At 42.3% G+C, this 72,089-nt stretch overlaps 1 protein-coding gene, 1 long non-coding RNA gene and 1 pseudogene across 2 annotated transcripts; 1 reads left to right on the forward strand and 2 right to left on the reverse strand.

Moving 5' to 3' along the window:
• Positions 1–6,142: 6,142 nt before the first annotated feature.
• LOC109698215 (interferon-induced transmembrane protein 1-like) lies at positions 6,143–7,285 on the reverse strand. The gene is made up of 2 exons (XM_074052188.1): positions 6,967–7,285; positions 6,143–6,472 (listed from the first exon to the last, which is right to left on the reverse strand). Exons 1-2 carry the CDS (start codon positions 7,156–7,158, stop codon positions 6,281–6,283), a joined length of 384 nt encoding a protein of 127 aa, XP_073908289.1. The 5' UTR covers positions 7,159–7,285; the 3' UTR covers positions 6,143–6,280.
• A 19,654-nt stretch (positions 7,286–26,939) lies between these two features.
• Positions 26,940–44,095, reverse strand: LOC141415474 (uncharacterized). Its single transcript, XR_012440489.1, has 3 exons — positions 44,069–44,095; positions 43,861–43,945; positions 26,940–28,633 (listed from the first exon to the last, which is right to left on the reverse strand). It is a non-coding gene; the product is annotated as an uncharacterized lncRNA (long non-coding RNA).
• On the forward strand, positions 29,476–33,059 carry LOC141415470 (reticulocalbin-1 pseudogene; annotated as a pseudogene).
• Positions 44,096–72,089: the final 27,994 nt, after the last annotated feature.

Here is a 72,089-nt window from a genome sequence, read left to right on the forward strand (position 1 = left end):
TTGTCATTCAGTCACTTAGCAGCCAGTTGGCAAGTTTGCTTTAGCCTTGCTTCTGCTTGCACAGAGCCTCAAGGTGAGAGTGAGAACCCTCTCAGGTTTTCCACAATTTGGCAAGACTTGCATATGTGCCTGCTTCTAGAATACTAGGAATAAATCAGACATTTTCTTTTCTTTTTGAAGTTGAAGTGAAATTTATAGAACTTAAAATTCACTACTTAAAAAACATGTAGTCCATTGACATTTGGATCATCCACAGTGAGGCACAAGCCTGTCTGTCTAGTCTCAAAAGTTCACATTGCCACAGAGAACTACCAGATACCCTTTAAGCAATCTGGATGTGTCCCCTCCCCCTGATCACCACCAATCAGTTTACTGTCTCTGTTCTGGACAGGAACAGGAAGCAGACCATATGTGGCCTTTGGTGTCTATCTCTGTCATGTAGCATAATGTCTGCAAGCTTCACCCAAGAGTGGTCTGTACCAACTTTGCTCTTTCTATGGCTGTCCTTTGGTGGGTTAATGGCATTTGGGCTGTTTGCATATTTTGACTGTTGGGAATGAGTGATGAATTTTGTGTGTAATTTCTATGTGGACACGTTTTGTCCTGGAAATGCTGGGTGACAGTGATTTTCCCTTTCACTTGCAGGAACTGTTTGATGTTGTGCAAGCAGCTGTACCATGTCACATTTCAGCAGCCATGTCCTACATCCTCACTGTGACATTAGGATAAGTAGTTTGTGTTTTCAGTTTCTGGTTAAGCCCCCCATCATTTCATGTAAAAGTGAAGGTAGCTCTTTGTTGTTCCCTTCAACCCCTTTCAAACACACCTGAGTTTAAATTAATAATGTGATTTTTTTTTCCAGCAAGTCCCTAGTTAACCCCATGACTGGGGTATGGTTGTATAGGGAGGTGTGAAAGTGACTCTTTTCCCTCTGGAGGTTCAATAAGTATAGTTTCTAAAACAACTGATAAAAGACAGAAAACAGGAAAAACAGCACACAAATTTTATTTTGTGCTCAAGCCACACACATCCGAGATGAGACTCAAAGAAGGACAAGATGGCTGAACCCTGCTTAGTGCTAAACAGAGGGGTAGGGTTCTGCAGGGCATGGCGGCCACGCAGGCCATGGAAGGTTCGGACGGAGGAGGCAGGCAGTGAGAAAGGGCTGTCTTGCTCTACAGTCAAAGTCTCCCAAGTGGCAGCCAACTGTGGTTCTCCCTCTGGAGCCACATGTCACACCCCAAATCTTCTTCCTGTAGAAAGGTCTTTCCAAGGCAGAAGGGAGGTATGAGATAGAAAAGTTGGTGCCCATGCCCGCTGGTCACAGATGAGGACAGGTGCAAGCCTCTGTTCAAGGAGGGCAGCCTCTCAGGGCCAGTCTGTGTCTGTCACAGCCTGCAGGTCTTTAAATAACTGACTACAATTGATTTTATGTCTGTCCTTGTTCTTCCCATAAACACCAGTAGGGTGACTGTTTAGGGTGAGAGTTTTCTAAGAATTGTTTCCTTAGGCATAGAATTCTGTTGTTGTTGTTGTTGTTTTTAAAAATATTTTTCATTAGCTTATAATAGTTGTATGGGGGGAGGGGGGTGTTACAGCTAGGAGGGCTGGAAGGGCCAGATACAATGTGACCTTTACCTATATGCTTACACTCTGTCTTGATTAGGTTCACCCCCTCCATTGTTCTCCCTCATCTCACAGTAGTGTTTTGTTTTTTTTTTAAATACAAAATATCCATCTCTGGTCATTCATCATTGGGCTCTCCAATGGTGTAGTTACTCCAATAGGGACTTGGTCCAAAGTTTTTATTCGCAAAGACTGTCTAAGAAAGAAAGCAACAAAGTTTGAGACTTGAGAGTTTGACTTGATTGGTCAGAGCATGTTGCTTGGTTCTTCTCAGACCTCAGGTTCCCAGTGCCTCCAGACTGTTGCTAGGCATACTGGACTCTCTGAACCCCGGCTACAGAGACCAGAGAGAGCTCTTAAAGGTTGCAAACCAAGCTCAGACCCGAGACAAGACTGGTCTTTTCTATGCTTGTAACATCTAACGTACAGATTACATGATACTGTGCGAGTTGATTCAATTCCAATACATATGAGTGATGTGATTTCACCTATTTCCTCAGTGCTTTAATTCTACTCATGCACCTGCTATTCAGATTAAGCTTATATGCAACTTTAGTCAGAAGACTGCTTCTTTAACACTTCAGCTATATGGGATGTATGGTTACATATTCACATGTCTCTGTGATCTACATGGGGATGTATTGTTACATACTTACATGTCTATATTGGTCAATTTGGGGACATATGGATACATATTCACTATTAAACTGTCCCCCTACTATCTTTTTCATGATTTGAAAGTTAATTTCACTGTGATAATAGAACATTCTGTGATATTTTTAAGCAAATGAAATTAAGATTTGCTTTACATCAAGCAAATGCACAATTATACAGTTCCTCAGCATTTCAAATACACTGTTATTATATATATTTTATTTATTTGTCATATAAATATATGCTTATTTTGTTATGCTTGTGACAAGGTATATGCTTGATAGAGCCAACTAAGTTTTGTTGTTTAGTTCTGACCCCCAGTGTTCCTGCTGATGTTTTAAATGTTTTTTCTATGTGGTTGTTTCTATTAGTTCCTCAGAGATCTGTGTTAAATACTTACATCGTCACTGGGGTTAGTCTCTGGCTGTTTCCATTCCTCATCACTGTATGTGCACTGAAAGTGTGGACTTAGACTTTTAAGTGAGGTGCTCCAGCAATGCAGTTCATAGAATTACAGGTATTTTGGGATCTTGTTCTATCTTCTTGGTTTCCTTCCTATGTGACTCCATCCTGTATTTCTTAAACATGTTCTAGACAGCTGTGGCACAATCATTCTGCTTAGCCAACGCTTCAGCAAAAGGGAAACTTGAAGTGTGTGGCAGGTGGCCAGGGTCTGCCTCAGGGCTGGGCTGGATGGGACCAGCTTCCTCCCTACTCACGCTCTTGGCTGAAGCAGGATGAGCTCCACCCAGAAACGCATTTCAGCCTCGGCTTCCTTCACGTTTATTGATAGTTCTCTTGCACAGAGTGTCCTGTAGCCAGAAGCCAAAGGCATGGCGGCAGCCTCCCTTGCCAGTACTGCCTGTTGTCACCTGGCCACTCTGTATCTGGTCACTGGTTTCTACTTGTTTTTGGTCACTTGCCTATCATATCTTGTGCCTGACTGAATGATGGTCACCTCATAGGGTGAGCCCTGAACCTTAGCTTTTTCCAGAGAGGCACCTTCTGGCTGCACAGTCTTACCAGAATAATGAGATGGCAGGAGCAGAGTGGACCCCAGAGGCTCCAGGTTTCCAGGGCCCTGCCTTTGAACCTGATCTCACGAGAGAGGATGTGAATCTCTGGAGTTAGGCTCTGTCAGCCCTTTCTTTGATCCATCCTCCCACACACTGAAATGTGGGGAAATCAACAGCTATGTGAGGCCCCTGAGTTGGGCAATTAAATATGGCTAAGCTGGCAAGTGCTTTGTTGTGTGTTCTTTACCACACAAGAACTTTGGTGATTTTTTTGACAGTTATGTGAGGTCCTTCATGGCTTTCACGGAGGACAGATTTTAGAGTTCCCTGTTGTCATTCTCTTACGTGACTTCAACAATGGCTGAATTTCTCAAGTGGCATGGAAACATCTGCTGGTCCTGAGCACTGAGGTTGCTGCCATGTGACCTGGAATCGTCCAGTTCCCATCACAGTCCCTGTTCACCCAGCCAGCACCAGAGTCTCCGACCACAGGCCTGGATAGGGACTGGCACCACTGGCCACTAGGTCTCTGACCTGCATCCAGGACAGATGGTGTGACTCAGCTCTCCCCAAACCCTACCTGTAGCAGGAGCTTCAGCCCAGGGAAGGGAGATGGATTTCAGCAGAGGCTACTCTGACCATAAGGGGTGGGCTGTGGGGCTCTTTCTGAGTGCTAGAAAATGGAGGGCTGTGTGTGGGGGTGCCTGGCTGGGGCCCTGAACATGGATAGTGAGGTGCTGCAACTGTTGGCGTGGACATGGGAGACTCTCAGGCTTGGAAAAGTCCCCTGGACCATCATTCAAAAACAGGAAGTAGGCAATACCCTGATATGAGTCTAAGGTAGGTTTCTGCAGAGAAAGCCTCCCCTGACTCTCTATCCTCCTTCCATGAGCTTCACGATTTTAGATCTGATCCCTCAGTACCCAGACAATTCTCATGAAGCCAAAATTCAGGAAAAGGAAACTTCTGAGGAACTGAAACTTCTGGGGGAAAAGAGTAGAGCCACAGAGCAGCATTTGTCCTTTACACCCCATAGCTGGTTGAGAGTGGGCACCATTAGGGCAGCTGATGGAGCCCTGGTCCTTGCAGACCTTCCTTTCTCATCCTACCTTCTGCTCTGTCCTACCTATGAGAGGGGCAGTCTTTAGCTATAGGTCCACTGAAGAAACCAAATGTCAGACCTAAAACCTTTAGACAGTGGAGATATCCTGAAGTCTAAGGGCCCATCCCTTGAACCTGAAATGCTGGCCATGCTGAGTGGAGGAGCTCCACTCAGCTCTGTGAGGACCTGGGCACTGGTGTAAGTTGTTTCTCCAACCTGGGCAGTGCACTGTGGGGGTGGTGCCTTCCTCCCATGTGACTCACCAGGTTGCAGGAGGGTTCTGAAGTAAGGTTCCATCATACCTATACCTGAGTTCAGTGGCCCTTCAGCCTGGAGTTCACAGCTCTGTCCTAGTGTTTTCCTGCAGATTCAACCCATGTCTTCTGGTCACCCACAGCTGTGTCTAATGCATGTCCTAACTCTGGGATTCTGCAGTAGGCTTGGGGGTTCTTGTTTGCTGATAGGCCACCCTCATGATGATGCTCAAAGGCACTGTTCTGGGGCCCAGAAGAAAGGCAGGTCTTGCAGGGTCTATACTGGGATACACCCCATGGGTAGGACTATAGTAGAGCCAGTTGTTTTCCAATGGGGAGACAACTGGCTTCGGTGGGTAGAGAATTGCTGCTCACTGGGCATCCATTTTCATTACTGTAGAGAGAGGATTTGCCCAGAGTTGTGTATGCAAATCTCAAAATCAAATATCTGAAAATAGCATGGGATATCATCTGACCTTGGAATGGAGTTCAGGCAAGAAAAGGGCAGGTGTTCTCATTGTCCCTGCTGCCAGTAGGGTGGAGAGACTCCTTTGATGAGACTCCAGTGGTTAAACTCCCGCCCTGGGCAGATTTGCTCTGCCAGAGTCTGGACTGGAGGAAAAGCTTGGGGTCCTGACACATGGAGGAGGGTTTGCTATCCTGAGCCAGAGGTCCCAAACCCTTGGGCCTGCAGAGTGCCCCCCACCCCTTCCTCTTACGAGCTAGCCCTGCCCTTGCTTGAAGCCCCTGCCCTTCCCCACTAGCACACCCGGAAGCCTAGGGCCCACCCAGCGGCCCCGGCGTTCTGGATTCATTTAAAACCCACCATGGCAGTTCAGGAAGCAAGGAACTGCAGGACGGATCCCGCGGACGCTAGGGGAGAATCCGAGGCCCACAGTGAGGGTCAGAGCTCGGGTGACCTGAGCGCGCAGTGGACCCCTGCGTGGACAGGGAGCGCTGCACCGCCCACCCTGGGGCCCCTGGAACAAACCTGAGAGCTGCGGGGACGGGGGGGAGGGAGGGTCGGTTCACAGCGGGGTGCGGGGTGGCCACGGGGAAGGGGCAGCACAGACTCCCCAGCTCCCAGCTCCCAGCTCAGAGCCGCAGCGGGCCGTGTGCTCCGTCAGCCCGTGAAAATCCAGATCCCCACACCTCGAGGCCACCACACAGCGCAGAGGACACCTCTGTGTCTGGGTCCCACCCTGAACCTGGACTCCCTGGGTCAGGTCCTCTGCACCCTCTCCTGGGGTTCCGGGGGCATGGGGTCAACGTTGGCCACGCTGAGCACCAGCCTGCCTGCAGCGGTCCAATACCGGGAAGGAAGACCCCACCCAGGATGCTGGTCGGCTGCTGCCCACAGCAGGAAGCCAGAAATCTGCCAACCTGAGCCCATGTCCTGCTCCCCTCACACAGGGATGAGGGTGGACTCAGTCTCAGGCCCAGGCTGGGGTCCCCAGCAACGCTCCCTCCCCAAAAATGTCACAGCACACTCACAAGCACGTGCACTTTATTGAATCCAGTCTTGCACAGATGTGTGGATGTGAGCGGCTGCATTAATCTGGGGTGGTGGGTCAGAGCCTCAGCCCTAGGGTGAGAGTCAGCAACAGAGGGTGGAGGGCATGGCAGGACTAGAAGCCTCCATGATTCTTCATCTGCTGTTCATATGCTTTATAGGCTACCAGAGAGCTGGTGGCAAAAAGTATGATGAGAACGATGGCCGTGAGGATGCTGAAGACCAGGGCGCAGATGTTCAGGCACTTGGCAGTGGAGGCATAGGCCTGGGCCCCAGTCACATCGCCCACCATCTTCCTGTCCCTGGACTGGAGGAGACCAGATGGTGAGGAGCTCTGGTGTGGGTTAGGTGAGAGCCAGGTGCTCTGACTTGCATCCCCAGAGTCCTCCCTGCCCACTGCAGCCTCCACCTGCCCTCACTCAGCCTGGGTCCTAGTAGGGCTGCTCACCCCACCATGGGAGCAAAGTCGCTCCTGAGTCCCCTCTGTGTTTTCCACACAACCTGGGCTCCACTTTCTGGTTGGGGCTTCACCCCTGGTGCAAGGTGAAGGGGACATTTCTGGCATGGGCTTCAGGGAGAATTCCTTTAGGCTGGTGTGGGGACTGAGTCTGACCCCCTTGTGGCTTCCACAAGATATTCCCCAAGACATTCTCTCCTTCTCTCTCTCTCTCTGTCTCTCTCTCTCTCTCTCTCTCTGTCTCCCTCACACACTCACATCCCAGGTACTATCTGGGTGGTGGAGCTTCAGGTTCACAAACTCCTTCTTGACTGTCACTCCCCCCACCCCTGCACCATACGCACCTTCACAGAGTAGGCATAGGCAATGAAGCCCAAGCAGCAGAAGTTCACGAAAAGCGTGTTGAACAGAGACCAGACCACATGGTCAGGCAGGGAGATGTCTTTGGGCATGTTGATCACGGTGGTTGTGGTGGTCACAGGAGCTGAGCCCTGGGGTCCTCCCAGCACGGCCACCTCATGCTGCTCCTTTTGCATCCTGGTTTTTGGGGACACAGATGTGTGAGGGAAGAGGGTTCAGGAAGTATGATTGTGGCGAAGGCAGGAGCTTTTCTGAGTCTGGAGGCTGGGGTTGCTCAGTGGGTCCGCCCCTTCCGTAGTGGTTTCTGTTTCTCGGAAGATTCTGTTTCCTGGTTAAATTGCGAATTTTCGAGAGACTCTTGAGAAGGAACAAATCAGAGTTTTTATTTCAAGCAAGCATGCATACCATGGAGGGCCACTCCCAGGAAGTCCATTTCAGGCTGTGTCTGGACTTCAGAGGATGGACAGGAGATGGGCAGCACCTGGCCATCCTGTAGGTTTTTAGCAGCTCAGGAGATGAAATATTGTGGGAAACCACAAATGTGTAAATGGCTGTAAGTCTAAGAATGTGATTGTTTTATGATGACTACTGGGAGATGTTGACTTTTTAGAAAATATGATTTATTTTCTCAGTTTGTTCAGATAAAGAGGTACAGCCCATCAGAGGTCTAACGACTTTCAGCTGTACAAACAGGCTGGCGAGCTTATGATTCTGGAACTTTCATTAAGCTGTTTTTCATCTGTAGGGCAGTGGGGGACAGAATGCTAGAGTTGAAAAGGACAAAGCCTCCAGGAACGGATTCAACCAGCCAAGGCCATGGAAGAAAAGCAGTGGCATGTTCTGAAAAAACCTCAAAGTGATCCACGTAACCTTCCCCTCATTATACTACTAAAACACACGTGAGGGGGTTGTGTACACATTTGAACACGTGATGTCTGTACTGACATGTATTAAACCTGTCCAGTGCCATGATGCACTCACCTCTGCATCGTCACCGTCATCCTTTGCCCCCTCAACTTCTTTAAAAGCCTTCCCCACACCAACCTGGGGAAGCAGCACCATTCCTGTCCCTGTTGTCAGTCTCTGCCTCCTTCCTTCCCCACCCTCTCTCACTTCCCCCCCACTCCCTTACCCTCACTCATTCTTTGTCCCTTTTCCTCTAAGCAAAGCCCCCCCTAATAAAAACTTTGTCATCAAACTTTCTTCTGGTTCCTTGTAGATGCCTATGTCACAAAAACTTTTTTTTTTTTTTTTAGCAGTACTGGGGTTTGAACTCAGGATATCACACTTATTAGGTTGGCACGCTACCACTTGAGCCATTCTGCCAGCCCCTGATGTCTATCTCCAGAAAAGCTAAAAAGTCTGGAGTCTGTAACACTATGGTTTAGGTTTTTAACAATTATTAGCACAAGTTGGGAGTAGTGACTGAAGCCTGTGATCCTAGCTACTTGGCAGGCAAAGATCAGGAGGATGGCAATTGAGGCCATCCCCGGCACAAAGTTTGAAAGACCCTATCTCAATCAATGGCTGGGTGCAGTGTCATGCACGTGTCATCTCAGCTACTGGGGAAGCACAAATAGGATCAGGGTCCAGGCTGGCTCAGGCATAAAGCAAGATCCTATCTCAAAAATAACCAACTCACCAAGGGCTGGTGGTGTGTCTCAAGGTAGAGAGCCTGCCTGACAGGTAGCTAGTTTAACCCTCAATCCTGAGAAAAAAAAAATTAAGGATAAGAAATTTAAAGGATGTAAGATTTGACTAGATTTACTAGATTTAGAAAGTCAGAAAAGTAACACTCAAAGGAGAGAGTAGTGACATGAAATAGACATATATAGGTTTTGGGCTACATCTTTGAGATTCTGATCTATACTGGTTGTCTTTTTTGCTGGCCCCTCTGGCTACTCAGTTGTACCTGATTCTTACTCCAAGAATCTTATCTGAGGTTGCTGTCTTTATGCTGGTTTTTGTCGTTGTTGTTTGTTTCTTTTTTTTTTTTTTTCAGTGCTTGGGTTTGAACTTAGGGCCTACATGAGCCACAACACCAGCCCTTTTTTGTGATGGATTTTTTTGAGATGATAGGGTTTTGCGGTCCTATTTGCCCGGACTGGCTTTGAACCACTATCCTCCTGATCTCTGCCTCTTGAGTAGCTAGGATTATAGGCGTGAGCCACTGATGCCTGGCTTATGCTGTGTTTTTAAACAGGGATGCCCAACCTAGAGGGTATGTAATTATTTGCTATTTACAGGAACATGTTTGATATTGTTAGTGACATTTTAACATGTTTTCTTTAAGGTCACATCCCTTAATAGGGCTGCTTACAATTCTCTTTGTGAGACTGGAATGCAAGAATGTAGAGAACATAGATGTCCGTGGGGGGTTTCTCTGTGAGGTCAGAGCTCTGTGTGCAGGAATGAATGTTACATAAAGCAGAAAGTTTTATTGTTTTTTTTTCATTTTCCCTTTCCTTGTCCTCACCATTTTCCTGTCTCAGTGTAGTACTCAGGTCAGGCCTGCATAAGAAAGAGACACTTCTAGAGGGTGAAGCTCCAGGCAGTCTTTATTCTCCGGTCAGAACTCTTCTGGCCTCAATTGCCCTATACCGATTTAACCGCCCATGGCAACACCTCTGCCTTTGGTGTGGTTTGGATATGAAGTGTCACCCGAAAGGTTCATGGGCTAAGGCATGGTTGCTAGTTAATGGGCTTTTGGGTAGGTCATGAAGGCTCTAAGCTCTTCAGTGAGTAGTCCGCTGATGGATGGCATTATTGAGAGGTGTTAGAAACTAAGAGGCAGGCTTAGTTGGAGGAAGAAGATCCTTGGATGCTTCCTTTCACTATCTCTGCCTCCTTTCTGCTCTGAGTTGAACCACGTTGCTGTGCCACCTGCCCTCACCACACCTAGGCCCAGAAACAAGGAAGCCATGTGATATGGACTGAACCCTCTGACACCGTGGGCCAGAATAAATCTTTCCTCCTTTAAGTTGTTTTTCAGGCATTTTGTCAAATAACAGAAACTGATGAAGACAACCCTCTTCAGAACTGTGCACGATGTATGTCAGCCCTTGGGCTCATTTGCCTGGAATGCAGGTCACCTCTACATTTCCAGGCCAGCAACGACATGTGGACCTATGATGATAGGTTTCACTGTCTACTCATGAGCCAGGGGATGTTTTTTTGCAGATAACAGGTTCCCCAAGGGCAGTGACTCCTAGAGTATTTAGGAAGAGCTCCTCAGCCCTCTTCCTGCTGGGTGGTGATGCACATTTGACTGTCATTCCTCTCTCCAGCTCTGCAGCACCCCTGTTAACCTAATCCTCAGCGCAGCGCTGTTCTGTGCCTCAGCATGGCTGTGAGGATCCAATGCCACCTAGGAAAGCATGAGCATTCTTTACCCACTCTCCGAATAATTCCTGTCATCTTGCCTTGCTGCTTTGCCACTGAAACAACATAAGTTCTTTTGGACAATTTACTTCAGTGAAGTTCCTCTCCATCTTGTAGACTCCACCAGATGCATTTTATGTGAGGAGCCAGTGCACCACAGCATCTCACATCTCACACGGGCACACAGGCCAGCCCTGTGCACACTCAGCTTCTGTCACCACTGTCACTAGCTGGCAATGTGGCAAGGTTTAATTCAGGTATATATAATTCACAAGGACAAATGTGTCATTTCCCATCTTAAAGTGTATAGTTTCTTTTGGTCCATTCTTTTTAGAATGTTTTTGTTAGCATATATCAGTTGTACAGGAGGTTCATTGTGATGTTTCCATTTATGGTTATAATGTATCTTGATTAGGTTCACCCCCAATATCATTTTCCCTCATCTCCCTTCCCCCCACTTAAAATGATTTCAACATCTCTCATTGTTCTACTGACATACAAGTATGTAAATGACATCAACCACATTCACCCTTGTTTACCCTCTCCATTTTCCTCCCCCTTCCCACTAGACTCCCTAACAGGACTTGTTTTACATTCCTGTCCTTCGTTTTCAAAGTGTATATTCATTGTTAAAAGGGGTTTTGCCATGGCATTTCATCCATTAATATAATTTAATCAGATTAACCTCTTCTACTACTCTTCTTTGCCCTTCCCCTTTTTTATTCAACAGCCATTCAATAGTGTTTCATTATGCAATCATCCCATACAAATGCAATATAATTCACTATTACTCACTTTACATTGTTCTGTTTTCCTCTCCCTCCTCCCTCAAATTCCCTCAAACACTCCCACTTCTACATACATGTTCTCTCTCTATACAATCATACTTGTATTGGGTATATACTTATCTTTTGGATTTATCTTCCACATATGAGAGAAATCATGCAACCTCTGACTTTCTGAACCTGGCTTATTTTGCTTAACATGCTGATCTCCAGTTCCATCCATTTACCTACCAACAACACAATTTCTTCCACATGGTTGAATACTACTCCATTGTATATAAATACTACATTTTCTTACTCCATTCATCAGTTGTAGGGCATCTAGACTGTTTCCATAGCTGGGCTGTTACTAGTGGTGTTGCTATGAAAACAAATAAGCAGGTGTCTGCATTGTATTCTGACTTACATTCCTTTGGATCTATGCCTGGGAGTGGTATGACTGGATGGTACAGTAGTTCTATTTTTCGTTTTTGGGGAGCCTTCATACTGCTTTCCATAGTGGTTGGATTAATTTATATTTCCATGAACAAGGAAATAGCCTCACCATTATTTATTGCTATTTGTGTTCTTGGTGATAGCCATTCTGACCGGAGTGAAGTGAAATCTTAATGCAGTATTGATTTGTGTTACCTTTATGACAAAGGATGTGCTTTTCCTCATGTATTTATTGGCCAGTTATACTTCTTTCTCTGAAAATTGTCTGTTTAGTTCATTTCCCCATTTCTTCATTGAGTTTTTGATTCTCTGAGAGTTTAGTTTTTTGAGTTCACTGTAAATTCTGGTTGTTAATTCCTTGTCAGATGTGTAGCTGGCAAAGATTTTCTTTCAATCTGTGTACCGTTTCTTCAGTTTAGTGACTTTCCTTTGCTGTGCTGAAGATTTTCAGTTTGATGCAGTCCCATTTGTCAATCCTTCCTCTTAATTTCTGAGCTATGGGACTTCTGTTCAGGAAGTTACTGCCTATGTCTGTATGTTACAGCATTTTTCCTGTTGCTTTCTGTAGTAATTTCACAGTGTTAGGTCTTACGTTAAGGTCTTTGATCATGTGGAACTGATACTAGTACAGGGTGAGACACAGGGATCTAGCTTTAGTCTTCTACAAGTGGATATTCAATTTTCCTAGCACCATTTGTTGAAGAATCTGTCTTTTTTCCCAACGTATGTTTGGACTCCTTTGTCCACAGGTATAGCTGTGTGCATTTGTCTGGATCTTCTATTCTGGTCTTCATTTCTGTTTTTGTGCTGGTACCATGCTGTTTTTATTTCTATGGTTCTGTAGTATAGTTTGAAGTTGGGAATTGTGATACCTCCAGTGTTGCTCTTTTTACTCAGGACTGCTTTGGTTATTAGAGGTCTTTCGTGTTTCCATATGAACTTTAGGATTGATTTTTCTATTTGAGAATATTATTGGAATTTTGATGGGATCGCATTGAACATGTAGATTGCCTTTGGTAATGTAGCCATTTTCACAGTATTGATTCTGCTGATCCATGATCACTGGAGATCTTTCCATTTTCTGATGCTTTCTTCAATTTATTTTTTCAGTGATTTATAGCTTTTGTTGTAGAGGTCTCTCACATCCTTCATTAAGTTTATTCCTAAGGTTTTTTTTTTTTTTTTGAGGCTGATGTAAATTGCATTGCTTCCCTGATTTCGTTTTCAGTCTGTTTGTTTATTGTTGGTATATAGAAAAGCTACTGGCTTTTTGTATATTGATTTTGTGTTCTGCTGCTTTGCAGAAAGTGCTTATGATGTCTAAGAGTTTTTTGATGGAGTTTTTAGGGTCTTTTAGGTGTAAGATGATATCCTCTGCAAATAGGAATAATTTGATGTCTTCCTTCCCTATTTGAACCCCTTTTATTTCTTCTTCTTTTCTTATTGCTCTGGCTAGGAATTCCAAAATCTGTATTGAGAAGAATGGGGAGAGTGGACACTGTTGTCTTGTTCCTGATGTTAGAGGAAATGATTTCAGCTTTCCCCCATGCAGTGTGATGTTCGCTGCCGTTTGTTGCACATAGCCTTTACTATGCATGTTGAGGGTCATTCCTCCATTCCTACTTTCTTCAGAACTTTTATCACGAAAGGATATTGAATTTTGTCAAAGGCTTTTTCTGCATCTATTGAGATGATCATGTGATTTTTGTCCTTGATTCTGTTTAAATGCTGTATTACATTTATTGACTTGCATATGTTGAACCATCCCTGAAATGAAATCATCTTGATCATGGTGTATGATCTTTTTATATGTTGTCGAATTCAGTTTGCCAGTATTTTATTAAGAATTCTTGTGTCTGTGCTCATTAAAGAGACTGCCTTATAGTTCATTTTTGTTTGTGTCCCGTTGGGTTTTGGAATGAGTATAAATACTGCTTCACTGAATGAGTGTGCTTTTCCTTTCTGTTTCATGGAGAACTTTGAGGAGTATTTGTAATAGTTCTTCTTTTTTTTTTTTTTTTTTTGGAGGCTTGGAGAGAAAATTTATTTTATTTATTTATTTTTTATTATTCATATGTGCATACAAAGCTTGGGTCATTTCTCCCCCCTGCCCCCACCCCCTCCCTTACTATCCACTCCACCCCTTCCTCTCCCCTCACCCCCTCAATACTCAGCAGAAACTATTTTGACTTTATCTCTTATTTTGTTGTAGAGAGAGTATAAGCAATAATAGGAAGGAACAAGGGGTTTTGCTGGTTGAGATAAGGATAGCTATACAGGGAGTTGACTCACATTGATTTCCTGTGCGTGGGTGTTACTTTTTAGATTAATTCTTTTTGATCTAACCTTTTCTCTAGTTCCTGGTCCCCTTTTCCTATTGGCCTCAGTTGCTTTTAAGGTATCTGCTTTAGTTTCTCTGCATTGAGAGCAACAAATGCTAGCTAGTTTTTTAGGTGTCTTACCTATCCTCACCCCTCCCTTGTGTGCTTTTATCATGTGCTCAAAGTCCAATCCCCTTGTTGTATTTGCCCTTCATCTAATGTCCGCATATGAGGGAGAACATACGATTTTTGGTCTTTTGGGCCAGGCTAACCTCACTCAGAATGATGTTCTCCAATTCCATCCATTTACCAGCGAATGATAACATTTTGTTCTTCTTCATGGCTGCATAAAATTCCATTGTGCATAGATACCACATTTTCTTAATCCATTCCTCAGTGGTGGGGCATCTTGGCTGTTTCCATAACTTGGCTATTGTGAATAGTGCCGCAATAAACATGGGTGTGCAGGTGCCTCTGAGTAACCTGTGTCACAGTCTTTTGGGTCTATCCCCAAGAGTGGTATTGTTGGATCATATGGTAGATCAATGTCTAGCTTTTTAAGTAGCCTCCAAATTTTTTTCCAGAGTGGTTGTACTAGTCTACATTCCCACCAACAGTGTAAGAGGGTTCCTTTTTCCCCCGCATCCTCGCCAACACCTGTTGTTGGTGGTGTTGCTAATGATGGCTGTTCTAACAGGGGTGAGGTGGAATCTTAGTGTGGTTTTAATTTGCATTTCCTTTATTGCTAGAGATGTTGAGCATTTTTTCATGTGTTTTTTGGCCATTTGAATTTCTTCTTTTGAGAAAGTTCTGTTTAGTTCACTTGCCCATTTCTTTAGTGGTTCATTAGTTTTGGGAGAATTTAGTTTTTTAAGTTCCTTATATATTCTGGTTATCAGTCCTTTGTCTGATGTATAGCTGGCAAATATTTTCTCCCATTCAGTGAGTGTTCTCTTCAGTTTAGAGACCACTTCTTTTGATGAACAGAAGCTTTTTAGCTTTATGAGGTCCCACTTATCTCTTAGTTGTGGTGCTGCTGGGGTTTCATTGAGAAAGTTCTTACCTATACCTACTAACTCCAGAGTATTTCCTACTCTTTCCTGTATCAACTTTAGAGTTTGTGGTCTGATATTAAGATCCTTGATCCATTTTGAGTTAATCGTGGTATAGGGTGATGTACATGGATCTAGTTTCAGTTTTTTGCGACTGCTAACCAGTTTTCCCAGCAGTTTTTGTTGAAGAGGCTATTTCTCCATCGTATATTTTTAGCTCCTTTGTCAAAGACAAGTTGGTTATAGTTGTGTGGCTTCATATCTGGGTCCTCTATTCTGTTCCACTGGTCTTCATGTCTGTTTTTGTGCCAGTACCATGCTGTTTTTATTGCTATTCTTTGTAATATAGTTTGAAGTCAGGTATCGTGATACCTCCTGCATTGTTCTTTTGACTGAGTATTGCCTTGGCTATTCATGGCCTCTTGTGTTTCCATATAAATTTCACAGTAGATTTTTCGATCTCTTTAATGAATGTCATTGGAATTTTGATGGGAATTGCATTAAACATGTAGATTACTTTTGGGAGTATTGACATTTTTACTATGTTGATTCTACCAATCCATGAGCATGGGAGATCTCTCCACTTTCTATAGTCTTCCTCAATCTCTTTCTTCAGAAGTGTATAGGTTTCCTTGTAGAGGTCTTTCACATCTTTTGTTAGGTTTACACCTAGGTATTTGATTTTTTTGAGGCTATTGTAAATGGAATTGTTTTCATACATTCTTTTTCAGTTTGTTCATTGTTAGTGAATAGAAATGCTAATGATTTTTCTATGTTGATTTTATATCCTGCTACCTTGCTGTAGCTATTGATGATGTCTAGAAGCTTCTGAGTAGAGTTTTTTGGGTCTTTAAGGTATAGGATCATGTCATCTGCAAATCGGGATATTTTGACAGTTTCTTTACCTATTTGTATTCCTTTTACTCCTTCTTCTTGCCTAATTGCTCTGGCTAGGAATTCCAGTACTATGTTGAATAGGAGTGGAGATAGTGGGCATCCTTGTCTGGTTCCTGATTTTAGAGGCAATGGTTTCAGTTTTTCTCCATTAAGTATCATGCTGGCTGTAGGTTTGTCATATGTAGCTTTTATAATGTTGAGGAACTTTCCTTCTATTCCTAGTTTTCTTAGAGCTTTTATCATGAAATGGTGTTGGATCTTATCAAAGGCTTTTTCTGCATCTATTGAGATGATCAAGTGGTTTTTGTCTTTGCTTCTGTTAATGTGGTTTATTACGTTTATTGAATTTCATATGTTGAACCACCCTTGCATTCCTGGGATGAAGGCAACTTGGTCGTGGTGAATAATCTTTTTGATGTGTTGTTGAGTTCGGTTTGCCATTATTTTGTTGAGGATTTTTGCATCAACGTTCATTAAGGAGATTGGCCTATAGTTCTCCTTTTTGGAGGTGTCTTTGCCTGGTTTTGGGATAAGTGTAATACTGGCTTCATAAAATGTGTTAGGCAGTTTTCCTTCCCTTTCTATTTCATGGAACAGTTTAAGGAGGGTTGGTATCAGTACTTCTTTAAAGGTCTGATAGAATTCAGCAGAGAATCCATCAGGTCCTGGACTTTTCTTTTTGGGGAGACTCTTGATTGCTGCTTCAATTTCATTTTGTGTTATAGATCTATTCAGGTGATTAATTTCCTCTTGGTTCAGTTTTGGATGGTCATATGTATCTAGAAATCTGCCCATTTCTTTAAGATTTTCAAATTTACTTGAATATAGGTTCTCAAAGTAGTCTCTGATGATTTCCTGGACTTCCATGGTGTTTGTTGTTATCTCCCCTTTTGCATTCCTGATTCTACTAATTTGTGTTTTTTCTCTCCTCATTTTAGTCAGGTTTGCCAGGGGTCTATCGATCTTGTTTATTTTTTCAAAGAACCAACTTTTTGTTTCATTAATTCTTTGTATGGTTTTTTTGGTTTCTATTTTGTTGATTTCAGCTCTTATTTTTATTATTTCTCTCCTATTTGTTTTGGGATTTGCTTGTTCTTGTTTTTCTAGGAGTTTGAGATGTATCATTAGGTCATTGATTTGGGATCTTTCAGTCTTTTTAATATATGCACTCATGGCTATAAACTTACCTCTCAGGACTGCCTTAGCTGTGTCCCATAGGTTCCAGTAGGTTGTGTTTTCATTTTCATTGACTTCCAGGAACTTTTTAATTTCCTCTTTTATTTCATCAATGACCCATTCTTCATTAAGTAATGAGTTATTTAGTTTCCAGCTGTTTGCATGTTTTTTGTGTTTACTTTTGTTGTTGAGTTCTACTTTTACTGCATTGTGATCAGATAGTATGCACGGTATAATTTCTATTTTCTTATATTTGCTGAGGCTTGCTTTGTGCCCTAGGATATGATCTATTTTGGAGAAGGTTCCATGGGCTGCTGAGAAGAATGTATATTGTGCAGAAGTTGGATGAAATGTTCTGTAGACATCAACTAGGTCCATTTGATCTATTGCATATTTTAGATCTTGGATTTCTTTATTGATTTTTTGTTTGGATGACCTATCTATTGATGATAATGGGGTGTTAAAGTCTCCCACGACCACTGTGTTGGAGTTAATATATGTTTTTAGGTCCTTCAGTGTATGTTTGATGAAATTGGGTTGACATTGGGTACATACAGGTTGATGATTACTTTTTCCTTTTGGTCTACTTCCCCTTTTATATGTATGGAATGTCCTTCTTTATCTCGTTTGATCAATGTAGGTTTGAAGTCTACTTTGTCAGAGATAAGTATTGCTACTCCTGCCTGTTTTTGGGAGCCATTGGCTTGGTAAATCTTCTTCCAGCCTTTCATCCTAAGCATATGCTTATTTCTGTCGGTGAGATGGGTCTCCTGTAAGCAACAAATTGTTGGATCTTCCCTTTTAATCCATTTCATCAAGCGGTGCCTTTTGATGGGTGAATTAAGTCCGTTAACATTAAGCGTTAGTACTGATAGGTGTGTGGTGATTCCTGTCATTTAGTTGTCTTAGTTGTTTGAAGGTTTGATTGTGTGTACCTAAGTTGAGGTTACTCTCTACTGTCTTGCTTTTTCTTTTCCTGTGGTTTGGTGCTGCCTGTCCTTTCATGGTTAAGTTGGGTGTCACTTTCTGTGTGCAGGATCCCTTGCAGAATCTTTTGTAGTGGTGGCTTTGTGTTCACATATTGTTTTAGTTTCTGCTTATCATGGAAGACTTTTATTGCTCCGTCTATTTTGAATGATAGCTTTGCTGGGTAGAGTATCCTGGGGTTGAAGTTATTTTCATTCAGTGCCTGGAAGATCTCACCCCACGCTCTTCTTGCTTTTAATGTTTCTGTTGAGAAGTCTGCTGTGATTTTGATGGGTTTACCTTTGTATGTTACTTGTTTTTTCTCTCTTACAGCCTTCAATATTCTTTCCTTAGTTTCTGAACTTGTTGTTTTAATGATGATATGTCGTGAAGTAGTTCTATTTTGATCTGGTCTGTTTGGTGTCCTGGAGGCCTCTTGCATTTGTATGGGAATATCTTTCTCTAGATTTGGGAAATTTTCTGTAATTATTTTGTTGAATATATTATGCATTCCCTTTGCTTGCACCTCTTCTCCTTGTTCAATGCCCATGATTCTCAAGTTTGGTCTTTTGATGGAGTCGGTGAGTTCTTGCATTTTCTTTTCACAGGTCTTGAGTTGTTTAATTAATAGTTCTTCGGTTTTTCATTTAATTACCATTTCATCTTCAAGTTCTGAGATTCTGTCTTCTGTTTGTTCTATTCTGCTGGATTGGCCTTCCGTTTTGTTTTGCAGTTCTGTTTCATTCTTTTTTCTGAGGTTTTCCATATCCTGGCTGGTTTCCTCTTTAATGTTGTTTTTTTTTTGTCCTGAGTTTATTTATGTGTTTATTCATCGTGTTCTCTCTTTCACTTTGGTGTTTATACAGTGCTTCTATGGTTTCCTTTATTTCTTCTTTTGCTTTTTCAAATTCTCTATTTTTGTTGTCTTGGAATTTCTTGAGTGTCTCCTGTACATTTTGGTTGACCCTATTCAGTATCATCTCTATGAAATTCTCATTGAGTACCTGTAGTATGTCTTCTTTTAAATTATTCTTGTGGGCTTCATTGGGTCCTTTGGCATAGTTTATCTTCATTTTGTTGGAGTCTGGATCTGAGTACCTGTTTTCTTCATTCCCCTCTGGTTCCTGTACTAATTTTTTGCTGTGGGGAAACTGGTTTCCCTGTTTTTTCTGTCTTCCCATCATTGTCTTTGGTGTTGTTACTGTCCCTGTACTGTGTGCAATTATTTTCTAGCTTGTAATAATAACAATTGTAATATTTAGAATGGAAGGGTGAGCTGAGATGGAAAGCAAGAAGTTAAAGAAATGGGAAAAACAAATACACAGACTGGAAGGAGAAAACAGAACAAGGAATCAGACAAGAAGGTTTCAAAGGTATAAACAGGGAGCTTTAGCATACTAATTGACAGTAAGCTGAACAGACATTAGAGAGACAGAGAGAGGATTGAAAATCAAAAATAAATAAAAAAAGATAAGAATAAAAATAAAAAATAAGTAAATGAAAGAAAAATCTATATATAAAAATGTATTAAAATAAAATGAAAAAAATAGAAAATTTTAAAAAACCAACAAACCAAAAAACCTCCAAGTTCAAATGCAATGAAATTTCAGTCTTAATAATTTGGGTGTCCATCTCAGTCTCCAGTCCTGGAGATGGTGCCTCAGATGTTGTTCTGTAGTTGTCTCATCAAAGCAGATGAATAAGTAGAATAAAACTACACACACACACAAAAACCCCACCAAGTGTCCCAAGTTCAAATGCAATACAGTTTCAGTAAGTTTTTCAGCTTGCAGGTGTAATTCGGTTGTTCTCCCATCAAAGGTAGGGAGAAAAAGAAAAAAAAGCGTCTGGAGACAGTTCTGAGAGTGGTATCTGCAACTGTGGCTTGCCTGCCTGCTGCTCTCAGCCTGTAGCTGGTGGCGTTATTTATGCAGATCTCTGGGGTGAGCTTAGCACTCATCTGGCCCAGCAGGCTTTGTTTGCTCAGAGTTCTCTTGTGTGGGAGCCTCTGCTACAGGCTTTCCCCTTTCCAAGCACTGGGAAAGGTGACACTGCACCTGCGTTGTCAGGCCTGCGTGTTTATTCACAGTTCATGTGGGAGGTGGGTCTCCCCCCCCTCCTGTGCAGTTCTCCTCCCACCGCCACTTTCACAAGCTTTCCTGCTCCTGATTACTGGGCGGCACTGCTGCTCCTGCCGGCCGCCATGTTTGTTTACAGCTCACGTGGGAAGTGGGTCTTCCTCTCCTCCTGTGGAGTTTTCCTCCCTCCGCCACTCTCACAAGCCTTCCCTGCTCCTGGTTGCTGGGCGCGCACCCCCGCTCCCGCTAGAGGCTCTCCAGCCCGCCCGGCTCGTTTATTTACAGTCCCGGGAAGGGTTCCCTTCCCCCAATCTTCAGCGCTCAGGGCACCCCACCCTCTTTCCCGTGTGTCTTTATTGCTGTTATTGCTTATTACTCAGTTTCTCTTTTTTCCCCGGGTGGGGGTCAGTCTGTCCAGGGGGCTATGCTGCTCTGGCCCAGGCTTGTCTGTGGGAGTACCGCAGGTACCGCGAAGCTCACCTGGTCCGCGTCTTCCCAAGCCATCTGGGCGCGAGCGACTGGCGGCCCGGGGGCCCTCCTGGTTTCTCCGTGTAACGTGAAGTGGAGATTCCCTGCGCCGGCTGGAGGTGTGGAGGGGTCAAAGTTATGCCTCTTCTCAGTGATTATGCCTGCAAAGTGTGTCTCCAGAGTCTTGGAGAGAAAATTTAAATCCTTCATAAATTGACTCAAAACCTGATTTAGGCCAGCACCTCAATCCCAGTACACATCACTCTAAGGTTTTATTACAGACAAAGTAACACTCCCTTTTTCACTTGCAAGCACCTCAACTCTGAACCTTGCTTCATTGCTGAATCCCTTTCATCTCCTGTCTCCCCTTTACTATGGCACTGCACCTCCTTATCTGCAAGTGCTGCATCAAGTCGGATTGGATCTTTTTCCCCTGTAAGAGCAGGGTCAATGGTTCCTTTGCCCTATTTGTTCTACCTCCCCATGTTCTTGGAAATGCTTCTTCCACACTCCTCAGTCATCTTTCCTAGACAGCTGTCCTTTATTTAGAACAGGGGTGCAATTGAGTGGTGGGAGAGAGCTCGTGGATTTTCCAGTCAGCGGTCAACAGCCAAGGGCCACATAAGAGACAACCTTGAGGCTTTTCTGACCAGCCATCAACGGCCAAGGGCCAGGTGAGAGTGTATTAGTTCTTCTTTAAAGGTCTGGTAGAATTCAACAGGAATCCATCAGGTCCTAGGCTTTTCTTTATTACTGCTTTAGTTTCATTGCTTATTATAGATCTGTTGAGGTGGTTTTATCTTGGTTCAATTTTGATAGGTCAGATGCATCTAGAAATTTCTTCTAGATTTTCCAGTTTATTTGAATATAGATTTTCGAAGTATTCCCTAATGATCCTCTGGATTTCATTGGTATTTGTTGTGATAATCCCTTTTTTTAATCTCTAATTTTATTAATTTGGGCTTATCTCCCCCTCCTTCTACTCAGATGGCTAAGAATTTTAAAACCTTTTTTTTAAATCTTTTCAAAGAAACAACTTTTTGTTTCATTGAGTCTTTGTACATTTTTTGATCTCTATTTCATTAATTTTGGTCTTAATTTTTACTATTTCTTTCGATCTGCTAACTTTGATTTAGCTTGTTCTTCTTTTTCTAGGAGTTTGAAATGTAGCATTAGGTCACTTATTTGAGATCTGTATTGTTTTGTTTTTTAACGTAAGTGCTCAAAGCTGTAAACTTTCCCCTTAGCACTGCCTTTGCTGTATCACATAGATTGTGTTTTCATTTTTATTAGATTCTAGAACTTTTTAATTGCCCCCTTATTTCTTCAGTGACCCACCGGTTATTCAACAGTGTGTTGTTCAGTCTCCATACAGAATATTTTCTGTAGTTTCTTTTGTTGTTGAGTTATAGTTTTATTCCATTGTGATCTGATAGGGTACAGGGAGTTATTTCAACTTTCTTGTTTTTGTGAAGACTTTCTTTGTGTCCTAAAATATGATTTGTTTTGGAGAAAATTCTATGGGCTGTTGAGAAGAATTTGTATTGTGCTGCTGCTGGAAGAAATACTCTGCAGATATCTGTTAAGTTCATTTACTCTCTACTGTCATTTAATTCTGAGGTTTCTTTGCTGATTTTTTTCTGGTCTGGATGACCTATCTTTTGGTGACAGTAGGGTTCTGAAGCCTCTTGTCATTGTGTTGGGGTCTATCTGTGTTTTTAAGCCCAGTAGTGTATGTTTAATGAAGTTGGGTGCACTGACATTAGTGCAATTGTTATATCCTCTTGATGTGCTGTTCCTTTTATTAATATGGAAAGTCTTCTTTATCTCTTTCAACTAATTTTGGTTTGAAGTCTATTTTATCAGAAACAAGTATATTTACTCTGTCCTGGTTTTGGTGGCCCATTTGTTTGGAAAATCTTTGCTCACCCTTTCTCCCTAAGCCAATATTTGTTTTTGTAGTGAGATGCATTTATTGTAAGCAACAAATTAAAAGGTCTTGCTTGTTAGACCAGTTTGCCAATCTGTTTTTTTGATTGAGGAATGGGGGTCATTGACATTCAGTGTTAATATTGAAAGGTATGTGTGTAGCAATTCCTGCAATTTTGTTGCTCTTTTCTTCTTTCATGTTTGATTTTTCCTACTCATCACTTGCTGATCCACTTATCTGTTAAGGTTTATTTATCCCCATACTTGCACTATGTTTATTTTCGTCTTCTGTATGAAGGATTTCCTTGAGCATCTTCTGCAGTGCTGGTTTATTTATTATTTATTTATTGGTGATACTAGGGTTTGAACTCCAGGCCTCATGCTTGCTAGACAGGCGCTCTACTGGAGTGCTGGTTTAGTGGTCATAAATTGCTTTAGTTTCTGTTTGTCACAGAAAGTTTTTACTTCTCCTTCAGTTATGAATAATAGTTTTGCTGGGCAGATTATTCTAGGTTTGAAGTTAGTTTCTTTTAGCACTTGAAATGCATCATTCCATGCCCGCTTTGCTTTTAAGGTTTCTGTTGAGAAATCTGCTGTTGTGATGGGTTTGCCATTGCACTTCTCCCTTGCAGTTTTCAGTTTTCTTTTCTTGTTCTCTATCCTTACTGTTTTAACTATAATATGTTGTGGGGGTAATATTTTGGTTGTGTCAGTTTGGAGTCCTAGAAGCCTCCTGTACTTGGGTGGGCATTTCTTTAATAAGATTTGGGAGGTTTTCTGAATTATTATTATTATTATTTGTTTTTGTGGTACTGGGGTTTGAACTCAGTGCCTTCACCTTGAGCCACTCTACCACCCTTTTTTTGTTAAGGGGTTTTTGAGATAGGGTCTTGTGAATTATTTGCCCAGGCTGGCTTCGAACTGTGATACTCCTGAGCTCTTCCTCCAGAATAGGTGGGATTACAAGTGTGAGCCACCAGTGCCTGGCCACTTTTCTGCATTATTTGTTGAATATGTTTCCCATGCATTTAGCTTGCACTTTTTTCCTTCTTCAATGCCCATGATTCATAAGTTTGTTCTTTTGATGGAGTTTCAGAGTTCTTGCATATTCACTATTTTATCTCTATATTCATCTGTTTTTTCCCATTATATCTACTTTGTCTTCAAACCCTAATCATCTGCTTTCGACTAGCTTCAGTGTACTGGACAGGTTTTCAACTGAATTTTTTATTTGACTTTAAGAGCTTTTTGTTTCTAGGGCTTCAATTTTTTAAGACTTTCTATATCTTTATTGAATATCTTCCTTATTTCCTTTAGCTGTTTATTTGTATCCTTCTTGAGTTCACCCAGCTGTTTGTTTGTATTCTCTTTGGGCTCATTTAGTTATTTCTTTGCATTCTCATTGAATTCACTCAGCTGTTTATTCATATTCTCTTTGATTTCATTGAGTGCTTACCTATGTAAGCAACCCATCTCATTAATCATTTTGAGCTTGGAAATTGAGACTTCACCCCCTCACTGTCAAGCAGATTCTTTGCTGATCCTTTGAGGAACCACATTCCCCTGACTTTTCATATTTGTTATGCATCTATTTCGAGATTTGCTCATCTGTAGCCAGCTAGTTGGTTGGGGGTTTTAGTCACCTAAAGTCTTTCCCTTGAATTATTTTCTGTGTTCTGGCAGGACTGGTTAGTGGCTTCTTCTGACCACTGGCCTAGGAGTATAACTTAGCAACAACACATGCGTCAATTCAACACCAAATCAGATATTTACATGAGGTAGAATATCATTGGTGGCATTTTCTATATATCTGATGACATTATGTATGAAGGGGGCTAATTTTCTTGTATGATATAGTAGGGGGTTAGAAAAATAAAACTTGTTTGCATAGGAGTTAAAGCAGTAAAAATAAGGAGGTTGGGGAGGAAATAAGGAAGAAGGAAGATGGGGGAGAATTGGAGAAGGGGAGTGAAGTGTGAGGACTGCAGGTACTCAAAACCTCAGCATGTAGAGATGTAGTTCAATTGTTTTGGAGAAGGGTGATATTGCCAGAGATTGCAAAAGGATAGTAAGTTTGAGAGTAATAGAAAGAGGCAGAAAAAAATAAAAACACTAGTTGAATGATTTGCAAATAAGAGAGAGGAAAAATGAAGAAAAAGAGATAAAAAAGAAAAGAAATGAAAAAGTAAGAAGAAAAAATTGGCAGTAGAAGGATAAAGAAATTAAAACTTAATTAAAAAAAAGTCAGCATTTCTTCCTTGTTGAGAAGAGTATATGCCTTCTGTGCTCTGTCGGCACACTGGATGCTCCTCTCTAATCTCTGACCTTCAGGTTTTTGTCTGCAGTTCTCCTGTTGTGTTTACTCATATACCCCTCAGGGCCCTGGATCACCCAGGTATAACTTGGGGGGGAGGTTGGATTAGGACAGCTGCTGGAGTGAGGTAGGTCAATTCCAGGCATGAGAGGTAGCCAGTTGGTGGGGAGGGAGGTCAGTGGTCAGTTCTCTGACTACAACTAGTGGGTTAGAAAGCACTCTGGCTTTTGGAGCCTGCATTTTTCCATGTTCAGGAAACTCAATGTCTGCCCTGGCTTGGCCATCATGGACCTGCTCCCCGCCGACCCAACACACACACCTTTCCACCTAGGCCTTCAGTTTAAAGTTTAATTTGGGGAGTGAAGGGTGATCACTCCTGTCACTTCTGTATATGAATACCCTGCTGCATTGGGCAGTAGGTTAAGGGATCTAGCTAGCTGGTCAGCTTACGTCAGCATCCTCCTTGTCTTGGGATAGAGACTCAGACACTGAGCTCTAGCTGACTAGCTTGCTCACTTCCCACTGAGCGGCTTCATCCCACCCCGCCAGGCTTGTCTGGGAACCTTCAAGCAGTCCACTTAGCCAAAGGTTTTCTTGAGGGGTCAGATTTAGTCCATTTAGTCAAAGGATTCTCAGGGGTCAGATGGATTTGCTCCTGCATGATGAGCTGGCCTGTTCAGTAGCCCTCAGTACTGAAACTGTCTAGCTCATCTGACTAGTCTTTCCGGACTTGATAGTGGTGGGGATGCCAGTTGGTGGTTGGCTTCTCTCCGGTGGCTAGGGCAAGGCTTGCTGATCTACTCTTAGTCCTCCATATAGTTGTTTTTCTTGCAGAGTGGCCATTGTGAGTGGTTTTTGTGGGAAGCAAGTCAGGTCCAGACAAAAAATAAGGAATTCAGATGCTAGTGGCTAATGTTTGTAATCCTAGCTACTTGGGAGGGTGAGATCAAGACAATTGTGGTTAGAAGCCAGCCCAAGCAAATAGTTTGCATGATCCCACCCTCAAAATAATCAGAGCAAAATGGACTGGAGGTGTGGCTCAAGTGGTAGAGCACCTGCTTTGCAAGAGCAAAGTCCTGAGTTCAAACCCCAGTCCCACCAAAAAACAAACAAACAAAACAAACCCCAACAAAGCTCAGGCAGGGAGGGGTACAGGATGGAGCAGTTCCAGGTCCATGGCCATGTGCCCACACCAGATTTGTGTTTTTATAGGTTTAGTTAGATCTTGGTAATTCTAGCTACTGTCTGCCTTTATACTGACACCTTCTTCTTTTTTTTTTTTAAGCATACTAATTTTTATGTTTTGTACCTCTCCTTGTAGCCACAAACCGGAGGTTTTATTTCAGATTCATGGAGACTCAGGGAAGTGGTGCCTGTCAGCAATCTGCCATCTTACCTGTCCTCTTTTGGTATATTCTTGATGGTGCCAGATATTCTTATTTAATTCCAGAACTTTGTTTACTTTGGATTTTTTGTTGTTGCTCTTGTTGTTGAAATTGGGGTTTGACTCAGGACTTCGCACTTGCAAAGTGGCTCTACCACTTCAGCCACAACTCCAGTCCACTTTGCTCTGTTTTTTGGAGTTGGGGTCTTGTTAACTATTTACTCATACCGGCCTCAAACTGTGTTCCTCCTGATCTCAACCTACCAAGTAACTAGGATTACAGGTGTGAGCCACTGGTGTTCGGTTCACTTCGGGTTTTTAAATTTTTTTTGTGGTACTGGGGTTTGAACTCAGATCCTACACCTTGAGCCACTCCACCGGCCCTTTTTTGTGATAGGTTTTTTCAAATAGGGTCTTGTGAATTTTTTACCCAGGCTGGCTTTAAACCATGATCTTCCTGATCTGCCTCTTGAGAAGCTAAGGTTACAAGTGTGAGCCACCAGCACCCAGCAGATTGTTTAATTTTACATTTCATGCATTATCCCATTTCACATTCACACAGGATCAGTAATTACAACAGCCTCCTAGACTCCCACATCTGAAATGGCAAGAGTCACAGATGCACTGAAGCCAAAGCACTGACAAGTTCATAAAACCACGCAAAATTGCACAATTTTCCTTTAAAGAATGCCTGGCACGAAGGCTCGTTAATGAACAACAGAAACCCTTTTCTTCTTCATGTCTCAAACCAAACTTGAAACTTACCAGACATGACTAATAAGGTCTCTTTAATAATTAAAGGACACACATGAAAAATACTTTATGGGGGTGAGGGGAAGGGGGGAGAAATGACCCAAACGTTGTATGCACATATAAATTAAAAAAAAAAGGAAAATACTTTATGATGCATAATTTTTTTCTGTACTGGGGCCTCATGCTTGCTAGGCAGGTACTCTATCACTTGAGCCATGCCACCAGCCTTTTGGGGGGTTGGTTATTTTTATGATGGGATCTCTCTTTATGTCTTGACCTCCATCCTCCTATTTGTGCTTTCTTGCTTAGCTTGTATGACAGATGTGCACCACCATACCCAGCAATTTGTACCCAGCAATTTGTCGAGATGGGAGTCTTGTGAACTTTGTGACTTGGCTGGTCTTGATACTCACCCCTCAAGAAGCTAGGATTACAGGCTTGGGCCACTGTGCCTGGCCATGTTGCATATTTTATTACATATGGTGCAAAAATAACTCTTCAAGTTTTTGGTTGGCTTGGGTGTTTGGGAAGGATGAGGAGCAGTGTTGGTGAAAGCAGGGTTGCACTGTGGAGAGGTAAGCAAGATGGGCAGATGCAGGGTTCTTTTTGAAGTGTTGTCAGCCCATCTGGGAAGGTAGTAGAGGACTGATTTGAAGTAAAAAGACAAACACTGTATCGTTGGGTGATGGTGGTGGTGGTTAAGCCTGGAAGTACATGGGGTTGGGAGAGAGGATGCTGGGCCCCTGGGGAGAGGTGGCCACAGGGCTTGGGCCTTCCTGAAGGAGAGTGGGTGTAGGGGGAGGGTGTGGACTGGATATGATGACCCCTGAGTGCTAGGACCTGTTGTTATAGTGACAGTGTGTGTGTGTGTGTGTAACCAACTGGACATTCATACACACAAGTTCAAGTGTCTTAAGTCCTAGCAGAAAACACACAATATTAAATGCCTTGTTGCCTTGATAGGGAGCTATAGAAGTGAGTTTGGGTGGAAGATCAGGCTGTGCTAGGTCCCAGTGAGGTCTTTGAGCTGGGCCTGGGTGTCCCAGCAAGAAGTTCCCCTAGTCCTGCTGGAGGCCTTGGAGCCGGCTTTGTGGCAGAGTGGGGTTGAGAAAGAGGGAGAGGAAATGGAGCCACCCACTGAGTGAGGCTGAAGATTCATTTTCTGGAGGGCTGCTTTGCATAGGTGGGCAGCAATGAAGTGCAGTGGCTACTTCAGCCCTACCACACAGCACATGGTTCCAGAGCAAGTTCCTGCTGACAGGACTAAAGAACCCACAGAACTAGCAACACTTTCATCTGTGCTGGTTGGCATCTGAGGAGGGGTGCCAGCACACCTGAGGATGGAGGGCAGTGGCAGCAGCAGTAAAGGTAGCTGCGTAGGTGAATGTGGTGTGTGAGTCAGTTGGGGCCAGTATGGTGGTGTAGAGGGCAAAGGTTTCAGCCCCAGGATGGAGGGGTCAGAGCAACCCCCATCAGTTCACAGGGGTCCCTGCATGAGATGTGCTCCTAGGGTGGGCTGCATGCTGGAGGGATGGGATGTCACCAGTAGCTTGCTCTTGTCCATGTTGTCGGCTTTGGCAAACTTAAGCTTCAAGGTCTTCAGTTCTCAGAATTGAAGCAAATGTTGTTCAGTGCATTTTGGGGCACTTCTGCTCCTGCCTGGCTGTCAAAGCTCACAAATGTGTGGGAGGCCTTGGATTTCATTGCCAGTACTACAAACAAACAAAAAAAGAACTATCACCTAACTGGAAACAGTGCTATAACTGGAGTCCTAGACCAGAGGCCCAACTCCAGGGGTTCTGTATGTCAGGTCCAGCCACTCACCCCAATATGCCAATTAAAGAGACAACTAGTGTTAAAGGGAAGAGAAAGGAGACTTATTAATATGGCACATAATGGGAACAGGGAGAGTATGCACTTGGCTCATCTTCAGGGTATAGACATGAGCTTTTGGTTTAAATAGGGGAAGAACTGGGGCAGGGGGAGAGAGGTATACACAACTAAACAGTCCCAGGCAAAATGTGGACGATAGTTGTGTTAGTTCTGGTTCTGTGAGAGGCTGTGGAGAAGTTGTTACTGCTGTCATCACTTGAGGGGAGAAATCTGGTTTCCATGAGATGATTACATCTGCTCCAGGTACAGCCTCATCCTGACATGTAATTGCCTTCATTTGGGAGTGGTCTGTCCTGTTAGGCTCTGCTATTCCTTTCCTCAGAGATAGTTTTTGACCTTTGTTGTAAAGATGTTATCTGTAAGTCTTGTCCTTTCTGGACAAGATGACTACAGAAGAGAATGGCTCAGAGACAGATGTAAAATGGAGCCAGAGATGCCAAGCTTTCCTCCTGCTTTTTAGTTAATTCATGGGCTCATATAAGTAGTCAGTGCTTTTGTCAAAAGCAGTTTTTAAGTACCTGTTACAGGTGCTCGTCCTATCTCAAGGTGAGCTTGATCAGGGACCCTCCATACTCCCCAAACACCTGAAGAGCAGGTTAAGTTCCTTGGGTTAATACCCACAGAGAGGCCATTGACCACAAACCAGCTGGTTGGGGTTCTTTTGCTTTACCTAGATAGATATCGTGGGTAGGAAAGGAGAAGCTCCTGCAGTTATTCTGGGCCCTTGTGGTATTTGCAGGAAGTACAGAAGATGACAGTGGGCAGTGCCAGTCAGCCTGGGCCTTAGTAGATAACAGGGAGCAGCACCATTCATTCTGGGCCCTTGACAGCTAGGGCAGTAGCACAGGCTCGGGGTCCTAAGAGTTACAGCTCAGTGTTACAGCCCTCTGATATTCTCTGCTGCTGGCTGCTGATTGCCTCCACCACTGTCAGTTCTGCCAGGGCTGCTCAGTTTCTGGCCTTACTGCTGCCTTGCTGACAGGGCAGCTTCTTCCCTGCCACTGCAGCTTCTTCTCTTCCTTTTCTTAATGGTATCAGTTCAGCAAAGGTGGGAAAGACTACTTCAGAGATAGTCTTTCATTGGACGATGGCATTAAATCACGAGGGTATCAGCTGCTCACAAAGTGAGTTGAGTGCTGACGGAATGCTTAAGTGGTAGAGTGCCTGCCTAGCAAGCATGAAGCCCTGAGTTCAAACACCAGTACCACCAAAAAAAAGTAACAAAGTGAGTTGAGCAGCCTGCTTACATAGCCAGAAAGGAGAGGGGCAGGGATAAGGGTGTCTGACCAATGACAACAGTCCATCAGTGTTTGCACCACTCCTGGTTCAGTTCATTATGCAAATGAAAGATTGTGTTTTCACCAATCATAGGCCTTCTGTTGGGTCACAGCAGTTGGTCTTCGGTTGAGTCAAAGCACCTTTCGACAGGGCACTTGTAACCTAAAGTTTATCAATAGAGGTACTTTAAGAAAATTTAACAGTACGGCCATCAGGCCTTCCTGGGCAAGGAGAACTCCAAGACCTTCAATCAGCTCATCCCAGATGAGAGCAAGGAGAGGCTGGGGGTGATCATTGTTTGAACTGACAGTGATGGGATGGAGCTGAAAATCGTCACTACCGAGGAGCTGAAAATTTGGATCAAATGGGTGCAGAAGAGATACATCGATGATAATGTCACTAAGGGTTATGATAGGGACAGGATGATAAAACTTACTGGGCAGAATACAAACAAGTCACTTATGGCTACTACCTAGGAAACCCTGCAGAGTTCCAAGATAGTTCCCATTCATCATACCTTCAAAATGACACTGCCACGTGGTGAGAGAAGGTTCAAAGCTGCAGACCTCGATGGGGACCTGATGGCCACTTGGGAGGAATTCACTGCCTTTATGCCCTGTGAAGAGTTTGTGCTTATGGAGGAAATTGTGGTTTTGGAAACCCCGGAGGACACAGACAAGAATGGGGATGGGCTTATGGACCAGGACGAGTACATTGCAGATAGGTTTTCCCACAGGCACAACAGCCCTGAGCCAGACTGGGTTTTGTCTGAATGGGAACAGTTCAATGATTTCTGGGATCTGAACAAGGATGGGAAGCTGGACAAGAATGAGATTCACCACTGGATCCTTTCCCAAGATTATGACCATGCCCAGGCCAGAGCCAGACACCTGGTATATGAGTCAGACAAAAACAAGGACAAGAAGTTAACTAAAGGGGAAACACTGGACAACTGGAAGCCCAGCTACCAATTACAGGGAAGCTCTCACAAAAAGTCACGATGAACTGCATAGACACTCATCACAACAAGGCAGACGGCCTGCCTGCTTGCTTTTATTGTCTTAGGTGGATGCTACAGTTGTCTAACTTACAGCAATGTGTCCCCCAAAAAGTGATTACACCTCTGACTGGAATAAAAATTATTCACTCCATATTTACTGGAAAGTGATCGTCACTATTTTTTCAGGAAAATTTCTCTTAAGACACATTAAAATCTTGGCAAATTGCAGTTCTGTATGGGGATACATTGTTACAACATGACTTTTAAAGGTTTTTTTCCCCACTAAATTTAAATGAAAGGGGAATAAGATTTGAAAAAGCTCTGTTACTCAGAACTTGGGCAGGCTGGAGGCAGTTAACAGTTTGATTGCATTGTGTTTTAACTATCAGACTTTTTATATTTACCGCTGTTAAACAGTTGGGGAGGAAAATTCTGATGAAGTGAAAGTGGAATTGTCCTAGGTAGGCTTATTTCAGAGCAAGTCTCATATTTGAAACTCTTCCTTGACTTTATACTCTGAGCTGTTACTGTAAGTGGTATATAAACCTCTGCACTTTTTCTGTATGGACCTGCCAATGTGCACAGCAAATCCACATCTTTGTTCCTTTTATAATAAGAAGCAATCAAGAAAGATAATGTGAAGAAGAAGAAAGGAATTTTAGAGGCAGGGAAAAGGTGAGTATCAGGCATTGAAGAAGTATAGGAACAATGGTAAACATGGTACATCCACTTGAGAACATTTTCTTAACACAGAATGATGTTGGTCCGACGTTTGAAATAACGACTATGAATACAATCCACTTCCTCAGTGGTCTTGAATTGGAATGAGCTTGTGGGATTCTAGGGTAGCCAAACATGGTGGAGTTTGTCTGGTGAATCCAAAACCCTTGGACCTGCCCCGGGATGGCTTACACAATGGAATAGGACAAGGTCATATTCTGAGTCACCGACTGAACTGACAAAGACAATTGCAGGTTGAAATTCCACCTTGTAAGTAGGAAGTGAATGCAATGATACTCTCGAGGACTTTCTACTAATAAAATAAAATAAAATAAACCAATACTTAACAAAAACTTTCAACGCGTTCTTACAACTAAGGCTTACCAGTAACAGTTCTTTGTCAGTATATAACCATGTTCCAACAATGGTTAACTTCTGTCCCAGGTGGTATGAGGGGAGCAAATGGCAGGAGTGACCCTGGGATTGGAAAGGGAACAGATGGCAGAAGTAACTTTGTCTTAGATGAAGAAGCCAGGAAGCATCCTTAAAAGCAAACATCTAGGGAGACATGAGGAGTGGGCTTCTTGCCCAGATAATAAACTACAGTGGTCTTTCTCCTAGATGAGGAAGACAGAGAAGCACCTTTGAAAGAAATGGAAAAACAGGCTCCTCGAGGAAAGTAACACAACAAACTTCTCCAAGATAGCAAAAGGGAGTTATAACCATAAATGGTGGGTTTTACCAAGATAACAAGAGGTAGTCATAAAATGTTTATGACAGGCCTCAAGGACAGGATGGACTAACATGACCCTCCTGGAACGTCCAGTTTGATAAGGATGGGAGTCGGGCTCAGTAAGAGGTTAATTAGACAACTTCAAAGTAGGGTAGGGGGTGCCTAAGTTGGAGAGAACACTATTTTATCCCCTAGACTTCAGCTGTTCTATGGCTTGGCTCTTTCACTAAGTCCCACCCACCAGGGTGCTTTTCTGTCCTTTCAATAAGCTTTGTGCTTGCTTTAACTCCTAACTCCTGGTCCAGCGTTTTCAATCATTGACTGCGCCAGGGCACGAACTTGGGGTTAGCAATCCAGTATCAGTGGGACCCTTCCATCTGTTTCATGGTGGATAGTGTTGGAGTGCACCTGACCCTCCCCACTCATCAACGCTCAGCTGGCGCCCAGCTGGCGGGAAGGTGGTAAGGGGTGTGGGGAGTGATGCCTTCTGCTGTACAGAGCAGGGAGGTGGTGGGCACATCCGAAGGCCATGAGTGGGGCAGCTGCTGGGTGGGGCTGGGGCCATATCAAATTTGGAGTAGGCTGGAGTGGGAGAAGGCAGTGTGGCACTGGGACCAGGAGCAGATCCCCACTGGCCACCACCTCCACATTTCTCCTCAGCACATTTTCATAACACCAAAAGAAACAGAAAAAGAGCCCACCCTGTCTTTTCTTCCCCTCCCTGTAACCCTGGAAAACACTGGTCTGTTCTGTCCCTCTGGATCTCCCCATGCTGGGCTTTCATGTGAAGAGGCCTTTTGAGGCTGACTTCTTTAGCATGCACTAGGACTTCCTTTTGTGGTCTAACTATATTCTACTGTCTGACTTAAGCACTGTTTTTCCTTTGTCACTTAATGGACACCTAAGGTTTTTATTTATTTATTTGTGATACTGGAGTTTGAACTAAGGGCCTCATGTTTGCCAGGCAGGTGCTTTACTGCTTGAACCGCAGATCCAGACCTTTTAGGCATCTGTTATTTTTAGCATAGGATCTTGAGTTTTTACCTGGGCTGAGTTCAGATAGCGATCATCCTAACTATGGTCTCCACACTATCATGCTCAGCTTACTAATTGAGATGGGGTCTCACTAGCTTTTTGCTCTGGCTGACCTCCAACCATAATCCTCCCAGGCTCTGCCTCCCCAGTTCCATTTATTGTCTATCATTACGAATGCTGCTGCAAACAGCTGTGCTCATGTTTTCATGTAGACAGGTTTTCATTCATGTAGACAGGTTTTCATTCATATGTACACAAAGTGTTGTCTTGAGCAGGTGATAGTGTAAAGTTGACTGTCAGTCAGGCGCTAAATGAATTAACAGGCAGGAACTAAGTTGCTCATACACACACTTTATTGGAGGGAGTTACAACCTAACCGGATAGCTCCTCAGATTTCCCCAAGCTGTGCTTACCTTGCAACGTGATCTTAGTCCACCGGCAGCTGGCTCCAAGCAGGTCCTGACTAGTTCTCAGTCTCCATATGCTTCCAGGATGCCCAGGGAATCCTCACGGGTCATGCGGAGAGTCCAGGTCCACCTTGTCTGGTCTGCTGTCCACCAGCGTGATGCGTGTTGCCAATTAGGAGGAAGTGGCGAGTGGAGTTTAAGTATTCATAATGGTGTGGTTTATCGGAGCCAGCTTAGTGTTTCTTCATTTGCATATTGGCACCAGTTTAGGGTTGGCTGATTTGCATATCGGGCACCACATGGTATGTGTTTACATCATAGGGCTTTCAAGTGCACACAATATTTTTTCATATAGGTTTTATATAATTTTCAATATGCTTAAAGCACATCAAACATAATACTCATAACAAGTGTGATCCTGGCTCACTTGGAAGCTGTAGGTTCCTTGAGCTGAGGAAGCCCATGGCCCCCTCCCTGAGCATAGCTCACATCCCACAGGGCATGATGTCCAATTCCTTCACTTCCCAAACACTTACCATTTGGTCTTTTCCCTAGGAAACTGAACGGGCACGAGCAAGAATGCCCTTGGCATTTTGACCTGAGTTTCCCTGGTGATGGTAATCTGGAGTGTTTTTGAGGGGCTCCTTGCCCATTGCGCCTTCTTAGAGAAATGCTCATTCCCCTTTGCCCGTTTCAAAAACTGGGCTGCTTGTCTTTTTATCACTGAGTTGCAAGAGTTTTTTGAGTAATTTTGAGACCAGTTGCTTATCAGATTAATTTCCACATACACTTCTCCCATTCTTTGCCTCATCTTTTACTTTCATGTGTCCTTTAAATCCCAAAAGTTTTTTATTTTGATGAAGTACAATTTTTCTTCTGTTGTTCATTGATTTGGTCTCATATCTAATAATCCTTGAAGTTTTAAAATATGTTTCAAATTGTAAAAGGTATATCACAAAACTTACCGTCTTAGCCATTTGAAAGGTACCAGTTCAATGGTGGTAAGTACATTCTCTAGAACTCTTCTTGCAAACTCTATGATCATTAAACAACTCCCCATTCCTCTCTTCCCCAGCTCCAGAGGCCACCATTCCCCTCTGTGTTGTTATGAACCTGGTCGTCCTAAAACCACATGGAGGTGGAATCACACAGCATCTGTCCTGTGTCTGGCTTATTTCACTGAACAGGATGTCCACAAGGCTCATACCTGTTGTAGCACTGCCTGGGTTTCTTTTTAGGGCTGAATAATACTGCATTGTGTGAAGGCCACCTTTCTGTTCACTCATTCATCTGTAGATGGACACTGGAATCACTTTCCAGTTATTCTGAATAAGTCTTCTGTGAACGTAAGTGTGCAATTATCTTCTGAGTCCCTAATTTCAGTACTTTGGGGTACACTCCCTGAAGTAGAATTGATGGATACTATACTAATTCTATTTGATATTTTGAGGACAAGGTCATGAAGTTTTACCCCTATATCTCCTCCTAAACATTTCATGAGATACATTTGTATCTCAGATCCATTTTGAGTTAATTTGGTGCATGGTGGGATACAGGGGCCAGGTTCACTCTTTTGTATGTGGCTGTCCACTTTACCAGCAATACTTGTTGAAAAAAACATATATTTTACCCATTGCATGGCCTGGGAACCCTTGTCAAGAATCAGCCAACTATGGCTGTATGGGCAATAAATTCTGTTCTATTGCTTTATCTATGGTAAGCTTTGCGATTGGGAAGTGCCACTCTTCTTACTTTGCTGTTTCTCAGAGTTGTTCTGGCTCTTCTGAGTGCCTTGCTGGTCTGTATGAGCTTTAGCTATGAGTCTGTAAGTCACTGTGGAGACTGGGGCCATCTCCACAGTGTATGCATTCTGATTCAGGAACACGGATCATTTACATCTGTTTCTGTTTCTTGCAGCATGATTTGTAATTTTCCAATGTGTAAGTTGCACATCTTTTGTTAAATTTATCCTAAGTATTTTATTATTTTTAATGCTATTGTGAGTGGAGTTGTTTTCTTGATTTTCACTTTCAGATTGTTCGTTGCAAGTATATACAAGTACAAGCACATATCCTGCAACCTTCCTAACCTCACTGAATCTAATTTAATCGTCTTCTGTGCAGTCCTCAGAATTTTCAATATAAATGATCTTGTCACCTGCAAACAGAAATAGTTTTACTGCTTTATTCACAGTCTGGGTAAATTTTATTCCACTTTATTTCCTCATTACTCTGGCTAGAACTTCCAGAACAATGTTGAATAGAAGCAGTGAGAGTTCATGTTTTTGTCTTGTTCCTCAACTTACAGAAACCACAGTTTCTCAGCATTAAGTATGATGTCTGCTGTGGGTTTTTCATCAATTCCTTTTATTGTGTAAAAGAACTTCTGTACTATTATTAGTGGTTTGAATGTTTTTTATCATGGAAGGCTATAAGATTTTGACAAATTCCTTTTCTGTGACTACCAAGACAATCTTGTAAGCTGGGCTTGGTGGTGTGCATCTATAACTACAACACTTGGGAGGCAGAGAAGGGGGGTTTTGAGTTTAAGTTCAGCCTGGGCTACATAGCAAGTTTTAGGCTAGCCTTGGCTATATATAGCAAGACCCTGTCTCTAAAAAAAAAATAATCTTGTGATTTTTGCTCCTTATTCTATTGATATAACTTATTGTACTAATTGATTTTTTTTGGCAGTACTTGGGTTTGAACTCAGGGCCTCACACATGCTAGGCAGGTGCTGTACCGCTTGAACCACCCCACCAGCCCTGTTTTATGTTGGGTATTTTCAAGGGTTTCATGAATTATTTGCCCGGGCTGGCTTCAAACCTTGATCCTTCTGGTCTCTGCCTGTCGAGTAACTGGAATTATAGGAGTGGGCCATGGGTGCTTGGCTTGTACTAATTGATTTTTGAATGTTGAACAAAACTTGTGTTCCTGGGACAAATCCCGGTCGTGGTGAGTAACTCCTTTCGTGTCACTGGCTGCAGTGTGGTGGTGTTCTGTGGAAGATAATTCATGAGGTATTGGTCTGTAGACTTCGTCGTGAGATGTTTTGTCTGATATGGGTATCAAGGTAATGCTGGCCTCAAAAAAATGGGAAGTGCTCCCCCTTCTATTTGGGGGAAGTTGGTGAAGAGTGGGTATTAATTCTTTTTTAAACACTTGGTAGATTCAGTGATGACATCGTCTGAGCCTGGGTTTTTATCTGTGGCTAATTTTTGACTGCTAACTTAATCTGTGCCCGTTACAGGTCTGTTCAGATACCGTATCTTCTTGATTCCATTTCAGAAGTTGGTGCCTTTCTTGGAATTGGTCCATTTTGTCTAAGTTATCTGACTTGTTGGTGCGCAGCTGTCCACAGTATTCCTTTATGCTCTTTTTATTTCTATGTGGTTATAAGTGACATCTCCTCTTCACCTTCTGTTTATAGTCATTTCAGTCATCCCTCCTTGTCCCTTGGTCAATCTAACTAAGGTTTGTCAACTTTATTAATCTTTGAAGAACAGTTTTTCTGTTCTCTTTCTGGAGTTGCAAATACAAGTCCATGTTCACCCATGTACTTTCTGGTGCCACAGGAACCTCTGACAGTGCTCCCAACTGTCTCCCCAACCTTGTGACATTTTTGTCTTTAATTTCACTTGTCATAAACTGCAGCCATCTAATCTATGTTTATATTATAATTCTGAACAAATTGTTGACTCCAGATCAACTAACAATAAGGAAAAGGGGCTGGGAGTATGGCTTAAGTGGTAGAACACCTATCTAGCAAGCTCTGAGTTCAAACCCCAGTACTGCTTTAAAAAAAAAAAAAGAATAAGAGAAAGGGGTGGGAGTGTAGAGTAGGTGCCTAGCTTGTAGGAGAGGCTGAGTTCACAAAAAAAGCCTAATAATAATAATTTTTAACTCTTATGTCTGCCTTTCCTTTCTTACGTGGTCTTAGCATTGTTTTCTTCTCCCTGAAGAACTTTTAAGGTGGGTCTTCTGCAAGGTGAGTCTGCTGGTAAGAGTCTCTCATTTATTGTTTGTCAGAGAAAGTATTTCTCCTTCAATTTTTTTGGGTGGTATTAGGGTTTGAACTAGGGCCTCAAATTTGTCTTGAACACCCCTAGCCATTTTTGTTTTTGAGAGAGGGTCTTGTGTTTATGCCCAAGCTGACCTGGGCTATGACCCCCTTTTTTATGCTTCCCACATAGCTGGGATGACAGGCGAGTACCACCACACCCACATTTTATTGGATGAAATGGGGCCTACGGAACTTTTTGCCCAGGCTGTCTTCAAACATCAGTCCTTCCAATTTCCACCTCTCGACTAGCTAGGATTACAAGCAAGAGCCACTGGCTCTCCTTCACTTTTGAAGACATTTTCACCAATGTAGAATTCTAGGCTGGTGGGTTTTTGGAAAATTCTCAACCATTATTGCCTGAAATGTTTCTCTGTTCATTTCTCTCCTTCCTCTCCCTGTTATTTCAATTATACAGAGGCTATGTTTTTGCGATTCTTGGATATTCTGTTAATTTTTCAAAATTATTTTTTCACTTTTGATTTCAATTTGAGAACTTATTAAGGACATATCTCTGAGCTCTTTGACTCTTTCATTGGCCATGTTCAGTCTACTTATGAGCTCATGGAGGTACGTCACTTCTGTCACTTTTTTTTATTGTTGTTGCCAGTATTTCCTTTGGATTCTGCCCTAGAGCTCTTATTGCTTTGTTCATATCATATTGAATCTAGTTTCTATATTAGAAACTATAGCCTTTGTGTGCCCCACTTCATGGAAAGGAGGACAGTCGAGTGATGAGGGTCTGACTCCTGGTTATGATCACTCCACCTTGCACACGTGAGTCAGAATCCACACTTGGGTGCAGCTCAGTGTGTGGGATGTGCTTAGCAGGCACAGCCCCAGTACTGTATGGGGAGCTTTGCTTGGGATCCTCAGTTCTTGTGTTCCCATGAGATAAAAATTCAGTCAAGATGGGAAATGCACTGAAAGTTATAGCAAAGTTTTAGAAATGGCAATTTATCAAGAGAAAGAACTTTCTCATAGAGGAGAGCAGGTCATCCCAGAGAGCAGATCAGCAATGCACGTTTTTCGTAACAAACCACATTAACAGAAGCAAAGACAAAAACCACTTGATCATCTCAATAGATGCAGAAAAAGCCTTTGATAAGATCCAACACCATTTCATGATAAAAGCTCTAAGAAAACTAGGAATAGAAGGAAAGTTCCTCAATATTATAAAAGCTATATATGACAAACCTACAGCCAGCATTATACTTAATGGAGAAAAACTGAAACCATTCCCTCTAAAATCAGGAACCAGACAAGGATGCCCACTATCTCCACTCCTATTCAACATAGTACTGGAATTCCTAGCCAGAGCAATTAGGCGAGAAGAAGGAGTAAAAGGAATACAAATAGGTAAAGAAACTGTCAAAATATCCCTATTTGCAGACAAAATGATCCTATACCTTAAAGACCCAAAAAACTCTACTCAGAAGCTTCTAGACACCATCAATAGCTACAGCAAGGTAGCAAGATATAAAATCAACATAGAAAAATCATTAGCATTTCTATACACTAATAATGAACAAACTGAAAAAGAATACATGAAAACAATTCCATTTACAATAGCCTCAAAAAAATCAAATATCTAGGTGTAAACCTAACAAAAGATGTGAATGACCTCTACAAGGAAAACTATACACTTCTGAAGAAAGAGATTGAGGAAGACTATAGAAAGTGGAGAGATCTCCCATGCTCATGGATTGGTAGAATCAACATAGTAAAAATGTCAATACTCCCAAAAGTAATCTACATGTTTAATGCAATTCCCATCAAAATTCCAATGACATTCATTAAAGAAACTGAAAAATCTACCGTTAAATTTATATGGAAACACAAGAGGCCATGAATAGCCAAGGCAATACTCAGTCAAAAGAACAATGCAGGAGGTATCACAATACCTGACTTCAAACTATATTACAAAGCAATAACAATAAAAACAGCATGGTACTGGCACAAAAACAGACATGAAGACCAGTGGAACAGAATAGAGCACCCAGATATGAAGCCACACAACTATAACCAACTTGTCTTTGACAAAGGCGCTAAAAGCATACGATGGAGAAAAGACAACCTCTTCAACAAAAACTGCTGGGAAAACTGGTTAGCAGTCTGCAAAAAACTGAAACTAGATCCATGTACATCACCCTATACCAAGATTAACTCAAAATGGATCAAGGATCTTAATATCAGACCACAAACTCTAAAGTTGATACAGGAAAGAGTAGGAAATACTCTGGAGTTAGTAGGTATAGGTAAGAACTTTCTCAATGAAACCCCAGCAGCACAGCAACTAAGAGATAGCATAGATAAATGGGACCTCATAAAACTAAAAAGCTTCTGTTCATCAAAAGAAATGGTCACTAAACTGAAGAGAACACCCACAGAGTGGGAGAAAATATTTGCCAGCTACACATCAGACAAAGGACTGATAACCAGAATATATAAGGAACTTAAAAAACTAAATTCTCCCAAAATTAATGAACCAATAAAGAAATGGACAAGTGAACTAAACAGAACTTTCTCAAAAGAAGAAATTCAAATGGCCAAAAAGCACACGAAAAAATGCTCACCATCTCTAGCAATAAAGGAAATGCAAATTAAAACCACACTAAGATTCCACCTCACCCCTGTTAGAATAGCCATCATCAGCAACACCACCAACAACAGGTGTTGGAGAGGATGCGGGGAAAAAGGAACCCTCTTACACTGCTGGTGGGAATGTAGACTAGTACAACCACTCTGGAAAAAAATTTGGAGGCTTCTTAAAAAGCTAGACATCGATCTACCATTCGATCCAGCAATACCACTCTTGGGGATAGACCCAAAAGACTGTGACACAGGTCACTCCAGAGGCACCTGAACACCCATGTTTATTGCGGCACTATTCACAATAGCCAAGTTATGGAAACAGCCAAGATGCCCCACCACTGAGGAATGGATTAAGAAAATGTGGTATCTATACACAGTGGAATTTTACTCAGCCATGAAGAAGAACGAAATCTTATCATTTGCTGGTAAATGGATGGAATTGGAGAACATCATTCTGAGTGAGGTTAGCCTGGCCCAAAAGAGCAAAAATCGTATGTTCTCCCTCATATGCGGACATTAGATCAAGGGCAAACACAACAAGGGGATTGGACTTTGAGCACATGATAAAAGCGAGAGCACACAAGGGAGGGGTGAGGATAGGTAAGACACCTAAAAAACTAGCTAGCATTTGTTGCCCTTAACGCAGAGAAACTAAAGCAGATACCTTAAAAGCAACTGAGGCCAATAGGAAAAGGGGAACAGGTACTAGAGAAAAGGTTAGATTAAAAAGAATTAACCTAGAAGGTAACACCCACGCACAGGAAATCAATGTGAGTCAATGCCCTGTATAGCTATCCTTATCTCAACCAGCAAAAACCCTTGTTCCTTCCTATTATTGCTTATACTCTCTCTACAACAAAATTAGAGATAAGGTCAAAATAGTTTCTGTTGGGTATTGAGGAGGTGGGGGGAGAGGGATGGGTGGAGTGGGTGGTAAGGGAGGGGGTGGGGGCAGGTGGGAGAAATGACCCAAGCCTTGTATGCACATATGAATAAAATAAAAATAAAAAATTGAACTGTTATACCATAAACAACAACAACAACAACAAAAAAAAAACTGCACGTTTTTGTGCTCCAGCTTTGTTAGGGATTAAGGGGAATCTTTGTAGAGAATCTTCAGGACAGCAATTGGTTTTTGTTTTTTTTTTTTTTTAGAATAATTATACCTTATCATTAACCCTACCACAATCATCTGTGACATGCTTTTATAAACTTCCTGGTTTTTTCCTTATCTGCTTGTTTCCATTTTGGAGTAATCATTTACTGTAAGACAAAACCTTATTTTTCCATTTAAACCTTTTTATCCAGAGAATGTCCTCTTATCCTCTTCCTTGTGACTTTCTTATGTTCCCATATTCTACATTATATTCACCACTGTGTCAGCATGAACCCTGACACAACCCTTCTGCCACATGCATTTTGCCTTCTGGTTTTGCCCTTATTTGTCTGTTGTCATTTTGGAACAATCCTTTGCTTTTAGAACAAAGTCTTATTCTACATAGCAAATTCTCCTTCTTTATAAACCTTTTTATTCCTCCTACTGACTAGTTCCATTTTACCTTTTTTAACCCAATCTATATTTTATGACAAAATGAAACAAATAACAATCACCTGCACACACATGGTTGCAGGAAAGTAGATTTTACTTCTGCTTGGGTTTTTAAATGATGCCTTTACACATTTCCCCTCTTTGGTCTTACATGGGTCTCAGAGTTACAGAAAGTTACATTCCAGCTAGAGATAGCTAAGATAAGAAAACTTCCAAATGACCTTGAACAGCAAAACTTTTAGAACCAGCAAGAAGAAGGCAGAAAGGAGAGAAAATACACAGACAGCCCCACATTTTTACATGGTAGTCCTGTAGCTACAGTTGAGGATACAGAAGGCAAACTGATGGGTAATTATTTGGTCCTTTTAAACAGGAGAGATTAAGAGTGTTTCTCCACTGCTGTGCAAGTGTTGAGTGCAGAACGAGAATAAAACTGAAAAGGTGGCCCCATATTGATAAGGAATCAGGTAGGATTACCAGAATCAGAGGAGAGTAAGTTAGCTGCTTCTGAGTAGGGGTCTCCTAGAGTTTCTTGGCTTGGCTGATCAAAATATGCCACCAGGTACAGGTCACTGGTGTAAAACTAACAAATGGACCTTAGAAACCCCATTTTGTATCTAAACTTAATTTTGTACTGGCTTCTGCCTAACCTTGTTTAACTTTTTCAGAACAGACCTAACTGGTAATCTCTTTGTTCTTTTCAGTGAAAACATTGAGCCTGCTTAGTTTAAGGTACTAATTCAAGAAAGAATGATGGAAGGCAGGCGCGCTTCTGGCTACGTTTAGCTTGCAAGATAAAGACGTTGACAGGAATGCTTCTGGACACAGTTTGAGTCACAAAGATGACACTCTGCAATGCTTCTGAATTTCTTTTCCTAAAATGTTTCAGCTGCAGCCCAAGGAAAGGACACTTTGAAGGTGTATTAGCAGAGGGCTTTGCCCTTAAGGGTACCTGCCTCATGTAGCTGCTAACAAATTCCCCCCTTGAGATAGTTTTTGAGGGTATTTATAGGTGGAAGTCATTCTGAAACTACTTCCAGCTGGGTCAGGGTGTAGACAGTTTCAGTGTTCTGTGGGTATGACGGGTTGTAATAACTTCGGTCCTTTGGGTACAGTGTCTAAAATTAGAAACTGTACCAGTGGTGGGAAAGAGGAGCCCAAATCAACTTCACTGAGGGAAGGCCTACAAGCCTTACAGTGAGAGGACCAAATGCCCTCATCATGGCAGTGACCATGCCTACAGAAGGTGAATGGCATCTCTACCACCAGGAAAAGGGGAACCCAAGGAAGCCCACCTGCCTGTTGGGGGAGTTTCCTGATGTCTGGGCTGAAAAAAGGGCCCTGCAGGCTGGTTCGCAACCATGCACCCATAATGGTAGTTCTTAAACCTGGGGCTCTCCCTGTCAGACAGAGGCAATATCCAGTGCCACGGGAAGCACGCCTGGGAATTCAGGCCCACCTACAGCAGCTGAAGGACACAGGGATATTGATCGAATGCCAATTACCATGGAACACCCCACTGTTAACCATCAAGAAGGTAGGAGGAAATGACTACCGGCCTGTCAGGACCTACAGGCAGTGAACAACACCATTGTCATGTTGCACCCAGAGGTTCCTAACCTTACACTCTCCTGAGCCTTCTACCACTGCAAGCAAGCTGGGTCACCTACCTGGACCTAAAGGACACTTTCTTCTGCCTTTGCCCGGCCCTGGTTTGCCAGCCTCTGGTCACCTTTGAATGGGAGGATCCTCATACTGGAAGAAAGACACAAATATCCTGGATCATGTTGCCCAAGGATTAAAAAATTCACCTGCCTTGTTCCGGGAAGCCTGAGCAGCAGATTTGTCAACTTTCTCAGAAGAAAACCCAAGCTGTACCTTGCTCCAATACGTGGGTGATCTGCTCCTGGCAAGTCACAATTGAGGGAAATGCTGGGAGGGGACAAAGACATTGCTAGCCTGATTCTCCAAGGCAGGCTACCAAGTTTCCTGGAAAAAGGCCCAAGTTTGCCAGAAAGTCTGATACTTTGCATTCATCATTTCAGAAGGGTGACACACCCTAGGTCTGGAGAGGAAATAGGCCATGTGCTTCATTCCACAGACAAAGACCAGAAGGGAGGTCCAAGAGTTCTTAAGAGTGGCAGGATTCTGTCACATCTGGATACCTGGGTATTCAAGCATGGCTAAACCACTTTTTAAGGCCACAGCAGGCTCCAGAAAGGACCCTCTAAACTGGGGACTGGACCAAGAAAGGGCCTTCCAGGAGATAAAGAGACTGTTAACCAGTGCCCCTGTGCTAGGGCTAACGGATGTAATGCGACCATTCAGTCTATTCGTATGTGAGAAAAATCACACAGCTCTAGGGGTTCTCTCCCAAATGAAAGGTCCATGGCAATGGCCGGTGGCTTACCTGTCAAAGCACCCAGTGGCCTCAGGGTGGCCTCCATGTCTTTGGGCTTTGGCTGCCATAGTAACCCAGTCATGGAAGCTGACAAGCTCACCCTGGGACGGGACATTAATGTTAAGGTCCCTCATGCAGTCATGACCCTAATGAATGGGCAGGGACACAAATGGCTGACCAGTTCCAGAATGGCCCATTGCCAAGGACTACTATGTGAAAATCCTCAAGTCAGACTTGAAACTGTATGAACTTTAAATCTTGCCACTTTCCTGCCAGCAGAAGAAGAGCCCCCAGATCATGACTGTGAAAGAGGTAATGGATGAAATGTATTCCAGCAGGCCGGACCTAATGGACATCCCCCTCTCAGATCCAGAGCTTGAAGTCTTTGTGGATGGAAGTAGCTTTGTCCAGAGAAGACAGCAAAAGGCCGTGCTCACAGTCACCACTGGTAATGACATTGTACAGGCTAAAGCCCTACTACAAGGATGGTCTGCACAATGAGCTGAACTTTGGGCATTGGTCCAGGCATTATGCAAAGGGATATGAAAAGGGAAAGTGGGTGAACATCTACCCTGATTCAAAGTATGCCTTTGCCATCCTACACATGCACGGAGCAAGATACAAGGAAAGAGGACTGCTGACAACATGGGGAGAGATTAAAAACAAAGAAGAAATCTTCCACCTGCTGGAAGCAGTCTGGGAACCATCTCAGATGGCTATTATCCCCTGCAGAGGCCACCAAAGGAGCACATACTATGTCAGCAGAGGAAACCACCTGGCTGACCAGGCAGCAAAGAGAGCAGCAGAAGAGCTAAGTTCTGCTGGAGTGCCAGAGCAAACTGCCAAACTTCTGCTGGCTCCAGAGCTACCTCCCACCCAGAATTACAGCAAGGAGGAAGAACAATGGGCAAAAGATGAAAAAGGAATAAAGGAAAAGGGGGGATGGTGGAAGTTGCCTGACCAGAGACACTTTGTCCTCAGTGCTGTAGCAGCCCCTCTGGTAAAATAACAACATGAGCTGTCACACTTGGGCTCTGGAAAAACTGCTGGATAAAAACTATTTCATCCCCAAGCTCCCCATCCTGTGTGCTCAAATAAGCGCTAGATGCATTACCTGTGCACAAAACAACGCAAGTCAAGGGCCTAAGCCAAGCCCTGGGATAAACGCAATGGGCACCATCCCTTTTGAGGACCTGGAAGAGGATCCAGTACCTCCTGGTCCCCGTCTTCACTTAGAGTGGTTGAGGCTTACCCCCCCAACACAGAAAAGGCACGAGAGGTAATAAAGGCCCTCTTGAGAGAAATTATCACCAGATATGGTTCCCCCTTTCTATCAGATCAGACAGTGGACCAGCCTTCATGGCGTTAATAGTCCAGGGCCTGGCTAAAATTTTGAAAATAAAATGGGAGCTCCACACAACATACAGGCTTCAGAATTTAGGGAAAGTAGAGTGCATGAATTGGACCCTCAAAATTACCGTAGCCAAACTCTGCAAAGAAACACAATCCCCCTGGATAGACATGCTACCATTGGCTCAGTTTAGGGCAAGCTGTTCCCTAGACCCTCCAGCTACTCACCCTTGGAGGTTCTCCATGGCAGACTCCCTCCCATAGAAACAGGCTCAGAGGGGACCTCAGGCAAATTGGAAATCTAGACATGTCCCAACCCCTCCAGGCCTTAGGAACAACCCTACGCCACATCTCCAGGGAAGTCTTAGAAAGGACCCCAACCCAAACCCAGTTGGCTGGGTCGCTATCTAGTAATATTAGCAACTCCCATGGCTGTTAAAGTTGCAGGTGTCACTCCCTGGATTCACCACTCCCGGATAAAAAAGGCAGCAGCCCCTGCAGACCCCACGACTGGCAGGCCATCTGTGACCCAACTAACCTCCTCAAATTGAGGTTCCAGAGAATGTCACAAAACATGCCATTGCCCGAGAGAGCTCCAGCCACCTCCCGGAAGCTTGTTGGCCAATGCATGGCAGAAGCCTGAGGATTTGCCCCCCAGGACATAAATGTATACCCTTTCTGCCACCCTTACCCCATCCTGCTGATTAGCATTGTTGCAACACTGTTCACACTAGGACTGGCTGTCACTGCTCCCCAGGATTGGAATGTAGGCCAAAGAATACTGCTGTCCTCCTGTTATCCACCCATAGTAGGAAGACTTACTGCTGTTCGGTGTTATCTGTAGCCCAGACCCCAGTCTCTGGCATGAGTCCTCTGGTGTGCTTTTGCCTTCTGACTCTATTACATTCTAAAGTTGTCCCATCTAGAGGCCGGGATGACTGTTCCGCTTGCATAAAACCTCTCTCCTTCCAGGGAAAACTGCGGTATGCCTTCACCTATTATCAATACCCGTCACCCGCATGCAGCACATCGATTTCTGAATGTACCAGAGGAGGGGCAATTTATTATAAAGGAAAACTGACAGGCCTGACAGGGTCCTGCAAGAACAAAGGCACTACACGGCAGACAGTTTGCTGGAAGATGGGGACCTCTTAAAGGCATGGAATGACGAAATGACAGGGGGAGGAAATAAACCTAATTATGTCTGGGCATCCTCTCTGATGACCCTGTCCCCATGTCAGTCTAAAAAGGGAAAAGCCACAGATACAGAGAGGCCATCCAAATACAATTACCTAGATAGCTACAAGCCTATAAAAGACATTAATCTGTCACCACCACGACCCCCATTAAGGCTTCCTTCTGGGACAGAGAGCCTTAATTTGGTTCCCAACTGTACAGGCTGTTAAGTCAACTCACCACCTCCTTAATCTGTGAACCCACCATTGGTGGGTTATTGTTGGCTCCACCTGTCCTCGGGTCCCCTCCATTACATAATGGCCCTGGTGAGCCCCCCTAGCCAGGGCGTGCAGGGTGCTACTCCCAACTCTACCAGCACAAATCCCAAAGTGAGCAACATGCAGCTACCTCAGAGGGCCCCTGGTGGTATCTACAACTCGGGAGGAAACCATCCAGTGAGGGGCCTGGCTGCTAGCCAATGTGCCCAAATCCAAATCTGTACTGCCACTGCCATTAGATGTACAGTTGACAGACCATGGTGCAGTAGCCCAGGAACCTTCTTTGTTGGTGGGATCTTTGCTTATCAGTGCTTGCCAGCTAACTGGAAGGGCATTTGCACATTAGCACTCCTCACCACCCCCAGATCAACATAATGCCTAACAATCAGACCCTCCTGTACCTTTGATGGCCCACACACAGTCAAAGAGAGCTATCCAACCCATACCTTTACTAATTGCATTAGGGATAATGGCTGGAATAGGAACGGGCACAAGAGGAATTGCCTCATCAACCTCCTATTATAATCAATTATCTGCGCACCTAACAAATGACATGGAACAAGTGGCTAGGTCCATAGTGGCCATGCAAGACCAACTGGACTCCCTAGGATCAGTGGTCCTCCAAAATCAGGGAGGGTTGGACTTACTCACTGTTGAAAAGGGGGGCTCTGCCTCTTTCTAAATGAAGAATGTTGCTTTTATGTGAATCAGTTGGGAATAGTCAGAGACATGGCCCAACAGTTTACAGGACCGAGTCACACATAGGATACAGGAATTAGCAAACTCCTGGAACAGATGGTGTAACATCTGGAATTGGGCCTCATGCCTTCCCCTTTTGACTTGTCCTCTTTTCATGCTCCTATTGGCCTTTTTATTTGGCCCTTGCATTCTCAATGCCATTACTCACTTCATTAGCTCATGAATGGAGGCAATAAAGTTTCAGCTCCTGGTGACCCAATACAGACCGTTGGGACAGGAGGAACATGACAGAGTTCCAGGAACCTAGGGACGATGCTTGTCCACAAGTAGGAAAAGCATTGAAAGGGGGGAATGAACAGGAAGATCAACCTAAAGCAGGTTATAAGGACATGAGAAGTTGCTAGTTAAGCCATAAAATGAGTTCAGGGCCAAGATAAAAGGCCCCATGTGGAGATAACCACTCACTCCTGCTTTTCTTTAACAGACTTCCTGTCATGGATCCCCTGCTGCTCCCGCCTAAACAACCCCATCCCTAGCCCCCAGCGTGAGCCCACCTATTAGCAACCCTGCACTGCCCTATAAGAATCCTGTAATTTCACTTCTGGGGTTCCAGAATTTTGAGTGTGAGCTTATCTGGGACTGCTGGCATCAAATAAAGCCCAAGTTCTCCTACTTCTCTGAGTGTTGCTTAGTTTCTTGTTGGACAATATTTCTGCAGCAATGTGACCAACTGCCCCAGCACACAAGTCCCCCCAATTCACCAGCTGTCTAGACTTAATAAGGCTATGGGGCTCATACAAGTTCCCCCCAAACCAACAGATATCTTCAGGAAGCACAGAAGACCCCTACTAAACAGCTGGTGATTCATGCCTGCAATCCTAGCTACTTGGCAGGCTGAGATCGGGAGGATCAAGGTTTGAAGCCAGCCTGAGCAAATAGTTCATGAAAACTCCATCTCCAAAATAATCAGGGTAAAATGGGCTGGAGGTTTGGTTCAAGAGGTACAGAATCTGTTTTGCAGGCATGAAGCCCTGAGTTCAAACCCCAGTCCCACCAACAACAAACAAACGAACAAGCAAGTAAAAAAAAAAAAAAACCCAAACCCAAAAACTGAAAAACCAAAAGCCCAAAACAACAACACCCCTGGTAAATTAAATTATACAGGTTAAGATTTGAGTCCCAGGGCAAAGTTTCCTGTTTTGGAGTCTGTCAGTAGTGGAGTTTTTAACTTTTGGTCAGTGTTCCAAAGGGTCTGGAGTTATTTTCCAAGCCTTTAAAATTTATAATGGAGGACACACATGCATTCTAAAGGTTGTGTTTCAGTGGGAAAAGCACAGCAGAATGTTGCAGTTATCCCCCCGATAGGCTTGACCTAGACATTCCCAAGAGAGGAGTGTCACAGTGTTGCCTTCCTTTATACAGAATCTAGCTGAATTGGTGGTGGTGGTGCAAGGTGGGTAATGACAGATGTGACTCCATTTTGGATGAGAGAGGCACTTTAAAAGCAGATATCTAAAGAGACATTGGGAACAACAGGCTTCTCAGAGAAATAACGACCTCCCTTACCAAAATAACAAAATGCAGCTACTCAATGTGGGTAGTGGGCCCCAAGGTCAGGATAAGTTGAATGGACTTTCAAGGCCAGGATGAACTGACCAGACCTTCTTGGAATGCTCAGTTTGATAAGGAGAGGAGCAAACAGGTGACCAAGTTCACTGAGAAGCTGATTTGGTGCCAACCAATCACAAATACAGTTTCAAGGTAGACTAGTTGGACCTAAGCCAGTTAGTGCCCATACCATCTCCTAGACTTCAGCTAAACTATGGCTTAACTCTTTTACTAAGTCCCACCTGCCTTTTATCACATCACACAGTAAAGTTAGGAGCCATGGAAAATTTAGTCACTGGTAAGACCAGTATGCTAGTGGGCTGAGAGGGACTTTGGGTGACATAACCAACATTTTCTTAAATTTCCTACCTTAGCCAGGGTTCTGACCACAGAGTTATTTTTCCATGCAAATACAGGAGTGGAGAAGACAATCATGTAAAGACAGATCATATTGACAGTTTACAAGGGAAAGACAGAAATGACTATTTATCTTTGGATATTTGTCTCCCAACACACAGTTAAACAACCAGGCCAGTCAAAAGAGCAAGACAAAAGGTGCTACCTCAGTCTCATTCTGCTTATGAACATGCAAATCACATTCATTATATTACAGCTTCCTTGAATTTGATTCCAGGCTTCTGGCAAGACTTAGGGGAGCATAAGCAGGTAGAATATTAAAATTATACAAATAAACAGACTAACTAGGAGAGAAGGGCAAAAAGAATCATTCATTTTTTGGCTCTGCTTACCTACTTGATTTTCCTTAGCTTCAGTGTGAGCCCTGGTGCGTGTTCACAGGAGTTAGCTCGTTTTAGTCTTTGGTCTTTGCCCTCCTTACTCCAATATGATGGATCCAGAGTGTTAAACCTTGCAGCTTCAGGGAAGAGTGAGTGATTAGTAAGATCTAATAAGGTCATGCCCAGATTGGGTTAAGCTGGTCTTGAGGTGACACTGACTTCTGAGTTCCTAAATATACTCAATCCCCTGGTTCACAGGGGTGAAGTCCTATAGGGGAAAGAAGCTTCCTATGGAAATCTCCTATGGAGATTTGTTTCCTCTTATTACTTCTGAGTCTCTTCTCTGATGCCCCCTGCAGTGTACAACTGCCTCTTCCTCATGGTCATTTACTGTCTGAAGCAGTTGAAGGATCTCCCTTCCATGTTTAATTTCTCTGTTGGTGGCATTAAGACCATCCTCTTCCCAGATTGCACCATGAGCATGGATCACTGAGAAGGAATATCTGGAAACTGTATATATAGTTCCTTTGCTTAATTCTATTGCTAAGGCTATTATCTCACCTTTGGGGCTGAGGTTCTGGTGTGTGTGTGTGTGTGTGGGTGTGTGTGTGTATTGGGGGTGTTCAATGAAGGGTCTCATGGAGAGACAGACCACTGCATAACCAGCCCAATGTTGGCCACAGGTTATAGAGCTGCTCCCATGTACACACCATACATACTTCTCCAACATTTGGTAGGGCTCTCTCTGAAGTACTTTTTATGTTCTGAGTATACCTGGTCTGTTAGTTCTGAGCAGTCGTGTATTAGAGGCTCTTGTGATATGGACAACAGGGTGGTTGGGTTAAGTTCTGGTAAAGTTTTACAGTCAGATGTGGGGAGTCTAGTACCTGAACCTGGCACTATAGCATTCAGTTGCTTGTCAGCCAGTGATGGTCTTTTTCCCTGCTAGGACACTAGAGACCTGGTGTGGGGTACAGACTGTCAGTGGCTGCTCCAAGGATGACTTTCTGTCTCTTCAATTAACAGGCAAGTGACAGTAACTACCCATAAGCATGGTGACCAGCCTGAGATGGAGTGACTAGTTGTCTAGAGACATATGCTACTACCCTTCTTTAGGGGCCCAGCATCTGCATCAATACACCAGCAGCAGTCCCTTGGCGCTCATGCACATATAACTCAAGAGGCTTGTTTATGTCCAGCAGAGCAAGTACAGAGCACTCATTTAGTCTCTTGAGTTTATTAAAGGCTTGATCTTGTTGCCCGCTCCACTAAATCAGTCTCCTGTCATCATAGGTTGTTTTAGAAAAGCTTTGTAATTAACCCAAAATTTGGAAGACACACATGGCAGAAACCTGCCACTCTTAGGAATCTCCACTGCTGCTTCCAGGTTTTTGGAGAGGATAGCTGGCAAAATGGCCAGTTTTTTTCCTTTTTCGGGGGTGGAGGTGGGGGAGGAGAGGCTATGCTGTCCTTTGGAAATTATAAAACCCTGTTATTTTTACCATTTCTTCACATACTTGTACTTTTTCCTTAGAGATCCTTTTTTCCCTTTCTAGCCAAAAGATGTAAAGCTTTTACTGTGTTTTTGATTAAGGTCTTCCTAGATGGGCTTGCAACCAGTGTATCATTTACATATCATAACAAGGTCAGTATGTCACCTGCTTGTTATAACAAGGCTCCATTTCCAGACTTAGTTCTCTCAAGTCTTTCTCAGGATCTCTCCAAAGACTTTAGGGAAGTCTTTGACTTTGTGCAGGAGCACTGTCCAACAGTATTGCTGTTTCTGGTGTGTGTTTGGGTTTTCCCACTCAAAGGCAAACAGGTTTTTGGACCCAGAGTCCAGTGAGATAAAAAACATCCTTTAAATTCAGGACAATACAGCTTGTATTATCCCTAGGAAGGTTAACTAACGAAGTACAGGGATTAGGAACTACAGGATGGACATCTTACACAATTATATTTATTGCCCATCAGTCTTCTACAAACCTATATTCTCCTGTCACTTGTTTCTTAACTGGTAGGGTGGGAGTATTGCAGGAAGACCTACAGAGTCTCATTAATCCTTTTTCTAAAAGCTGGTCAAGCACAGGCTTGATCTCAGTTATGGCCTCAGGTTTTAAGGGGTATTGTATCACTTGAGGATAGCTGTCTGTTTTGACCTTTACAGGTTTGGCATTGGTTGCTCATCCCACTTACCCTCAGGTGAGACTTAAGTTAGGATATTCTCAGGGATAGCCTCACGCTTCATGGAATAAAGACAGAAGCTTGACTCTATGACTCCTAGGAATGTGTGCTTTCATCCTATCCTGCTGAAGATTAATAGTAGCCCTTAGTTTGGTTCACAGATCCCTCCATAAGAGGGGAATGGGCACTCAGGAACATAGAGAAACGAGTGCTGTAAGACCTTTGGCCCCACTTCACAGGTTAGAGGCTTGAGATACCATTTAGCTTCTCCTCTTCCTAATACATTCTTTCCTGGACACAGTGCCCTTTTTAGTAGTCAGCCAAAAGTATGTAGCTCCAGCTTCCAGTTGGAAATCAACTTCTCTCTAGCTACATCTTCTTTAACCAGGGGTCCTGGAGGAAATCCAGAGAGTACTGAAGGGAGCCAGGTAGATGCTCCTTGGCCCTCTCAATCTTTATCTTCTGCAAGAGGGAACTGAAAGGAGTTGGGTTGGCCCCCTACCTTCCCCCTCTGAGTATGATTTGGGCACTGCCTTTTCCGATGGCTCACCTGCTTGCAGTGATCCCAGCTTTACTGGTGGCCAACAGGTCCCATGTTGGGAACTGGTATCACTCACCTTAGATGGCTTCTTTCTTCTTCTTTGATTACCTGGAGGGGACTGCAGGGCAACTGCCAACAAGGTAGTTTGCATTTAAATTGTTTTCTCTATTTTCTCCTCTTCAGGAACAGTATTTCTACTGTTGAAAACCTTAAAGGCAATCTCTACCATTTGAGAAGAATTAGTCTCAGGATGTACAACCAATTTTTGGTATTGGAAGCACTCTGAGATATGAAATAGGTGCCATTTTTGGACTACCATTCCCCTCAGAATCCCAGTATCTTTGGAGACATTCCCTTTACCTTTGCATGGAAGCTGAATTATATCCATCTGGTCCCTGCTGAATTTCCCTCAATTTGTTCCAATTAACTGGGAGTTTACTAGATTCTTGTACCTCTTTTAGGAGCATATTCCTATAAAGTTCCAAACTGGTTTGTCTTTCCCTGTGTTAGGGTCCCAATCAGGCAGGATCCCTGTTACTGGCTCTTCACTAGACTGCCAAACTGTGCTGTTTGATTGATTGGTGTGCTGCTTATTAAACTCCTTTCTGGCTTCTGGCAGTATAGCTGACCTTTTTCCTCCTCTCAGGAGGTGGACAAGAGAGTTTGAATATCTGCTCACGTAGGGTTGTAAGTTATAAAGATACCCCTCATAAGAGTAATAAATCCTTCCAGGTCTGCCTGAAGGCATGTGCCTTCAGTGGTACAAGTAAGAGATAGTGAAAGGCACAGGCACATAAGTTAAACTCTTCATTTGGGATTTGCTGGAGGGGAAAAAATCCCTCTCCTGGCTTGCAATTGGTCCCATGTCTAGTGGTGCTGTCAGGAAGAGGGCATTTATAGATTTGAAGGAGGGTGTAGGGACAGAGCCTCTGGGAGAGGCCTCCAGGAAGTGGAGATGAAGCTTTGGAGGGCTTAGGGGAGGCTGACCCACCTGTTCAGCAGGAACCTGAGGAAAAGTGGGGGTCACTTCACGCTCTTGACCTCAGGGAGGATAAAGTAATTCATCTTCCTCTAGAGGACCTCCAAACACTGGGGAGGTGTTTCCCTTTTTAATCAAAGGTTTAACCTTCATTTAACTTAGTTTGTATATCTTTTGGAGCCCCCATTCTGATATAAGGCATAAAATACTGTACATAGGGAATTTCATCCCATTTTCCTCCATTTGCAGAATAGATCTAGTTGGAAGATAGTATTGTAATTTAAAGACTCATTTTGAGGCCAGTTCTCCTTTTCTCCCAATTGTATTGTGGCCATAATGTGTTGTAGAGAAAAACCATCTGTTTCTTAGTCATGGTGAGGAGCCAAAAATCTTCCTATGAAGGAGATACCCTAGTGGGCTGCCCTCCAGTATGGGCATCTTGTTGCTCATACTAGCTACCTAGTATGCAGAAGAGACTGGAAGAAGAAAAGGGAGAGAGAGAGGGAGGGAGAGAGAGAAAGAGAGAGAGAGAGAGAGAGAGAGAGAGTCAAAGTACAAATTCCATAATTCTTTACATAGGTATAAGTTTTGAATTAATATTTTAGAGCATGGAAATCATGAAATTATACATGTGGGGTGGTTCCATAGACAGGATGGCCCCATCTTCTCTGTGGAACACATTCCCCACATCAATGCTGTTGCAAGCATCTTCAGGGTACAATGACCACTATGTGGTCTTCCATTGGAATATATAAAAGTATATATATATATAGTATATAAATATTATACATTTATATTTAAATATATATAATATATATAAAAGCAAGCAAACAAACAAATAGAACACACACACACACACACACACACACACACACACACACACACACACACACCTCTGGAGCTCCTTAACCTTAATGCAGATTTGCAAGGTGAACATGTCAATTTTAATCTCCCAATATTAAATTGCTGTCAGCTAGGACAGACAAAAGACAAAAGATATATTTTTCTTTCCCCTGGTCTTCTCTGAGGCTTTCTTTGTTTGGGCATCCCTGACCAGCCTCCACTAGTGACAAAATCCCCTTTAATTTCCTGTATCTCTGGTGTCAGCACGATCAAAGGTATCTCCCAACTGTTAGCATAGACAGATGGGTATTCAATAGTGGGAATAAGCAAATGCCCTGGGGTACAATATTCCATTCCTCTTCAAACTGGTAGAATCATAAAATAAAACAAAACAAAAACAGATGTCTCATACCCTGGACCAATGGTTAATGGCCCCCATCCTGCCTATGGAACCCATTCCCCACATCAAAGCTGTTGCAAGCATCTTCAGGGGACAATGACCACTATGTGGCTTTCCATTGGTAGTGCTAAACCAGGAGGAGCAAAAAAGGATTAAATGTTCTGGCACCTGTTCTCACTGTCTCAAAAGCACAGTTGTATGACTTCCCATACCTGGGAAGCCACTGCACAGTTGTCAAATCACTTGGGGAGGGACCACAGGAGAATGCCTCAATTTCATACCACCTTATTGGGTAAAGCCCAAGGCCCTGAGAACTTAGGAGAAGTCAGTCCTTATCTGAACTGCCCACCTCACACTCCAAGGTATACTTCTGCTTTGACAATAAATCACTCTTCGCTATCTTCTTACTCTTTGTGGTTCCTTTGCTCCATCTGGTGCAGTATCCTAATCTTAGATACTGCACCCAAAGAGCCAATGAGCATTGGGAACACCCCAACCACTGGTAATATTTGTGCCATGACTTGGATCCACTAAATGGGGGAAGTCCTGTTCTTACCCCCTCTGGTGAGTAGAGGACTGACTTCTGATCTGCCTTTTTACTTTCTTTAGAGCCTATGCTATATTTCCTTCCTTCCCTAGCCTTGGCAACAACCAATCACTAATACTTTCTTTGCTTTCTGGAATGGTGATGGCAATCCCAACATGTGTTGAGACCTCACTTACCATTTCCACTCCACATGTCGACACTTTACACATCCAGAAGCCACCTTGACCTGGGATCTCACACAAGCAGATTTCAAATTATTTGCCTGTCTTATTAGTCATCTCCTCCAGTGTCACAAGGTAGAAACTAAGAGATGCTATTTGGGAAATTATGACTTTCAGTTCTACCTGGATTTAGTACAAATCAGAGAACATCCAAACATTCCTTCTAGAAAGAAAGAAGACCCAAGCCAGGTTCCCAGATCTCCAGGATAGAAGGCCATGGCCACCATCAAAATATTGTGGGCCATTTATTTAAAATGATGATGGGATGGATGGAGGGGCTGGATTCTTATTAATGCCCCATTGTGGGCTTTGCATCCAGTGGTGACTAGAATCATCGTGGTCTACAAAATGTATGCCCAATAATCATTCTGAAGATAGAGGACCATCATAGGGCAGGACCCCTGACAGAATGGCCCAAATTCAGGGTTATGTCAGGAGGAATGCCTCCCAGCCCCAGATTACCATAGAAGGAAATACAGTTCTTTGTAGGTAGGTTCCTATGGGGGTAGCCCCTCAGGGATCTTCCTCAATCCCTCCATGGTTAGGTATGTGCCTTCTTCCTCTTTCTTCTAGAAGTAGGAAGTAGCCTTCCAACTCTTGGGGTTCACCCATGGGTTGTATTCTACACAATTGAAAGGAATCTGACCCCCAAATCCTCAGGTGAAAATATACCCTTAGGAGTATATTTTAGGAGCCCTGGATGAAGAGAGCAGAAAAGGGGGGCCCCATTCAGCTGCTAAAATTACATTTATTTTGGAGTCCCTGTATTTTCATTTCAGACTATCATTGGCTGCAGTTTACCATTCCTTGGCAAGACTCAGAAATGAATATTTGGACTTTACAGGCTCTCAAGTATGACCTTGATTAACTCTCCCTTACTGGTGCAAGTTGGGCCTTTCCTATTCTTTTCCTGTTTCTTTTGAGTCTTTTCCAAGACATTTGGAACTCATTAGGGCTTTTGCCAGTTGTCTAAGAGGCAAATTTGGACTATGTAACTTTCCGTTGGCAATTATCAGGGAAGGGATGTAAGCTTTGCAGAGAAACCAGGACTTTTAAGTAGATCTGTGTTGTGATTTGTGTAAGAATGAAAAGCCCCAAGTCTAGCTTGTTGCTCCCCAGGGAGAATTCTAGCTGACTAGTGTATTTACAACTGAAAAAAAAAGTTGAAAGGATGGTTTATCTGAGAGTGTACTCTAAATTGACATAATTATTTTTTGTATAATACTCAGTTAAGGAATGGGCAAACCTTAATCGGCCCTGGAGTTCCTGAAAATAACTCTTCTAATCACACTTGAGTTGACATTCTTGGAATGCCTAATTTGAAACCTTTTTGCATATGCATGTGTTTGTCTGAGAGCAGCTGTAGGGTGTTTCTTGGACTGAGGTTATAGAGTTAATGTAGACGGCTGTTGCCTCTCTGTTTTTCTCTTATACTTCCTCTTAAAAAATTTTTCAAAGGCATCTAAGAGTTAACTCAAATATTCAGGACTGGGAAAAAAAAAAACCAAAAAAACTGTGATCTTAAAACCAAGCTGTCTAAAGCTGCCAGAAGCTTGCAAAAAGGATCTAAGGACAATGATCTTATCTGTTTCACTGCCATAAATGTAATTTAGATTCAACTCTCTTTTACAATCCAGTTGGGTCTATTAATGAATGTGTTTTTTATCTTCAAATTAAGATTACTAAAACTCAAGATTCTAGGCCAGATGGTGGTGGCTCACACCTGTAATCCTAGGTACTCTGGAGGCAGCGATCAGGAGGATCGCAGTTCAAAGCCAGCCAGGGCAAACAGTTTGTGAGATCCTATGTCAAAGAAAAAAAAAAAAGTCACAAATAAGAGCTGGTGGAGTGACTCAAGATGGATGCCCAGAGTTCAAGCCCCAGTACGGCAAAAAAATAAATGATTCTAATGAACATATGCAATTCTACAGGCAGCCTGAGGTCAATATTTAGCTGATGTAAAGCCAGAGCCTAATTATATCTGGAGCAACAAGACTGTCCTAAAAATATTGCTCTGGCTTAAATAATATTTACCAAATAACTGGCATAAAGAACAAAGATTTTTGTGTTTTATCAAGATAATTGATTGTGTTTTCTGATTTTATCAGGTTTCTGATTATGTGGGAAACTGAATCTTAACTGAATTGGAGTTCGTTTAATATCAGTTTATGTCAAAGCCTTCTAGATGACCACTCTATAACTGTGATTAAACACAATTATTTTAAGTGACTGTAGTACATTTATCACTCTACATGACTGTGGCTAAAAATGTGTAGAGCTGTGTGTCCGAACTTTATTTAAATGTTATGTGAAAGGGAGTTAAAGATATGCAGGTTTACTATATGGACAATAACCAATAAGTGCTTTTACATAATGTGCATTTATCTGTGACCTTCAACATAGAAAAATGGTCAATAAAACTGATATTTCTGCTGTTTGTGGTCAGTACTGTTTAGATGAAAAAAATCTGCCATTCATAGTCCTGTTGTTAATGGCACTGGTTCAGTCTGTGATCAGACTTCCCAATTCTTGTCCCCTGGGGAAGAATCCATGGCAGGACATGTGGGTGTAAATGGAGTTTATTAAAAGGAAAGCAGAATAGCAAGGGGAACATGGTGGAGCCCAGGTGGAAGCTGGAAGCCAAGAGCCCATGTTTCTGCTTTTCAGGTGCTTTTAAAACCCACCATAACCTATGGGAAGGGGAGGACTAGGTGATTCCCATTTAATAATCAATGAGTGGGGAGGGGCATGGGTGGTTCCTGAACCAAAGCATGGTTAATCTAAGATGTAATATTTTTTTCTATGAGTCCTTAATTTAGTCTGCCTCAAATTCCTCCTGAGAGACAATATTCCAAAAAAATTCTTTTCTGGGGGTTGTTGAAGTGGGGCAGTCCATCTTCAGGATCTGCTTCAATCTGACAAGGGACGGCAGATGCTCCCTACCAGGGGAAGCTATTGCTCCTATTTCTTTCCCTTGGGACTCATTTGGACACAAGGTGTCTGAATTAGTGTTCATTACAATTAAGGTTTCTCTTGGAGAGCTGGGTTGCTCATGGAGATCTTGCTCGTTTCTAGAGATTGATAGCTCTGTTGCTTCATGATTTGGGTCCTAAAGGATTTCATTCTAAAAGAGATAAACCTGATTTAGAAGGCATGACCTGAACATGAACAACGACAGGAGCATCAGAAGGGGCCCTGCCAGGTGTGGCAGGAAGGATAAAGAATCTAACTTCATTTTGAAAAGTGACAGAGTCTTATGGTTACTTTGCCTATAGGTGTTTCTATCTATAGCTATTTTTAACTCTTAGATGGCTCTCTACTTTGGACTGTCATTTTAGTGGTCAGTTAGGTGCTGATTACATTAGGAGCCAGATGTACCAGGGGGCACAGTACCCTAGGCAGGTTGCCGTGAAACCTGCTTTGAAAGTCAGATTGCCTTGGCTTAAACAGAAGGTCTTGGCCAAAGACATGAGTTTGCCTTTTGCCAGGAGCTAGAAGGCTTAGATATTAAAGCACATGTGTAAAAACCCCTTTTTAAAATCCCTTGGCTTTGGTTAAAGGTCTGGCATAATTAGCTCCGTCTGGATCTGGAGACGTACCCTTCTTTGTGCAGTCCTTTTGAACAGTTTCAGGTGGCTGAATGCAACTTGTTCCTCTGAGAGGTTGCGGGACACTGACCGCTCAGGGGTCATGCCCTCTTATACTGTTTCTCTGAATAGTCGTCTCTGAAGATTCTGCCAATTTGGCAGTTTTGTTCATCGGAACGGGAGTGGCTTCTCCAAGCAAGTTCAGAAAGTCGGATTTTGTCCCACAGAGGAGGGGTATTAACACATTGGACAGATCAGAAGTCAGTGCCAATGCTACATTTTTGGCCAAATTAAATAACAAAGAGATTTATTTTAAAATGGCTCTTAGGCTGAACTTAATTAAATCTAGTTGTCTGTCCCACAGGGGATGTACCGATACCTTTAAATTGCTGTGAAGTGTTGGCAGACAACAGTTATAAAGCTTTAGAAGGAAAAAAGAAAATGACCCCAATACTTATGTCTGTTCTGGTTGACAGATAAACAATTGTCAGTGTCATTTTCTATGGGCTTGTCTGTAAATGTCCCAGTAGAATTAGAATTGTAATGAGAAAACTCAAAATAACTGTGGTTAATAGTTTAGCAATTAATATAATAGTATAGTACTATTAAGCCTCTTATTACAATTGGGAACATACACACAAACTTGTAAAAGGAGTTAAGACACCAACTTGGTACAGTGTCTTTTATAACTATTTTAGAAGGCTTATATACCTGAAGAACATAAAGACACCTAATATATAAAGGAGCCATAGCAACATCACAGTTTAAACCTTGACTTTTGGTTAGGTAAAGTTAGTGGTTGTCGTCAGTACTGTCAATGCAGTACTGACAATTAAAAAACAAGAATTTTCCAATGGTTAAGGGAAGGCAACTGGTCAGTAATTTCAAATAGCCCATTTTAATGTTCAATTGCATAATATATATATATTATAATATATATATATATATTATGCAATTGAGCATTAATATATATCTCTATGTATTGAGATATATATCTGTGTATATTGAGATATCTATCTATCTATATATCAAGGTTTATCTAGCCAATGTCAGATAAACCAATATTTATGTGATGAACAGAGGTCAGACAAGCCAATGTTTATCTGACAGACAGTTGTCAAGCCTAAATTGCAGAACTTGTAGCACTTGTCATAAAGAGCAGAAATGTTAAAGACTTTATTATATAGAATGTACCTTAGATAAAAGAACTATAACTGTTTACATATATACATTTTTAACTCTGTAAATGATTTTGTAGTATTTAGATACAAGGCACTAACAGTATTAGAAACATTTAAAAGAATTTTTACTTAGTTTAAACTTAGTTTCCTGAGTATTATCAGAAAAATACCTTAGGTTTTTTGTGTCTGGCAAAAGACTAATTTAGGCAGGATATAAAGAACAGTAAATAATCTTAAATTGGCTATGTAGAGTTTGTCATCTTCTTTTTAGTTTTTTGGTTAGCAGGAGCAAAGCACTCTCAGTACTTAAGGATAGAGCCAAGTGAAGATGTTGGCTTCCCCTATGCTGGCTGGTGGAAGGAGAAAGAGCAAGGGAAAGGGGAAATCCATTCACCTCTCCACCCTGCATGAGGGTTTCTGAATGGAATTCCCTATGCTGGCTGGTGGAGAGAGAGGGAGAGAGAGGAAAGAGAAGCAGGACAGTGACTTCTCTTCTCCCAGATCGTTGGGGCATCCGCCTTATACCCCGGAAGTCTCAGTTGCAGGTTCTCTAGAGCTGGCTTGCCCAAAAATGCTTCCTGCTAACTTCACTGCATGAACAAGTTGCAGGGTCCCTCAATGTCCTACCAGTCTCCAAAGGGCCAGTCTCTTCCACCCCTGCATGAGGGCTCCTAGGTGGGATGCTGATCCCAAATGTCAACCCAACTATTAAAACATCAGAACTATTATACACTAGGCAAAGAGGCCGATACCAAAAACAACATGTAAAATGAAAAGACAACAATATAAAGGAGGACAATCTGCTGATTGTTAAAAGGGAAATATCTTAATATGAACTTTTGTAACCAGTACAGACTCTAAATCATGCCAAGGTAAGCTTGGCTGATACAAAACCATACTCATGGTCAGTTTTCATAGCAGGCCATGGGGTTGTAGTCAGTTTGTAAACTGAGAAGAATAGGGAGACAGGTACATTTTCTAAAAAGATAACAAACCAACAAGATTAATGTCTCAAATGACTAAATACAGAAACAGAGATAAGAGAGTAGGCATAAAGTCAGGAAACCCAATGACTGAGAGTCATGGCTTGGATACTGATAGGAAATATATCCCAATATCCCATCTAGAGGGTAAATTTTGGTTTTGGTAAAATTTTGCATCAACCTATAGCACCAAAAGTCCCTGACAGTTACTTTGATAAGATAGAAACCAATTTTAAATACATATTAATTCCTTAAATTTTGACCTCAGAAAACTTTCAAGGCGAACATTATACTATAGCCAACCCAATCTCTCTCTCTTTCTCTCTCTCTCTCTCTCTCTCTCTCTCACACACACACACACACACACACTTATAAGCTTTAAGACCTTAATTTGTATCTTGAAAGAACATTTGTGAAAACCCAAATTTAGATAACATATTTTAAATAAAACTCTTAGAAACCTTATACCTTAAAAGACTTAGGAAGAAAATTAAATTAAACTATCTTTTTTGTAATAGTAATCTATAAGAACACATGAGTCAATAAACCTAATTATAAAAGAGTCAAATGTAAATTACACTCATGATATAATGAAACAGATTGAAATTATTGTCCATAAATTTTCTTTAGTTCTAAGATAGAGGATAGTTAGGCCTGGTTGGGATTAGAACTTTAGATAACTTTTGAGGCAGTTGTGTGCATTAACTTTATAAAGGTAGCTTAATAATCATCCTAAAGACATCTACACACACACACACACACACACACACACACACACACACAGATGCTATGACCTATGCATGCCAAAGAATATAAGTACACATAATGACCTCAAATTTAGTGGCCACAAGTACATAGGTAGGAGACAGACTAAGACACACACAGAAAGCACACAATGACACACAAAATAATAACATTAATTCAGAGAGCACTCTTAAATCAATTTTTGTCATACTCTTTAGTAGATTAGTCAGCTAGATTCCTAAGTAGTTTATAACAGATCTTTACCATAAATACTCTATTCTTGGTCAAATCCTTAACAGATTAATGTATCAAAAGCAACATGTATAAAACCATATTAATTTAGAGAATTTAAATCACAAATTAGATGGAATTTTCCTAGAGGATGGCAAGATGGCATCACCCATCCCTAGGGAGTGGGAAGATGGCACTGAACACAAGGTGATTCCATCATGGTGGCAGCATTTCCTGTGACCACCTGGTCTCTCTCAAATGGAACACAAAGACATGTTACATGCAACATACAGGCTCAAAATAGCAATCAGTTATAGGAATAAAAGACACTTCCCCCGAGAGACGTGTCCATATGAGTTAGGCATGTTAATGAAAATACCAAGTAATTGAAGCAAGCTAAGGTGGGCTTTAAAGGTTTTGTTAGCCTCCTTGGATGTGACATCATTTGATAGTTTTGGGGAATTAGTCATGGGTTGTAGAAATGTTTGCCTCTTTGAATATAATATCCTGTCTTTTAGTTTTAAAGGCTTATCTGAATTAAGGATTACTAGGGTTAAGGCAAATGGCAGTAAACCTTTAAGTTTTGAGGAGTTTTTGTTGTCCAGTTTTCTCCAGGTATTTATAATCAGATCCTTGGTTGCTTCATAAAGGGTCTTTGTTATTACCTAGAAATACAGGAATCCAAATTCTATAGAACCTAGCCATTTACAGATCCCTGGTTTGAAAAGGACCTTACACAAGTTTAGAATCTGACATCATACATTGAGCTACAGCGAACAAATCTTCATTAATCTCCAGCATTAGAGTTAATGCCACCCTCCCAAAAATAAAACAAAAAAAATAATAATCTATAATTGAGGAATCATGGTAGAAGAGATTTAATTGCTAAAAATAAAACTGCTAATTAAATTGCCTGTTCAAAATACCTGCACATAAGGACCCATTCTTTTTTAACCTGTTGGCTGTAAGTAAGCCTAATTTTTTTCTTGGTAGGTAATGGGGCATTTCTTTTAAAACATGTTATTTATGTTGTACTTTGCAAAATATCAACAGAGAACAGTTAAAGTGTAGCCAGGAGGAGGACCACAAAAGAAACAAACTTATGAGGCATGGGGAAGGGATGGCATAGCAGAGAGATGAAACCTAAAGAACTGAAACATAAAGAAGGTCACATAGCACTGAGGGAATGAAATAGCCAATAAAGATGCATGCAACCTTATATGGGTTGAGTTTTGCTTTTTGCTTCTGTAACCTGCTTGCAGGGGTATATAAAGTGAGACCCCTTTGTTCTTGGTGCTCAGAGAACTTGATTCCGCTGAGCCCGTGCTGGCACAATAAAGCGTTTCTTCCTGCTTGTGTCCTGTATCTCAGTTAGAGATTCCCACAACATTGTCATCCATGGTTTTGTGTGTGTGTGTGTGTGTGTGTGTATTTTTACAGTGCTGGGTTTTTGTTTTTTTTTTTTTTACAAATCCCAGGGCATTGTGCATGCTAGGTAAGTGCTCTATCTCTGATCTACACCCCCAGCCCCGAGTGTAGGGGTGGGACTGGGTTGGATTGGGGTCCGGCTGTTGATAGGCGGGCACTCTACCTGAGCTGTGCCTCATCCTATCCACAGTCTCCATCCTTCTCTAAAGACAGTTCTGGTCAAACTCCTGGGAAACAACTCTAGCAGGTACTTATTTTTCAAATGGCTTTGTTTTCCTTTAAATATTTGCTCATGTTGATTTTGTTTTGTATTTTCCATGTAAAACTTTGTAACTGTTGTCTATTGAAATTCTGCAAGAAGCACACAGTGGGTTTGCCTCAAGCCATAGCCAAACCCTCGTCTTGTCTAGCAAGTGCAAAGCCCTGAGTTCAAACCCTCATACCACCCTCCCCCACAAAAAAGCACACCATACCCAAAGAACAAAATGAAGGACAAGATTTTTTAAATTGCTGGTACTAGGGTTTGTATTCAGGGCCGCTTGACTCATGCCTCCATCCCACCATCCCTTTTTGCTTTAAGCTACCTTTCAGATAGGGTCTTGTTTTTCGCCTGGGCTGGCCCAGGACAATGAACCTCCTACTGATGCCTCTAGTGTAGTTGATATTACAGACATGTGCCATCATGCGCAGCTTCTATGTTGATATTGGTTCTCTCTGACTTTTAGCTCAGACTGGCCTCAAACTGTGATCTTCCCAACTGCAGCTATTAAGTAGCTGGATTACAGGCGTGGGCTACTGTACCCTACCTAGAAGAACAACAAACAGCCTGAGAAGCATTTTTAGATAGTAGAACCTTCAAAACAGAAAACTTAAGAATGGACTCTAGGTAAACCCAGCCTCAGAGACACTCCTAAACCTCACCATTTCTTGTATTTAGCCAAAAGGATCTTATTGACACTGAGTCCCCAACATGGTATCAGATCAGATCTACCACGACAAAAATCTTACGCTGGTAATGAGAGATAATTAAAACCACAGAGTGGTTAATCACCAATGCCTTTGGAAATAATTGTTAGAGACAAGTAGAGAAATTGTCAGAATCAAAATGAAGTCATGTCAGGTGTGGTGGTGCGTGTCCGTAATCTCAGTGGTGGGGAATCTGAAGGAGTAGGATCATGAGTTTGAGGCCAGACTGGGATACATAGAGAAACCCTATGACAAAATGAAACAAAACAACAAAAACAAAACAAAAAACAAAACCCAGTGACAAAAATGCAGTGAATTGAGTCAACCCTTCCAAGAGTAACAAAGCCAAGCGTTATGGAGAAAAGTTTCTCATACATGGTTATGACACCTGGCACCTCTGACAAAAGATGAACTCACACCTTGGGCAAATGCCTTCCATCTAAGTAGAGACATAAAAATGACTTTATACTTTTAGTAGTCCATACTCATGGAGTTGTTTAAAAGAAGCATGAATTCCTACATCTCTGCCTCCGTTTTGTATCTGCCTCCTTTGCTCGGAACCATTGTTTCCTACAGTCACCTTGGATTCTGGGAATGGGAAGACTGGGCCAATAGATAAATATCTTGTGACAAAAGCCAAATTCACTCCCCCCTCCAGGCAGCACCTTTCTTATCCTGACAAGGCTCCTCCTGACCAAACCTGAGATAGTGATCAACCAGAACAAGACTGCTGAGTTGTGCCAACTTCCTCCCCATACCTCTGCTCCAAATCCTGCCACTTGTCTCATTCAATTTTTGAAAACTTTGTTAAATTTCTCACCTCCAGGGTATAAAATCTACTTATCCTCAGAAAACACCAGTAACTTCTTGTTGAAACTCTGCCGCTAGGTATTTGACCACTTCATTTCCTACAATTATAGTCCTGCTTGTCCAATATGGAAATTCTGTGTTCTCAGCAGCTGTCTCTGCCAGGGCCTAATCAACGTTTCCAAGTCCTCACACGGAATAAGACCTTGGACCCTGTGTACCCACTGTCAGCCCCATCAGGGAGCAGGCAGATCAATGTCACTGTCTATACCCATGCAAGAATTCAGGGTCCTGAGTTATTGAAGGAGGAATGTTAGTGTAGGCGCCCGAGTATACATGAAAAGGAATGAAGAAATGCCCTGGTTAAAGAGGCAGAATCATAAAATGGTCCATGTGATGGTGCACACCCTGGACCAGTAATTAATATGCTGGCCCTGTATCCTCATAATGGAATGCACTCCCCCGTCAAGGTGTACATAGCTGAAACAAGGCAGAAGTCTTACATGTCAAAGACGAAGAATTTAACCTGAATACTGTTGATAAGGGCAAGTAAAGCTCTGTGTAAGCAAAATGATTAAAAGTATTAAAAGTTAATACTTTTTCTTGTTTCAAGAGCCAGTCATAAGAAGGGCACACAGCTGTGCAAATGGAATTCTTTAATAAGGGTCAGAAAGTCTTATAAGTCCTTCTTTCTTTTTTTTTTAATTATTCATATGTGCATACAAGGCTTGGGTCATTTCTCCCCCCTGCCCCCACCCCCTCCCTTGCCACCCACTCCGCCCCCTCCCTCTCCCCCCTACCCCCTCTATACCTGGCAGAAACTATTTTGTCCTTATTTCTAATTTTGTTGAAGAGAGAGTATAAGCAATAACAGGAAGGAACAAGGGTTTTTGCTGGTTGAGATAAGGATAGCTATACAGGGAGTTGACTCGCATTGATTTCCTGTGCGTGTGTGTTACCTTCTAGGTTAATTCTTTTTGATCTCACCTTTTCTCCAGTTCCTGTTCCCCTTTTCCTATTGGCCTCAGTTGCTTTAAGGTATCTGCTTTAGTTTCTCTGCATTGAGGGCAACAAATGCTAGCTAGTTTTTTAGGTGTCTTACCTATCCTCACCCCTCCCTTGTGTGCTAAAGCTTTTATCATTTGCTCAAAGTCCAATCCCATTGTAGTGTTTGCCCTTAATCTAATGTCCGCATATGAGGGAGAACATACGATTTTTGGTCTTTTGGGCCAGGCTAACCTCACTCAGAATGATGTTCTCCAATTCCATCCATTTACCAGCGAATGATAACATTTCGTTCTTCTTCATGGCTGCATAAAATTCCATTGTGTATAGATACCACATTTTCTTGATCCATTCGTCTGTGGTGGGGCATCTTGGCTGTTTCCATAACTTGGCTATTGTGAATAGTGCCGCAATAAACATGGGTGTGCAGGTGCCTCTGGAGTAACCTGTGTCACAGTCTTTTGGGTCTATCCCCAAGAGTGGTATTGCTGGATCGAATGGTAGATTGATGTCTAGCTTTTTAAGTAGCCTCCAAATTTTTTTCCAGAGTGGTTGTACTAGTTTGCATTCCCACCAACAGTGTAAGAGGGTTCCTTTTTCCCCGCATCCTCGCCAACACCTGTTGTTGGTGGTGTTGCTAATGATGGCTATTCTAACAGGGGTGAGGCGGAATCTTAGCGTGGTTTTAATTTGCATTTCCTTTATTGCTAGAGATGGTGAGCATTTTTTCATGTGTTTTTTGGCCATTTGAATTTCTTCTTTTGAGAAAGTTCTGTTTAGTTCACTTGCCCATTTCTTTAGTGGTTCATTAGTTTTGGGAGAATTTAGTTTTTTAAGTTCTCTATATATTCTGGTTATCAGTCCTTTGTCTGATGTGTAGCTGGCAAATATTTTCTCCCACTCTGTGGGTGTTCTCTTCAGTTTAGAGACCATTTCTTTTGATGAACAGAAGCTTTTTAGTTTTATGAGGTCCCATTTATCTATGCTATCTCTTAGTTGCTGTGCTGCTGGGATTTCGTTGAGAAAGTTCTTACCTATACCTATTAATTCCAGAGTATTTCCTACTCTTTCCTGTATCAACTTTAGAGTTTGTGGTCTGATATTAAGATCCTTGATCCATTTTGAGTTAATCTTGGTATAGGGTGATATACATGGATCTAGTTTCAGTTTTTTGCAGACTGCTAACCAGTTTTCCCAGCAGTTTTTGTTGAAGAGGCTGCTTTTTCTCCATCGTATATTTTTAGCTCCTTTGTCAAAGACAAGTTGGTTATAGTTGTGTGGCTTCATATCTGGGTGCTCTATTCTGTTCCACTGGTCTTCATGTCTGTTTTTGTGCCTGTACCATGCTGTTTTTATCGTTATTGCTTTGTAATATAGTTTGAAGTCAGGTATTGTGATACCTCCTGCATTGTTCTTTTGACTGAGTATTGCCTTGGCTATTCATGGCCTCTTGTGTTTCCATATAAATTTCACGGTAGATTTTTCGATCTCTTTAATGAATGTCATTGGAATTTTGATGGGAATTGCATTAAACATGTAGATTACTTTGGGGAGTATCGACATTTTTACTATGTTGATTCTACCAATCCATGAGCATGGGAGATCTCTCCACTTTCTATAGTCTTCCTCAATCTCTTTCTTCAGAAGTGTATAGGTTTCCTTGTAGAGGTCTTTCACATCCTTTGTTAGGTTTACACCTTGGTATTTGATTTTTTTGAGGCTATTGTAAATGGAATTGTTTTCTTATATTCTTTTTCAGTTTGTTCATTATTAGTGTATAGAAATGCTAATGATTTTTCTATGTTGATTTTATATCCTGCTACCTTGCTATAGCTATTGATGATGTCTAGAAGCTTCTGAGTAGAGTTTTTTGGGTCTTTAAGGTATAGGATCATGTCATCTGCAAATAGGGATATTTTGACAGTTTCTTTACCTATTTGTATTCCTTTTATTCCTTCTTATTGCCTAATTGCTCTGGCTAGGAATTCCAGTACTATGTTGAATAGGAGTGGAGATAGTGGGCATCCTTGTCTGGTTCCTAATTTTAGAGGGAATGGTTTCAGTTTTTCTCCATTAAGTATCATGCTGGCTGTAGGTTTGTCATATATAGCTTTTATAATGTTGAGGAACTTTCCTTCTATTCCTAGTTTTCTTAGAGCTTTTATCATGAAATGGTGCTGGATCTTATCAAAGGCTTTTTCTGCATCTATTGAGATGATCAAGTGGTTTTTGTCTTTGCTTCTGTTAATGTGGTTTATTACGTTTGTTGATTTTCGTATGTTGAACCACACCTGCATTCTGGGATGAAGCCTACTTGGTCATGGTGAATGATCTTTTTGATGTGTTGCTGAATTAGGTTTGCCATTATTTTGTTGAGGATTTTTGCATCAATGTTCATTAAGGAGATTGGCCTATAGTTCTCCTTGTTGGAGGTGTCTTTGCCTGGTTTTGGGATAAGTGTAATACTGGCTTCATAAAATGTGTTTGGCAGTTATCCTTCCCTTTCTATTTCATGGACAGTTTAAGGAGGGTTGGTATCAGTTCTTCTTTAAAGGTCTGATAGAATTCAGCAGAGAATCCATCAGGTCCTGGACTTTTCTTTTTGGGGAGACTCTTGATTGCTGCTTCAATTTCATTTTGTGTTATAGGTCTATTCAGGTGATTAATTTCCTCTTGGTTCAGTTTTGGATGATCATATAGATCTAGAAATCTGCCCATTTCTTTAAGGTTTTCAAATTTATTTGAATATAGGTTCTCAAAGTAGTCTCTGATGATTTCCTGGACTTCCATGGTATTTGTTGTTATCTCCCCTTTTGCATTCCTGATTCTACTAATTTGTGTTTTTTCTCTCCTCATTTTAGTCAGGTTTGCCAGGGGTCTATCGATCTTGTTTATTTTTTCAAAGAACCAACTTTTTGTTTCATTAATTCTTTGTATGGTTTTTTTGGTTTCTATTTTGTTGATTTCAGCTCTTATTTTTATTATTTCTCTCTTATTTGTTTTGGGATTTGCTTGTTCTTGTTTTTCTAGGAGTTTGAGATGTATCATTAGGTTATTGATTTGGGATCTTTCAGTCTTTTTAATGTATGTACTCATGGCTATAAACTTTCCTCTCAGGACTGCCTTAGCTGTGTCCCATAGGTTCTGGTAGGTTGTGTTTTCATTTTCATTGACTTCCAGGAACTTTTTAATTTCCTCTTTTATTTCATCGATGATCCATTCTTCATTAAGTAATGAGTTACTTAGTTTCCAGCTGTTTGCAAGTTTTTTGTGTTTACTTTTGTTGTTGAGTTCTACTTTTACTGCATTGAGATCAGATAGTATGCACGGTATAATTTCTATTTTCTTATATTTGCTGAGACTTGCTTTGTGCCCTATCATAGGTCCTTCTAACTTAACTTTTCTCATCGGATGAGGGGGCCAGGAGCTCTTTCTATGACCACCTAACCCGAGCGTTCTCTTCCTGTTTTAATTTACTGCAGGTTTCAGTCATTTTCAGAAGGGCTTTCTTTAAATTTTAAAACTCCCCATGATGTCAAAGTTTAGACCTAGTGGTCAGAAGATTACTCATATTTTATGTTTCTTTTATTGTGCAAGGCCTCGTTTAACACCTAACAAAACCAGTGTAGGAAATCAAATGTTCCCCATGGAGGGAAATATAACCATATCATCCTTAAATTTCCCCAGTTTTGCAAGAATTTACAAGTTGAGAAGTTATAATGATCAAACATAAAATCAGTTGGACTATGAGATGGGGTTCTTCTCTAAGCCTGTCCTCTTTCCTTGAATTTCTGTTTCCCATTTTAGCAGAGGGCACCCTTCTCCTGAAAATTTGTAACCATCTATGCCAACTGGTAGGACTGGTGTTTTGGGTCAATTTGCATATTGCTCATGCAATATGACTTTTGCATATTCTTTGACTTTTATTCCAAGTCTTGTTCCTCCTACTTTGTCTTAGGTTTATCCTGCACACTTACAGAACATAGATGAGGGGGCTCCAGACTCTGGGTGATCTCCCCTCAAGTGTGTCTTCCCAGGTGAGCCAAGAAGGGTCCTTCTTGCCTAGGAAAGGGGTATATTGTTTTGGGGCTTCCTTATGAGACTATTACATGACTTGAGGTGGTCTCCCCAATACCTCCAGCTTGTTGGGTTGGAAAAGTGCCTCTTATCTTTGGTGACTTTATGACCAGGCACTCACAGAAATTCTATACTAAAGACAACATAGCAATGTCAAGAGCAAGAGACAAAAAAGCAGAAACACAAAATTAGGTAGAGGAGTTGCAGGAAAAGGCAAGATGCTGGCAGATAATGGTTATGACAAAGACAAACAAAGGATATCCTAATTAACCAGTACAGTACAAACCCAGGACCATCAGTCAAACAAGGAAGGGCTGGCAGATCAATGTTAATGTAAACGCATTGCTAACAGAACTCTTGTTCTAATAGGACTGTTTTTTACCTTCTGCCTTCTAACAATCAAATTAAAAGAATACATGAAGACTTTACAGTAACTCAGAGAACACCTGCAGATGTATAGGCTATGGTGTATTCTGATAATAAATCATCTTTTTCTTAATCACAAATTTATAACTATAAAGAGATTCAACAGCTGAAATTCTTCCCAGTGAGCACCAGAACTGAATTAGCACTTCCCATTCTTACACAAATTGGAACAGAGATCTCCTCAAATGCCCTATTTTTTCTGGATATTTGACATCCCTTCCCTGCTAGTTGGCACCACAAAGTTACTTGCCAGACAAATGACAAATTTTGGGTTTAAAAGAACTCAAATTGGGCCTGGGTACAGAGGCTCACACTTTGGAGGTGGAGATCTGGATGACTGTGACACAAGGCCTGTGCAGGCAAAAAGCAAGATCCCATCTCAATAAACAAGCTAGCATGGTGGTACATGCCAGTATTTTCTAGCAACATAGCAAGCAGAGGCAGGAGAATCATGGTCCAAGGCTGGGTCAGACAAAAAGCAAGATTGTATCTGAAAAATA

Source organism: Castor canadensis, chromosome 1 (assembly GCF_047511655.1).
Source record: "Castor canadensis chromosome 1, mCasCan1.hap1v2, whole genome shotgun sequence".
Classification (NCBI taxonomy): Eukaryota; Metazoa; Chordata; class Mammalia; order Rodentia; family Castoridae; genus Castor; species Castor canadensis.

Bases quoted from the DNA above. Each gene is read 5' to 3' on its own strand.
- LOC109698215 (XM_074052188.1), bottom strand. From the start codon at position 7,158: ATGCAAAAGGAGCAGCATGAGGTGGCCGTGCTGGGAGGACCCCAGGGC. The intron at 6,473-6,966 runs GTGCGTATGGTG...GGTCTCCTCCAG, and splicing joins CCTATGCCTACTCTGTGAAG to TCCAGGGACAGGAAGATGGT.